Source organism: Ylistrum balloti, unplaced genomic scaffold, assembly GCF_031769215.1.
Source record: "Ylistrum balloti isolate Yb309-2 unplaced genomic scaffold, AGI_CSIRO_Ybal_v1 Utg371184, whole genome shotgun sequence".
Lineage (NCBI taxonomy): Eukaryota > Metazoa > Mollusca > Bivalvia > Pectinida > Pectinidae > Ylistrum > Ylistrum balloti.
In genome coordinates, this window is record NW_026782645.1 from 739,002 (window position 1) to 811,090 (window position 72,089).

The 72,089-nt window shown below is 34.4% G+C and overlaps 1 pseudogene; it reads left to right on the forward strand.

Annotated features, from left to right (window-relative positions):
• The first annotated feature begins 6,146 nt into the window (after positions 1-6,146).
• On the forward strand, positions 6,147-28,476 carry LOC132561254 (uncharacterized; annotated as a pseudogene).
• The last annotated feature ends 43,613 nt before the right edge of the window (positions 28,477-72,089 follow it).

Below are 72,089 nucleotides of genomic sequence, written 5' to 3' on the forward strand. Positions count from 1 at the left end.
CATTAGAAGAGCCTACTTTCATTCGACACCGCATTTCATTGGAAATCTGCCAAGTGATGAAAGACTGGGTGTTTGATAGAAGTGAGACAAAGGGGATGGTGAAATACATATAGACAAGAATAGAATCTGTCTGAGTTACTGACATATTCCATGTTCATTTTGTTTGAAGATTTATCGGTGTCAACAATATTTAATTCATTATTTACAGTATGAAACAAATTAATCAAGATGTGATTCATCTTTGAAACAAAGGTCACCAGAGTGCACTATGAGTCAGTTTGCCGAGACCCATTGTTTCTTCTTCAGTTCTTTTTGTCGTTTCCATGTCTATATACGCATGAAGGGTATATCATTAAGGTTGTCTGGTCATGTATTATGCACTATTTCAGGCATGATGTTCTAACCTCTTATTAATGTTTTAAAAGAAAAAACTTACCAAAGAAATGTTTCCTAAAAATAGCATTAGCTTATTTTCACTTTGAAATGTTCTTCTTTATTTTTGATCTATAAGTTGCGGCGATTGACATATCATGTGTGATGAAGAAAGTGATGATTTAGTACTCAAGTATACATATGAATATTGAGCAGTTATGGACATTTCAAGATGTCATTAGGATGTTGTATTAACCTTGTAGAAAATAAAACACTGGCAGAGAGCAAAGCCCGTGGTCAATGCTTTCTTACAGGTCGATATATGTTAACATTATACATAAAACTGAAACCTTTATGTGTTTGCTTGTGTGCATGGGAGATGTTGATTTCTAAAGTGGTACGCTGTCATTCATGTATTGGTTTCCTGTCTGGGGTTCCTGTCTGATATCCAGGATGTGACACTGTTATGTAACAACACATAATCTTCTTAGACTATAATGCTATAAATAGAAACATAGGAGGTTATGTCCCTTTGACACGAGTTCCCTTCGCCATTAACATTCGTCAAGGCTTTTAAGGTTTATTTATATCAGACTTTTAAAATATCGGTTAAATGTCAAAACATTTTATAGAATTGCTTTTAATGACAATTTAATGACGAATATCTTTGCCTGTTTAATTATGGTACTAGAACTATCGATATTGTGGAGATTGACTCCTTTTGTCGCATATAAAATAAAATATTTTTGAATCCTGGTTATCACAAAGCAATGAATACAAACATTTCATGTGACGTGTAGTTTATTTGCTTCCGTCGATTTTTGTCTAATTGATTTAATATCAACCAAGTTAGTATTTACAAACACTGTACATCATAGACGGCGGTTGTCGTTCAACAGAACCTGTTAAACATATACCGAGTCGAGGATCCGATGTGAATGGTTCTCTGTCAGTTACGGTATTTTTTTCTTGAGAAGCTGAGTAACAGCATTGGTTGTTTCTTTGAGTGACACAATATACAGTTCATGCGACGGACCTCTCATATGTTGTTCAGTGAGTAAAAACACGCGTCTACTGGGAAACCTAGCCTCAAAACGACACGTGATGTTGTGAGGACGTTAAAACAGCAAACATATCCACTATAAGCCGATTGTCCATACAGTGTAATGACCAGCATTTATCTGGGCATTATGAATAAAAAATATGCTTTTTTTAAAAAAACTACTGTGTATTTTTTTCTGTTCATGTATCTTATCTTATTTTACAAAATACTTAGCAATGAGGATTCATAAATCAATTCAATAAAAATCATCAGACCAAAATTATAAAACTTAATTTTTTATCCGAACGTCATCATTGCAAGCAGCTAGAACACATTCTTCTATAAGAAGTCGAAACATTTTCGGTAAAAGTAGAATTTTGTATGAAATTTAATGAGATTGTTTTACTGTCCTCTATATGTCTGAATCAGGGATTAAAGAATAAAAGTGTATCAAGAAAGACCCTTGTAAATGATAAAAGATATAACGTAGGGCGTGTCAATATTTTCCATCTGGTTTCCCCGAGACAAGAAGCTTGATATATACAAACCGTAGAGAAATGATTGATTGCTGCATGTCTCATCCTATATACTGTTTATGTGTGTGCATACTGTCTGAACATCCGCATCTCAGAATACAGAAGGCTTGTCTTAATTCTGTGACCAAAACACAGTTAAATCGAAGGAGACGAAAGTGATGTAATATCTATTTAATTGGTTACTGTGATAAATCGCGAATTCGGCCTGAACTAGGATTTATATGTACGCGAAGCACTTAGAAATCGTCTGGTTCTGTATATTACACTGACAAACATCATTCTTTGTACATTCCTTGAAATCAAAGCCTTCAATCATTGTACATTTCACTGACATCTTGGATAAATGTATATTTCCTTGAAATCAAAGCCTTCAAATCATTGTACATTTCACTGACATCTTGGATAAATGTATATTTCCTTGAAATCAAAGCCTTCAATCATTGTACATTTCACTGACATCGTGGATAAATGTATATTTCCTTGAAATCAAAGCCTTCAAATCATTGTACATTTCACTGACATCTTGGATAAATGTATATTTCCTTGAAATCAAAGCCTTCAATCATTGTACATTTCACTGACATCGTGGATAAATGTATATTTCCTTGAAATCAAAGCCTTCAAATCATTGTACATTTCACTGACATCTTGGATAAATGTATATTTCCTTGAAATCAAAGCCTTCAATCATTGTACATTTCACTGCATTGTCATTATGGCGGAAATTACTCACCGTCATTAAAATTGTTGATTTCGAAACAAACATGCATTTCAAAGTGGTGATGTATAAAAAAACAGGTTTTCGTACATGTACGTTTAACAGGACCTGCTCACCAATACAAAAAAGAAGAGAGATGCGATTTACAATACACACGCAGCAGGTATCTGATTCTAACTTAGGGCAAAAAGAAGTGTTCTTCATCACTTATGGTCTAGATAATGTTTACTTTAGAACATATCTCACTTACTATCGGAGGAGAGATCTGGCTAAAAAACCCATGTAAATAAGACAATGACGTCATCGAGTAATGCTACTATTTTTAATCGAAACAGGAACAAATTACCCGATATACTTATAGAATCGATCTCGCTGATTTTATTGAGTAAATTATCATACATATATATATATCTCCGCTGTTTGGCCGGGATATAAGATGTTGGTGTCGTCCATGGCCGTCATTTGTCATGATTTCATTTCCTCCTACATGACAAAATGCATTTTTTTCATGAATGACGATTAATGTTTTTTTAAGAGTAACCACGATTTAACATTGAGCGTATTACCACGTTTTCCCATGAAAAGGTGCGACCAAAAGTCTAGTAGAAACATGTTTGAATCTAGTGAGAATTATTAAAAAGAGTAAAACCAAATTTACATTGTCGAACTCTCGTGAAAGATTTTGAAAAATGACTCATAAACTAATAGAACCTTTTTGTTCCACTTATTCTGTGTCACTTGTATGTTACAATAAACGGCCATTTTTGCGGTGATATTGTTTTAGCGCTATAGTATGATTGCGCTAATTTTCATTGCTGTATAAATTACACATACCATTGATATGTAGATTCGTCATTAATTTGCCAATAAGTACGTTTATTGTATGTTAGTTATAAGTTGTGTTGTTGGTCTCTATGTTGCACTACATTTTTAAAACTATATCATATTTCATTTTAATCTATAACGATTGGTAAAGCTGACACATATACATTTCATATTCTTTACCTTTGACAGATAAATCTATTCTATTTTTGAATTGCAAGTGTCTGCTGGCAGATCCTTAGCTTCAATTCATATTCTGCAGGCACAATTCCAATCTTATTTTCAGAAAGCATTAACGTCGGCAGGAGCAAGAGACATCCATCATATTTCCAACCCTTGTGTTATCTCAGATTGATATTTTTGATATTGAATACGTGACACAAGTTATGAAAACGCCTATAAAAACCAATACCATTCATTGTTTTACGTTCGTGATTACCAGTGATGTCAAAGGAATAGTGTTTCTATTCATTCTTCAGTGATATGTAATATTACCATTAAGTCTTGCGTGTTTGATCTATTGAAGGTGACGCAATGTCGTTAACCGTATCCAGAACTTTGCAATAACAATAAGTTATTATTACAATGATATTTTGGATGTAAAAAAATAAACAACCCACAAAAAAAAACCAAGAAAAAATAAATAAAACAAAAACAAACAAATAAACAAGAAAAGTTTTTAAACATACAGCGTCCATCAATGACGTCATAGCAGACATTTTTAACATCGCAACAGCCTGTTCAGATGAAGACGGTCACATTTTAAGTGTCATCACACTGACATTTCATAACCTGGACTCGGTAGCATGTCACTCCAATCGATCACCTTTTACTGACAACGGGTTAAGCATTCACTGTACATGCCATTCAGTGCTGATTAACAAAGAAAGCAAAGGTTTAAGCGTTTGGTATGTGACAACAGAACAGAACTCGGTATCATTAAGTCATTAGCATCACTGACGAGTGTTAGCAGGACAAAACAGCTGAATGATATAGTGTTATTCATAATGTGGCTCTAATGTAACTAATCCTCAAAGTGTATAAAAATGTTGTTTACTTGTCTTTCGTATAATCTTCTAAACTAACTGGACATTTAATATGTAGGATCAATAGCGAGGTAGTTTTAATAAACATCAGGAAGAGGACGGTGTTATTTGAAAATACGCCAGTCTCACCAGAAATGGCAGGTACGAAATAAAAATATAAGTATATTAAAAGAGTTGAAAAACTACCAATCTGGAATAATTTACGAGTCACGACATGGGTTATTGAATACCGTCGCCACTCCTAATATAATGCTTTATTTCATAATGCAGAGTCTCAATCATGAGATAGATTGGAATCTCCCAAGCATGATATAACAAATGTTGTGAACTTTGTGTAGTCTACGAACTGACATTGATATCCTGACACTGAGTGCTAACGAGCTGCACGGATGATAGCCTTGTCGGGGATAACGCTAATTCCTGTTTAGAATTCTCGACACACCTCGCTGTCAGCATAGGAAGAACAAACAGGAAGAACTCCTACCAAACATCTCGCGCTGAGTGGAGGAATTCCAATACACATGGTTCCTTTGTACCAACATTCCTCATCTTATTACTTTAGATAAATAAGCATAATTTCCTTACGATGAAAACACAGTTGAATCTTTACTTTAATTAACAAGGTAATGGGACAAGTAGTTTTCTATAAATAAAACTGAATTCATACATTAATATGTGTGTGGTCTGTTGGCGGACTGGTAACGCACTCGCATTTCACCATATCTAGAGGTCCGGGGTTCGATTCTACGAGCGGACGTTGGAAATGTATAGGGTCGCCTGCTCTACCACGTGGGTTTTCACGGGTAGTATTTTGGTAACCCGCTTTCCTACAATAGTCGCGCGTTTTTTTGGGTTAATACGAATTATCGTAAAGAGTTTATAGTAAGTTTTACAATTGTTGTAAAAAGAATAAAGGAGAAGTTTATATATATTTTATAGATGCTTTGAACACGCAATACAATTTCATTAAATCAATTGTAGATGGCGCCTCGGCAAGCACGGGAGAGTAGAGAAAATTTCCGTGATCCGCTGCATATAGTGGCAGGCGCTTTTCCCAAAATCTTTGATATAGCATAGCATACAAGAACTGAATGAATTTACTGTGTCTTTTGAATACATGTCTATTCTTTGATGACGTCGACCAGGGTGGATGTCTTCATATGACCTTAGGCAGTGAGAGGGCATATATTCCAGAAAAAAAGGAAACGAGATGTCACACGACCAGGCATACTAGCTTTGGTACTATGCCTGACTCATCTTAGATAATGTCGTCTACCTACATTTCTGTCTAAGACCGTGTAAATACCAGACAAACATTTTTTATTTATTCGAGGCCGGTAGTTATAGTATGGAGGATTGAAAATTAATTTGCTGTATTGACATTTTGACGCACAAATATGAATTTGGTGTTAAAGGTCATATTCATTAATACTATAGAAATTTATAAACTTTTAAATTTCAATTTAGGAGCCGCGGTGGCCGAGTGGCTAAGGTATTTTACCGTTTGAATGTTTCTTTCATTCTTGTTTGAACTGTAAGGAACATCAGGAACACAAACCCCCGATGTTTTTATTGCTGGGACATTAGAATATAACTTTTCAGATAAAAAAATGGTGTTTGATCGCCACCAGGCCTTCATCTCTGAGTCACGTGGCTTACGTGGAGCAGTCGTCAGGTCGGTGTTTTCTCCGGGAAAATTATGACTTTTTGATTAGCGTAAACATGTGCGGAAATACCAACAGTATAGTAGGATTTTATCTCACTGACACCTTGGTCATAAAACATAACTATTGTGAGAGCACGTTTTTTGATTGATGAGAAACCTGACCTGCCCTGACCTACTTGTTGGTAATAGTTTATGGATTATGTATCTAGGTCAGGCTTGTAAATTGTCATCCAATCATTATTAAACTTTTTTACCGTCATTGAATACGTTTTACCATCTAAATCAGTTTGTTTCAAATTCTTTTGGGAAAAAAAGGGAAAACAATATTATTTGACGGCGAAAAGTTACCTCTTAGTGACATTAATTTGTGAAAAAAGATGAATTAAATCCAGATCGCATGTTTCCAAATTCAACAATCCAAATTTTGAAGCGGAGTTGCTACCTCACTGAACAAGATAGACGAGGTCCGCCGCATGCCATCACGAGCAATTATGTTCAAGTTACACAAGACTACAGATACAAGAGCATAGACCGATCCGTTTCTTAGCTTCCTTATCACCAAGGTTACACAACAATCTAACAGACTGGCCTATAGCGGATTCCTTAATTGAACGTTTTTGTTGTCAAAACAATGATATGAAATAAAAGAATGAACAGTGCAATAGTTAGTATGATTCAATGGCATGCTTAAAATCACCATGTCAGAATTGAAACTTAAAGCAACTTGAAGATCATTAAATTTTCCGATTAAATAATTTCTTGTCTGTGCAAAACGCAATATCTTTAGCTATTATTTGGATAATATCACGTGCTTAAAATATTTGAAGAAGACGCACTTGTGAAAGTGACGAATATCAGACAATTCTCAGACAAAATAAATCTATTGTTGATGTTTTCTTACAGAATGTATGAAAACGTCATTTGCGAATTTTCTATAAGAATCAAAATGCTGCACTTTCCCTTTTTATTGGATTTCATACATTTTTTTTTAAATTTTTAGGTCTATTTACATATCTTTTTTCTTAACTACTATCAGTTATATAGAATGTCAAAAACCTTTCTACATTTCATGTATTCCAAATTGATATGAACTGAACAATATTTTGAAGTTTGAAGCCATGTACTCGGAACACTGTATTTGAGAGTGTTAATCACCCCGTGCACAGTCTATGGGTGTGGTATTTGTGTTCGCCGTGGTTAGCCAGGAAAAAGTCTATTAATACTAGAATCATATCAGATACGATCCCGAAATAGTATATACTCCTACATCTCAATTACTAGATCACGAGTTCGAAGGATAACGACTGTTGGTTGTAGGGTCGTTAACCTTTTCGCGCTGTGGTCCACTCGTTTGAATAATACGCGAGATAAACTATAGGTAGCTCGTTACACCTGCCATTAATTAAGTGTCCACTTAGATCAGCGGGGCCATTTATCACAGGCGCAAGGTACTTAACATGTAGCTGTTATCAGGAACAAAGAGAATGCCAATATTGTCAGCTCAATACTGGTGAGAGCTTCTTGGAGATTTGTTTTAATTCATTTATTTTCGTTTACTTACAATAAATTATAAAACATTTATGATAAAACAAGTGATATGATCTTATATTAATTGCTCATTTTTAACCAGGAATCGTGCAATTGGTCTCACTGTGCGAATAAATCGGTTTATCGGGGAAAACCTGTGTCATGAGAATTTGAACCAATTTCGTCTTGGTGAAAGTCGAGTACCTTATGTACGAATTCGACACTGCGCCTACTAAAACAACCACACTGAACAATTTACTTATAAAACATTTGATATACACCGATATTGATATGTGTCGTACTGAATTATGTTGTTTCAGTGTCCAACTCTTTTTATAATTGTTAAGTGAATCGAAACCCCTTGTGTCCGCCTTTCAGGAACTCAGAGTAAGCTTCACCGGTATATTCTCTCGGGGATATCACTGGAGATACTGGGACAGTTTAATGATAGGGTTACAAATATGACTAATGATGATTAAGATTTTGTTCTCTGACAAGTGGACATTTATAAAACAAAATGATCGGCACAAGAGTCAAACTACATTATTTATCGCGATACTGTCACTAATACTGATGTATATAGATAATAATACGTTTGTCTTGTATTGGTAAATAAAGAAGACCATATAAATTAAATGCGGGCACTTTAACCTTCACTTAATTGCTTTTGAAATTACCTTTTTTAAAAGATAAAAAACTTTCAACTCAGACTTGAATCGTTTCGAATATTCTAAATTTTCGTTATTTGCTATAAAATCGCACCTTTTAATCATGATGTCGACCAAAGAACTATTCAAATCCTTTTAACCATAATACAACACTGTCATTCGTCCTGACCTCATGCGGTAATATATTTAACGTATACACTAACCTCGGAAACAAAATGGAAGCACGCATCCAAAAGCGGCCACGGTGGCCGTGTGGTTAAAGCGTCGACCGACTTTGTCCTCTACGTTGGGCAGTCGTCATGTACTGGTCACCGGGAGCTCCGGATTTTTATCATCCAAACCCGGCACTTCCTGGATAACACTGGCTGTTAATAGGACGTAAAACAAAAGTACAGTACAAGTCAAAATTAGAATTATATAACAAATCCACTAGTTAATTTTACACTTGTGTGGTAAGTATTGATTGATGTAAAGGGTTAGTGGTATATTTAACCCTCACAGGCTAAACAAAGATGGTTTTAATCATGGTGACATTAAATGAAGTTCACAAACGCGGTTTGTCAAGAGTTGATAATCTTTTACCTGGGGTTTAAGCAAATAAAATAAATCCTCATACAGGAGACTGAATTATCATTTTCAGCCACCCTTCCGGCATTCTGGAATTATATGTGTGTGCTGTTGGCATGACGTCATTTTTATGAAAGGTGGGTCCCTTTTTCTACAACCCTAAGGACCTGTTCAGACTAAGATCAAAGATGTTTCTTGTAATCAACGGAATACAAATGTTAGGGGTCATTATCCATATATAATATTTAATTTCACTTTGTGATTTTCTATCGTAAAGCTAACCATAGCACACAAAAGCGTCTCGTTAACTCAGATCATCTGCGTGAGATCAATTATGATATGTGACGTTTATACCAGGGTAAATAACCCGCCACGGTTTAGCACGTTTTTTTTATTTTTGTGTACAGGCTGTTGTGCTCTGGCAAGATAAAGTTATGTTACCTTCACCGAAAGTGTGGATACCTGTGTCCTATGTGGTACAAAGCATTGTGGTGTAAAAATGGAGACAATAGATATTGAGCCGACGTTTGATAAGGAAATGTCCTTGTCTACAAGATTCGCCTCAATACTCGATCTTGTGATTTGAAATACATTACATTTTCCATTTCAGCTCGCGGACTCAGATTTCCAAAAGTGAAAAATTCTGAAAATTCGCTTCATCAGAAATCATATACCAAATGTCCAATTAATTCTACACGCGTATGTTACTGAAATAACTCATTTTCAAAACATGAAAGGAAACTGAGAACATTTTGAACAGATTTCTTTTTACTCGTGATTACATGTATTTTAAGATTAGTCGATCATTATTAAGATTTTTTTATTCTGTTGCATGGGATTATATAGACAAAACAGAAAATGGGTGAAAACTTTTCATAATAATGTTGCCTCAACAACTAATCAGGGTGGGAATCTTTCAAAATTTTTCAATGTCAAACGCGGTTGTCGACAAGGTGACCCGATCGCACCGTATATTTTAATATTATGCACAGAAATTTTAGCAATAAGATTAAGAAATAATAACAATATAACAGGTATAGATGTTAATAATTTTCCATTACTTCTTTCTCAATATATTGATGACACTTCTCTAATACTTGATGGGTCTGAAAAGTCTTTGCGAGAATCAATTTCTGAACTAAATTTATTCGGCCAGATCTCTGGTTTGAAAATTAATACAAGTAAAACACAAGTAATATGGATTGGGAGTAAGAAATATAGTAGCGATACATTTTTACCTATTTTAGATTTACAGTGGGGAGGATGAATTTACATTGGTAGGAGTAGATTTTAGTGTGAATTTGCATGAAATGCCTAAACTTAATTATGACAAAAAGCTGGTTAAACTTAAGTCTCTTATTAAGACTTGGAGTAGAAGAATATTAAGTCCTATAGGAAAGATACATATAATAAAGTCCATTTTAATATCACAGTTCAACCACTTATTCATTGCCCTCCCAAATCCCAGTACTGCCTTTATTAACCAGTTAAATACGACTCTTTTTAACTTCCTTTGGAGTGGCAAAATAGATAAAGTAAAAAGGAAGCTTATAACTAAAGATTACGATGAAGGGGGGTTGAAAATGGTTAACATTCAGGCCTTTATTGATGCATTTAAACTAGGATGGCTTAAGAGATATTTTAACAGTGTAAATACAAACAAGTGGAAAACATTTTTAACTAGCTGGATAGACGTTGAAAAAGGTGTTAGTTGTGGCAGTGATTATATAAGAATGTGTCAAAAAAGCTGTAAAAATAAGTTTTGGTGTGATGTTTTTAAAGCGTGGGAAAAGTTATTGAATTATATTGTAGTGTAAAATATGAACAAGTGTCACTCCTTAAAATCCCCTTATGGTACAACCGAAAGCTGACTATTCGTGGAACTTCTGTTTTTTATAAGGACTGGTTTTCTAAGGGTGTTAGAGTGATAAATGATATATTTAAAGACTCGAGCTCACTTTCCTTCTATTCCTTTACTGAATTTACACAGTTATATGGTATTCGAACTAATTTCCTTAAGTTCTAGGGGCTTGTTAACTGTATACGAAAAAATTATAATCTACAGAAGACACATGGCACTCATTTGACTTTACCTTCCTCCTAACATAGAATTATTTCTCAACAGATGTAAAGGCACTAAAAACGTATATACTGCTCTTTCCAAAAATAATGAAATTCCTACTGGTAAGAAAAAATGGTCTGAACAATTTGATTTCGAAGAATCAACATGGACAAATATTTTCTCTTTACCTTTCAAAATTACGAATAATTCAAACCTTCAGTGGTTTCAGTATAGAATCTTACATAACAACAAATTCGATACTCATTAAGGCAAAAATAGCCACTGGTCCAATATGTACTTTCTGTAAATCTGAAACAGAAACTTTAACCCATATCCTTTGGGAATGTGAAAACGTGCAAAATTTTCTACAGAGTTTAGAAACACTACTTGAAGCCCTCCTTATACCTTTTACTATCAACAAAGAATCTTTTCTATTTGGATACTGGACACTTAAAAGTAGGAGCAACAAAACTGGCAATGAGGTCAATATCATTATTAAATATAATATATTTATAAAACCTGATGTTTAAACGGTTTTCTTAACATTAATGTGCTTATTAATTCAATTAAAGATCATCACAATGTTAAAAAGAATATATATATATATATTAGGAAATTCTTTTATGGAAAGTTTCAGTTTAGAGTGGAGAGAATGGAAACAATTATTATGTCTTTAAATATAAAAAAAATTCTGATACACATGTTTGTCTTATTACTTGTAACTCCCTCCAACCCTGACAGGTTTTCACCAAATAGTAGTAGTGAATCTATTACATGTTTAAACCTGAATTTAACTGATAATTCCCTGCCTTCAGTCTCTCTCTCTCTCTCTCTCTCTCTCTCTCTCTCTCTCTCTCTCTTTTCTCACTCTCTTCCTCTGTGTGTGTGTGTGTGTGTTGTGTGTGTGTGAGAGGGTGTGTGTGTGTGATGATGACGATGATGATGATGATGATGATAATGATGATGATGATGATGATTTCATTATCCCTCATGTGAGTATGTGTGGGTATGTATGAGGGTGTATGTGTGTGGGTGATGTTGTCATATGTAATGAAAATTCTTTAAAAATATATATATATATATATAAAAAGATTAGTCGATTTTTATTTTCCTCGACCTTATCGGTTACTTTTGATTTCGTGTTTTCATTCAAAGCACATTTCAGTAAAGTGTACTTGTTTTTAACTGATCAATACAGATCAATGAAAATATAAAATTTGTTTTCAAATACATTGTCTGATTCATTCCTTCAGATTAGATATGACACTATTATATCTTTATAAAGTTTGCGAGTTTCTTTGTCCTTATTGATAGTATTATACATGTATCTATGTCTGTGTATACTATAACGATATTGAAAGAAGAAAATATCACCTTAGGAAATATTTCAGGTTAAAAAATTGACGCCATATACCGTTTCATTTTGTAGGTTTTGTTGCGGGAACCTCCACACATAAAGAAACCATTTTTCCGTTCGTCACAAGATTCGGGTGAAGGAGTCGTGTGGAAGACGCCAGCACCCTGTCGACATCTGGGAGACAGGTGAGTGTGACTATGTAAATGATGATGTCAAAACATGATATGTTGCATTATGTCTGAGGTAGAAATGGTTTGACTGGTCATGCCTTGTCTGTGGATCGAATCTTTAATTTACATATTCGATAAACCTCGGCGCATTCTACCAAGGCAAGAGTTAGTGAAGTGTGTTTCCAAACAATATCATAATGCCTCACCGGGAAGGCGATATGCTTAAAACGGAATGGCGAGAAATGTTTATTTACAGATATTGAATATGATCAAAGTTACAGTGTTTCACAATAAATCTTACAATTTCAACACCCCAGACGACATTTGACACAAAATTCAATCACTTACTTAATGGACAGCACACCAAAGACAAAACCATACCAACATACACTTTAACACATATATCTATTTCATCGTATGAAACCCTTGTATGAAGTAAAGATATGAAGAACTCATTAATTATGGTATCGAGGCTTCAGGAACCTGAGAAATAGTCAAGCCTGAGCGGACGTAGTTCTATCATTGGGCGATCCGCCTCACATCCTTATTGGTCTAGATGGCATGAGACGGACCGCCTGTGTTATTTTACATCTCACATCTATGTTGCATAAAGGGTTTTAATGATGTAAAAAGAAAACATAAAAATTGTGATATAAACCGAATTGAATAGTTTATTATCAAGTATATGTTTTTGTTTTGACGCCTTTTTTTCTCCCAATGGAAGTTCCGTGCGGTTTTCCATCATTTGCTCCTTCCCGTGATACGATTCCTGTATTCTGAACCCCAGGGGAAAACACACGAGATCCGCGCATTAAGGCAACATAAATATGTTACCATCAGTGTAAGAAAAATCGACAAGAATCTAAAGTCTCCGGTTTTATAAAAAAGTTGATTCCTGTCTCTTTTACACTTTAAAGGAATGCATTTAATGTAATACTGGTTTGTACATAAATGTTATCTAGCCCGAAATTGGGGCCGATGAAATCGATGAAACATTTCTTTCAATCACTTTGAATCAAATAGGCTTTTAATATCACTGACAAGTACTAGTGTATGATATTCATTGTTTGGCTCTTCTGTATCTTACTAAATTTGTATTCAAAGACGCCATCCACTTGTATGCTGTGTTTGTTGTACAATCTTCAACATAGAACAGTCACGATCAATTTCGCGCGCCCAAAGTTTCTTTGCTTACAAGAGTTTTTGTGACTCGGGTATTGTTACAAAAAGACAGATAACTATAACAGACGAAATCTAAAACTGACATAATCATGATACTCAATAGTCAAAGTCTTTGTAGATATATGAGATATTGTCTTAAACAGGTCAATATACCAATACCGAATTATATCTAGATTCTATGTAAAGTAATCCAATCCTCTATGAAACAAGCATTTTTATTGGTCAGTTTGTTATGTTACCATGTTGACGTCATTTTGTTAAGTCGCGTTTGATTTGTAAATACGGCGTTGTAAGAAATGATCAGAGAAAACATTATGACAGCGGTTTGTTGGCCAAAAACGTTTACAATTTTAAAATTTTCACATCGGCCATTAGCAATCTTGTCGAATTGTCATCCAAAGACCGATCAAAATTATCTACCGATTGTGAAATATCAGATTTTATATCAACAATGATGTGTTCATTAGTTTGTTATTCGACATTTGGAGCAAAAATCCCGAAAATACGAGGTCCTCTTATTAGCAGATCGCGAAATTTTAATTCGTTTTAAATGAAAATTAAATGAAGTTTTTGACCCGCGAGTATAACCGAATATACGGTAATCCATTTTGAATATAAAAAAAAATATTGCAAAATGCGCGAAAATAAAGTGAACTCGCTCTATATAACTATCAATGGATTACATCTAATGGTTGTTCAATGTATAGTTTTAGTAATTAAGTATTTATCAGTTTGAATTTAAACGTATAAAATGTTTCGTGAACCTTCCCTGATTGTTTGGTCTGAAACATTGCGTTGTTGACACGTAGACTTATAATTACAGTCAAGAATATTTTTAAAAAGATAGTGATATATCCTGCAATAACTATCAACATTTAGATTCGCAAAGCCTCTGCTTGATTTTATTGTATTGTCAGTCTTGCTCAACGTTGGCGCCAAATTTCTAAGAGCGTTTGAATGTTTTTCAAGAGTTGAACCTAATGATAATTAGATTTCAGTAAATAAAGCAGGAGTCAGAAAGGTTTGTACTTAAACAAACGATCTGTAAACTTTTGAATGCAATTTGTTAGACTATTGAAGAAAACGACATTTTTCAAACATTGTTACCAAGGAAGCAGTCATGACATACTAATGTGGACAAGGTTGTTTTCAACTTCTATGTCTCGCTTTATCGCCATAGAACGTCTACATCACCTATGTATGGAAACCCCTTATCTGTATTCCGTTTAACGTGCATTTAGGTAATGGTTGCTTTCTTGATGCATCCCTTAATGATTTCCATACTTTAAGTCCCAGTAGAACGAAACATTATTTCGTATTTTATTTAGGACTATTTACGGAGAATGCATCATCTTAAAAATCAGTCGTATTTTAGGCGAATGTAAAAAAGTTTAAATCGGACTATCGAGTCTTCAATGGATATGAAAAACAATTTTATGCATTTTCGTAAACTAATAATTTTTTTGTTAAGAAAAATAGAATCCATTATCTAAACAATTATTGATATCTTTAAATGAAATATGCCACTAAATCATAAAATAATGATTGAATTAATGCACATTAGGAAGCACAGCTGTTTTCCGTCACTGCCGACAACAGCAAACAATATGTGACAGTAGTATTCCTTCAATGGCGGCACCAGTTGCGGGTCCAATTAGTTTCTACGATCACGATTCAATTGTATCTTTGTGAACGAGATCACAGCAGTAAAGAAATAATTTTGGATTTGACATCAATTCACCATTAAACCAGGATGTATACAACAGTCATCAAAACTAAGAAAGTTCAGTTAATCAGTTTCCCTTCATCCAGTTATCTCATTAGGCATCACAACAGAACAGGATATATATATGGCCATACTCGGCTGTGATAAGAAGGAAGATTATACGTCTACATGTGGCTGCACTCGGCTGCCGTAAGAAGGAAGACGATATGTCTATATATGGCAGCACTCGGCTGCCGTAAGAAGGAAGACAATATGTCTATATATGGCAGTACTCGGCTGCCGTAAATATAGGTGTGAGATGTACATACATCAACAGTATACAGCTAAACACATGACATCACTCAAGTGCCGTAGAATTGGAAATGAGAGAAGTTTATTGCCCCTGTTAGATATGGCAGTACTCGACTGCAGAAGAAACGAAAACGAGTTGTGTTAAAGTAAACGGCAACATGTAAAGCAATATTCGGTTGCTGTAAAAACCATCACAATAGTACACGGCCATGTAGATGGCAGTACTCGGCTGCCGTAGGAAGGGCGATTAAATGCATATCAGCAAAGGGCTACAGGTAAAACACTATCCGGCTGCCGTAGATACAGTGATGATGTCTTTATGACCCCTGTAAAAGCCATCACAACAGTACACGGCAATATGTGGCAGTACTAGGCTGCCGTAAGACGTGGTGATGTGTTTACGATACGGATTTATGAGAAAGAGTCAGGTGAAATTTAAGACACTCCCTTCACACGGAATGTCTTCCTTCAAATCCCAGACACTCCAAGTGGTTTTTGGTCTTTTTACCGCCCGCCATTTGCAATTATACAGAATTGTCTTTCTTACACTAAAGTACATGGACTGGTGTTCAGAAGCAAAGCATGACGCAGATAACAAAGAGCAATGATGACATGTACACCAAGGTGTCTGTCGTCCAGCAGACTCCAACATCGTTTTCAAGGCTAGCTTTCTGCTGTTTTAGGTTATTCGTGTTAAAGACGCTGCCTGCTACTACATCATTTTAATAATTCTAGTTTGTAAACATATCGTACGATTAACGTCATAGTTATACAAGTAACTAGATATATAAAAGCAAACGGATATATCTATTATTTCAAAGGATTTTACATACCATACAAAAATACACACACGTTCACTCTTCATCAAAAAATCATCAACATCATCATCGTCATCATCAAATGCTAACAACATCATGTCAATACAAAATTTGAAATGATCTTAAACTTAAGAAACATTAACCTCCCCCCCTCCTCCAACCCCCCCCCCCCCCCCCCCACCTCCTCTCAAATTTCGTAATTTTACTCTTTCGTTGCATCGTGAAACAACATTACTTAAGTTATGTGCTTTTGTGAAGTGGTAAGTCTGTCTGTCTGTTCAGATACTTTCCGTAACAAGCATTCCAGATATGTGTATAGCAAAGTTCACATCATGTAAATTAACCCTTTACCAAGCATTTTTTTTGCCAAACATTTCAATTGTTGGAATGAAAATGAAATGAAACAATTCATTTTGCCATTAAGTGAAGACTGTCATCAAATTGTCTTTAAGTTACGACGTCACAATCGAAACATCGGGAACCATCTGCAAACACAGCTACACTGTGCCATGTTACATGTTGGCTATATGTAATTTGTGTTATCACACTAAAAGGATATCTTATGTGATATAAGAAAAAATATGTCAGAAATATCTACATATCCTTTTCTGTTCGGATAATAAGTTTGAAGATTTAAGTTTGAAGAGAGCTAATGCATGCAACATATTTTACTTTGAATTAACGTTCATCAAGTATTATTTGAGTCAAGTCTACTGACTTTTCGTTATTTTGTAGATCAAAAGACTTCAAGTTTGATCGACCTAAACCATCGGAACCATCGGTGAAAACTGATTCAGTAGGAGGTCACCAAAGACAATGAAAAAACTTTTGACGGAAACCAGATAAACAATGACGCGTTAATAAACAATGACAACGTTAGACTGATACCAGATATAAACAATGACAACGTGAGACTGATTCAGGAACATGAAGGGTAAGGAGACACCAGATATAAACAATGACGTTAGATTTAAACAATGACAACATTAGACTGATAACAGATATAAACAATAACAACGTTAGACTGATAACAGATATAAACAATGACAACGTTAGACTGATACCAGATATAAACAATGACAACGTTAGACTGATACCAGATATAAACAATGACAACGTTAGACTGATAACAGATATAAACAATGACAACGTTAGACTGATACCAGATATAAACAATGACAACGTTAGACTGATAACAGATATAAACAATGACAACGTTAGACTGATACCAGATATAAACAATGACAACGTTAGACTGATACCAGATATAAACAATGACAACGTTAGACTGATAACAGATATAAACAATGACAACGTTACACTGATAACAGATATAAACAATGACAACGTTAGACTGATACCAGATATAAACAATGACAACGTTAGACTGATAACAGATATAAACAATGACAACGTTAGACTGATACCAAATATAAACAATGACAACGTTAGGTTGATAACAGATATAAACAATGACAACGTTAGACTGATACCAAATATAAACAATGACAACGTTAGACTGATAACATATATAAACAATGACAACGTTAGACTGATACCAGATATAAACAATGACAACGTTAGACTGATAACAGATATAAACAATGACAACGTTAGACTGAAACCAGATATAAACAATGACAACGTTAGACTGATAACAGATATAAACAATGACAAAGTTAGACTGATAATAGATATAAACAATGACAACGTTAGACTGATAACAGATATAAACAATGACAACGTTAGACTGATAACAGATATAAACAATGACAACGTTAGACTGATAACAGATATAAACAATGACAACGTTAGACTGATAACAGATATAAACAATGACAACGTTAGACTGATAACAGATATAAACAATGACAACGTTAGACTGATAACAGATATAAACAATGACAACGTTAGACTGATTCAGGAACTTGAAGGGTAAGGAGACACCAGATATAAACAATGACAATGTTAGACTGATAACAGATATAAACAATGACAACGTTAGACTGATAACAGATATAAACAATGACAACGTTAGACTGATAACAGATATAAACAATGACAATGTTAGACTGATAACAGATATAAACAATGACAACGTTAGACTGATAACATATATAAACAATGACAACGTTAGACTGATAACAGATATAAACAATGACAACGTTAGACGAACAGATATAAACAATGACAACGTTAGACTGATAACAGATAAAAAAAAATGACAATATTAGACTGATAACAGATATAAACAATGACAACGTTAGACTGATAACAGATAAAAAAAAATGACAACGTTAGACTGATACCAGATATAAACAATGACAACGTCAGACTGATAACAGATATAAACAATGACAACACTGATAACAGATATAAACAATGACAACGTTAGACTGATAACAGATATAAACAATGACAAAGTTAGACTGATAACAGATATAAACAATGACAAAGTTAGACTGATAACAGATATAAACAATGACAACGTTAGACTGATTCAGGAACTTGAAAGATAAGGAGACACCAGACATAAACAATGACAACGTTAGACTGATAACAGATATAAACAATGACAACGTTAGACTGATAACAGATATAAACAATGACAACGTTAGACTGATAACAGATATAAACAATGACAACGTTAGACTGATACCAGATATAAACAATGACAACGTTAGACTGATACCAGATATAAACAATGACAACGTTAGACTGATAACAGATATAAACAATGACAAAGTTAGACTGATAACAGATATAAACAATGACAAAGTTAGACTGATAACAGATATAAACAATGACAACGTTAGAAAAAATATAAACAATGACAACGTTAGACTGATACCAGATATAAACAATGACAACGTTAGACTGATAACAGATATAAACAATGACAATGTTGGACCGATAACAGATATAAACAATGACAACGTTAGACTGATACCAGATATAAACAATGACAACGTTAGACTGATAACAGATATAAACAATGACAACGTTAGACTGATAACAGATATAAACAATGACAACGTTAGACTGATAACAGATATAAACAATGACAACGTTAGACTGATAACAGATATAAACAATGACAACGTTAGACTGATAACAGATATAAACAATGACAACGTTAGACTGATTCAGGAACTTGAAGGGTAAGGAGACACCAGATATAAACAATGACAATGTTAGACTGATAACAGATATAAACAATGACAACGTTAGACTGATAACAGATATAAACAATGACAACGTTAGACTGATAACAGATATAAACAATGACAACGTTAGACTGATAACAGATATAAACAATGACAACGTTAGACTGATAACAGATATAAACAATGACAACGTTAGACTGATAACATATATAAACAATGACAACGTTAGACTGATAACAGATATAAACAATGACAACGTTAGACTGATAACAGATATAAACAATGACAACGTTAGACTGATAACAGATATAAACAATGACAACGTTAGACTGATTCAGGAACTTGAAGGGTAAGGAGACACCAGATATAAACAATGACAACGTTAGACTGATAACAGATATAAACAATGACAACGTTAGACTGATTCAGGAACTTGAAGGGTAAGAAGACACCAGATATAAACAATGACAACATTAGACTGATAACAGATATAAACAATAACAACGTTAGACTGATAACAGATATAAACAATGACAACGTTAGACTGATAACAGATATAAACAATGACAACATTAGACTGATAACAGATATAAACAATGACAACGTTAGACTGATAACAGATATAAACAATGACAACGTTAGACTGATAACAGATAAAAAAATGACAATATTAGACTGATAACAGATATAAACAATGACAAAGTTAGACTGATAACAGATATAAAAAATAACAACGTTAGACTGATACCAGATATAAACAATGACAACGTCAGACTGATAACAGATATAAACAATAACAACGTTAGACTGATAAGGAGACACCAGATATAAACAATGACAACGTTAGACTGATAACAGATATAAACAATGACAACGTTAGACTGATAACAGATATAAACAATGACAACGTTAGACTGATTCAGGAACTTGAAGGGTAAGGAGACACCAGATATAAACAATGACAACGTTAGACTGATACCAGATATAAACAATGACAACGTTAGACTGATAACAGATATAAACAATGACAACGTTAGACTGATAACAGATATAAACAATGACAACGTTAGACTGATACCAGATATAAACAATGACAACGTTAGACTGATACCAAATATAAACAATGACAACGTTAGGTTGATAACAGATATAAACAATGACAACGTTAGACTGATACCAGATATAAACAATGACAACGTTAGACTGATACCAGATATAAACAATGACAACGTTAGACTGATGACAGATATAAACAATGACAAAGTTAGACTGATAATAGATATAAACAATGACAACAGGAACTTGAAGGGTAAGGAGACACCAGATATAAACAATGACAACTTTAGACTGAAACCAGATATAAACAATGACAACGTTAGACTGATAACAGATATAAACAATGACAACGTTAGACTGATAACAGATATAAACAATGACAACGTTTGACTGATAACAGATATAAACAATGACAACGTTAGACTGATACCAGATATAAACAATGACAGCGCTAGACTGATACCAGATATAAACAATGACAACGTTAGACTGATAACAGATATAAACAATGACAACGTTAGACTGATAACAGATATAAACAATGACAACGTTAGACTGATAACAGATATAAACAATGACAACGTTAGACTGATTCAGGAACTTGAAGGGTAAGGAGACACCAGATATAAACAATGACAATGTTAGACTGATAACAGATATAAACAATGACAACGTTAGACTGATAACAGATATAAACAATGACAACGTTAGACTGATAACAGATATAAACAATGACAACGTTAGACTGATAACAGATATAAACAATGACAACGTTAGACTGATAACAGATATAAACAATGACAAAGTTAGACTGATAACAGATATAAACAATGACAAAGTTAGACTGATAACAGATATAAACAATGACAACGTTAGACTGATAACAGTTATAAACAAACACAACGTTAGACTGATAACATATATAAACAATGACAACGTTAGACTGATAACCAGATATAAACAATGACAACGTTAGACTGATAACAGATATAAACAATGACAACGTTAGACTGATACCAGATATAAACAATGACAACGTTAGACTGATAACAGATATAAACAATGACAACGTTAGACTGATTCAGGAACTTGAAGGGTAAGGAGACACCAGATATAAACAATGACAACGTTAGACTGAAACCAGATATAAACAATGACAACGTTAGACTGATAACAGATATAAACAATGACAACGTTAGACTGATAACAGATATAAACAATGACAACGTTAGACTGATACCAGATATAAACAATGACAACGTTAGACTGATTCCAGATATAAACAATGACAACGTTAGACTGATAACAGATATAAACAATGACAAAGTTATACTGATAATAGATATAAACAATGACAACGTTAGACTGATAACAGATATAAACAATGACAACGTTAGACTGATAACAGATATAAACAATGACAACGTTAGACTGATAACAGATATAAACAATGACAACGTTAGACTGATAACAGATATAAACAATGACAACGTTAGACTGATATCAGATATAAACAATGACAACGTTAGACTGATAACAGATATAAACAATGACAACGTTAGACTGATAACAGATATAAACAATGACAACTGATTTATATAACTGATACCAGATATAAACAATGACAACGTTACACTGATAACAGATATAAACAATGACAACGTTAGACTAATAGCAGATATAAACAATGACAACGTTAGACTGATAACAGATATAAACAATGACAACGTTAGACTGATTCAGGAACTTGAAGGATAAGGAGACACCAGACATAAACAATGACAACGTTAGACTGATAACAGAGACAAACAATGACAACGTTAGACTGAAACCAGATATAAACAATGACAACGTTAGACTGATAACAGATATAAACAATGACAACGTTAGACTGATTCAGGAACTTGAAGGGTAAGGAGACACCAGATATAAACAATGACAACGTTAGACTGATAACAGATATAAACAATGACAACGTTAGACTGATAACAGATATAAACAATGACAACGTTAGACTGATACCAGATATAAACAATGACAACGTTAGACTGATACCAGATATAAACAATGACAACGTTAGACTGATTCAGGAACTTGAAGGGTAAGGAGACACCAGATATAAACAATGACAACGTTAGACTGATAACAGATATAAACAATGACAACGTTAGACTGATAACAGATATAAACAATGACAACGTTAGACTGATAACAGATATAAACAATGACAACGTTAGACTGATTAAACTTGAACGTAAGGAGACACCAGATATAAACAATGACAACGTTAGACTGATAACAGATATAAACAATGACAACGTTAGACTGATAACAGACGTTAGACTGATAACAGATATAAACAATGACAACGTTAGACTGATAACAGATATAAACAATGACAAAGTTAGACTGATAACAGATATAAACAATGACAACGTTAGACTGATAACAGATATAAACAATGACAAAGTTAGACTGATAACAGATATAAACAATGACAACGTTAGACTGATAACAGATATAAACAATGACAGCGTTAGACTGATAACAGATATAAACAATGACAACGTTAGACTGATAACAGATATAAACAATGACAACGTTAGACTGATAACAGATATAAACAATGACAACGTTAGACTGATAACAGATATAAACAATGACAACGTTAGACTGATTCAGGAATGAAACAGATATAAACAATGACAACGTTAGACTGATAACAGATATAAACAATGACAACGTTAGACTGATAACAGATATAAACAATGACAACGTTAGACTGATAACAGATATAAACAATGACAACGTTAGACTGATACCAGATATAAACAATGACAACGTTAGACTGATAACAGATATAAACAATGACAACGTTAGACTGATAACAGATATAAACAATGACAACGTTAGACTCATACCAGATATAAACAATGACAACGTTAGACGGATACCAAATATAAACAATGACAACAATAGGCTGATAACAGATATAAACAATGACAACGTTAGACTGATAACAGATATAAACAATGACAACGTTAGACTGATAACAGATATAAACAATGACAACGTTAGACTGATAACAGATATAAACAATGACAACAATAGGCTGATATCAGATATAAACAATGACAACGTTAGACTGATAACAGATATAAACAATGACAACGTTAGACTGATTCAGGAACTTGAAGGGTAAGAAGACACCAGATATAAACAATGACAACATTAGACTGATAACAGATATAAACAATGACAATGTTAGACTGATAACAGTGAAACGTTAGACCGATACCAGATATAAACAATGACAACGTTAGACTGATAACAGATATAAACAATGACAACGTTAGACTGAAACCAGATATAAACAATGACAACGTTAGACTGATAACAGATATAAACAATGACAACGTTAGACTGATAACAGATATAAACAATGACAACGTTAGACTGATACCAGATATAAACAATGACAACGTTAGACTGATAACAGATATAAACAATGACAACGTTAGACAGATATAAACAATGACAACGTTAGACTGATACCAGATATAAACAATGACAAAGTTAGACTGATAATAGATATAAACAATGACAACGTTAGACTGATTCAGGAACTTGAAGGGTAAGGAGACACCAGATATAAACAATGACAACGTTAGACTGAAACCAGATATAAACAATGACAACGTTAGACTGATAACAGATATAAACAATGACAAAGTTAGACTGATAATAGATATAAACAATGACAACGTTAGACTGATAACAGATATAAACAATGACAATGTTAGACTGATAACAGATATAAACAATGACAACGTTAGACTGATAACATATATAAACAATGACAACGTTAGACTGATACCAGATATAAACAATGACAACGTTACACTGATAACAGATATAAACAATGACAAGGTTAGACTAATAACAGATATAAACAATGACAAGGTTAGACTAATAACAGATATAAACAATGATAACGTTAGACCGATACCAGATATAAACAATGACAACGTTAGACTGATAACAGATATAAACAATGACAACGTTAGACTGATAACAGATATAAACAATGACAACGTTAGACTGATTCAGGAACTTGAAGGGTAAGGAGACACCAGATATAAACAATGACAACGTTAGACTGAAACTAGATATAAACAATGACAACGTTAGACTAATAGCAGATATAAACAATGACAACGTTAGACTGATAACAGATATAAACAATGACAACGTTAGACTGATAACAGATATAAACAATGACAACGTTAGACTGATACCAGATATAAACAATGACAACGTTAGACTGATAACAGATATAAACAATGACAACGTTAGACTGATAACAGATATAAACAATGACAACGTTAGACTGATACCAGATATAAACAATGACAACGTTAGGTTGATAACAGATATAAACAATGACAACAATAGGCTGATACCAGATATAAACAATGACAACGTTAGACTGATACCAGATATAAACAATGACAACGTTAGACTAATAGCAGATATAAACAATGACAACGTTAGACTGATAACAGATATAAACAATGACAACGTTAGACTGAAACCATATATAAACAATTACAACGTTATACTGATAACAGATATAAACAATGAAAATGTTGGACTGATAACAGATATAAGCAATGACAACGTTAGATTGATAACAGATATAAACAATGACAACGTTAGACTGATACCAGATATAAACAATGACAACGTTAGACTGATAACAGATATAAACAATGACAACGTTAGACTGATAACAGATATAAACAATGACAACGTTAGACTGATACCAGATATAAACAATGACAACGTTAGACTGATAACAGATATAAACAATGACAACGTTAGACTGATACCAGATATAAACAATGACAACGTTAGACTGATACCAGATATAAACAATGACAGCGTTAGACTGATACCAGATATAAACAATGACAACGTTAGACTGATAACAGATATAAACAATGACAACGTTAGACTGATAACAGATATAGATATAAACAATGACAACGTTAGGTTGATAACAGATATAAACAATGACAACGTTAGACTGATAACAGATATAAACAATGACAACGTTAGACTGATAACAGATAAAAAAATGACAATATTAGACTGATAACAGATATAAACAATGACAACGTTTGACTGATAACAGATATAAACAATGACAAAGTTAGACTGATAACAGATATAAACAATGACAACGTTAGACTGATAACAGATATAAACAATGACAACGTTAGACTGATAACAGATATAAACAATGACAACGTTAAACTGATTCAGGAACTTGAAGGGTAAGGAGACACCAGATATAAACAATGACAAGGTTAGACTGATAACAGATATAAACAATGACAACGTTAGACTGATACCAGATATAAACAATGACAACGTTAGACTGATAACAGATATAAACAATGACAACGTTAGACTGATAACAGATATAAACAATGACAACGTTAGACTGATACCAGATATAAACAATGACAACGTTAGACTGATAACAGATATAAACAATGACAACGTTAGACTGATAACAGATATAAACAATGACAACGTTAGACTGATAACAGATATAAACAATGACAACGATAGATATAAACAATGACAACGTTAGACTGATTCCAGATATAAACAATGACAACGTTAGACTGATACCAGATATAAACAATGACAACGTTAGACTGATACCAGATATAAACAATGACAACGTTAGACTGATAACAGATATAAACAATGGCAACGTTAGACTGATAACAGATATAAACAATGACAACTTTAGACTGATAACAGATAAAAATAATGACAACGTTAGACTGATTCAGGAACTTGAAGGGTAAGGAGACACCAGATATTATAATTTTAGAATTATATTCCGTACAGCACGATTGTATAGAAACAATGTTCTGAACCGATGTTCTGTATATCGTTCTCAACGAATTCAATCTACAATGTAATAAACGATAATGTTAAATATTGTGACTACAATCAAATGAATTCACTTGAACTAGTCGTCTTTAGAACTATTGGAATTCTTCAGTAAAAACTTTTGATAAAACATGTTTGAAATAAAAAAAAAAAAAAAAAAAAGAAAAACTATTTTAAATCACAAAATAGAAATACATGGCTATCATGCTTACACACCTTAGACGAATGGTGTCTCTGTTGTGTAGAAAATGGCGTGGTTACAATTTAATTAATTATTCTGTTTGACGCATTTCGTAACGACACTGATCGTTTGATTTCGTTTGGTATTCTGGTCAAGTTAACTATTTGGTCCTCTCATTTCTCTCTATCTCTCTGTCTCTATCAAAATTTCATTTTCGATTCAGCGATTTGCAATAAACCGGCGTTACCTTTGGCATGGCTAACACGATATAGAAATGATTGGATTTGTTTCACATTCTAGATTCCAGGGGAAGAACTACGCCTCGCTGTCGAAAGAAAACAGTATATTACGCGCCAACAACAGTCGGCTGTTGAAAGAAAATGTGGTACTGCACGGGCATATCAGAAAAGATGGAAATTCCGTGCTTAGGAATCTGTCAAGAAAGGATAATATAGACGCCAAGCACGCACACCAAGCCCAAAGTGCTAAACATCATTTAAATTGACTGATTTCTATTAAGTTGGCGGTAGTTAATTTATCAAAGCATGTTTAAACTTAAGCAGATGTGAGTTTTTGGATATTAAACGTGTAAATGATTCAGACAAAGAGAAAGAAATGTCGATAATTTCTGTAGAATATGAATATCCTATTGTGTGATTGACTACCAGGCACAAATTTCACAAAACGTCATGAATGCTGAGGATGTCGTCGTTAAACTGCTAGTATTATACTAAACCTTTGTTGAGTGCTGATCGACTTCGCTAAAACTGTTGAAGTATGAGGGCGGATGGGTAAGGGCAAAACTGTGTGTTTGTTGATCGCTCCGTCAACAGCCAAAGTGATTCCACGGTCTTGTAGTAAATGATTGCTACATTACTGAACACAATATGAGAGGCCCGTGCCGAGTAAATAGGGTAACACGTCTCACCCAAGGACAATGACATCAAATAACAGTACAGTCCAATATCTCAGCTGAATGACAAAAAAGCGTTTAAGTAGAGTCAACCAAACAGCTCCGATCTTCACTAGAGTTTGCGAAGTCTAATGTTCTTAGGTCTGATCTAAGGAAAGTGCAGATAGTTAGAGAATATCAAAGGATACCATTGTAAAATTCGAATGTTTTGTCCTGATACACAGAATCGCTTTGGAAAGGATTGAATTCTCTTGGATAGGGAATAACATCCAACTGCATTTTTTTATCGCCGAACCCTTTGCCAGATCGATAATAACATTATTTAAAGTTGACTGTTGGTAAAATCAATTTCGAAAAAAAAATTGTTTCTGAAATAAGACCATGTTTGTAATAATGTGCGGAATGATTTCGCCTGTGAATAGACTCAAATATAGATAAAAGTTTTAGATGAAATTTAACTGGATGATAGAAACAGTCATTGACTTCAAAAACATAAATTTTCATGGGTATTTATTTTCATCGGCTTCGGATGTGTTCTTTATGTCCGTGTTAAAATCAGTGGATTTATTAAATGTAATAAAGAAATCAAGTATTTATGGAAAACTCTAAAACTAAAAAATAATAAAAAAAAAACCCACAAAAAATGAGCCCCATGAAAAAATATATGTGTAATTCTACGCGAACCGACTGTATATCTATATTGTCCCTAAACATTAAGCTATGTTAAGTATTATCCAGTAACATTGTAGAAAGAAATCACACATGTTAAAAAATACAATGGAAATTTTGTTATGTATAACTTTTGGTTTACTAGGCGCCAAACCTGACGCAAGCCCCTTTATATTACAAATCATCACTTAGGACGAAATTTTCCCTTGAAATAATCTTGATTTCGAATGTATTTACTAAATTAATCCGCCACGAAGACTATAAAACAGAATTGAACGTCTCCCCGGTTGATCGAAACGTAGTCGCTAAACCATATACATCGGTTTGGTATCTTGTCTGTTCGAAATCTTATCTAGTTATTTGGAATTTGCTTTGCAAAGGTCAAGGAAAAAAGAAAATATCATTTCTCAATGTTATTTCGGAGAATTCTTTACTCACAGCTATAAAATCAGACGATGCACATGTTAATTTGTGAATGTGAGATTAACCTAAGAGAAAAAGTAGAAAATCTATCACTTACTTAGTAGTATATACGTTGTACAGAATGATAAAAAAGAAAACCAGTTTATCATTAATGTTCAATTTGAACCAGAACCACTGAAAAGACTTGATGAAATACTGTCGAACTTCGTTTTCTCGAAGTCATCTGATACCAAGCCTTCAATTAATTCGAAGTATTTCGTCAGTCCCTGTCAAACGTCACATCAAACATTAAAACTCACTTAAATCGAATACTCGGTTATCTCGAATTTTCCCAAGGTCCAGCCGACTTCCAGATTACGAGGTTTAACTTTATTTCGCCAAGACAATAAAAAGTCATTGCGATTCTTCTTCATTTGTATCATATATGATTTTTGTTTTGTATTTCCGTATTTGATAAAACATCCATGTAACGTTTTGTGCGTTTGGTATTACCTTTTATAACGTAATTTGACGAAAGACGTCATCCACTTACTGGGTCAAGGTCGAATTAACAACATAAGGACTAAATGGCTGCTAGAATCACACGGAACATGATGGAACTAATGTTAATTTATTTTCATATGGTTTAACTATAGTTGAATTAAAAAAAAACATTATTTCATGGACAATTATTTTCACGGATAAATAAATCACAATAAAGCTATACAAACTTCTACAGTCACGGACACAGGAATTGGTGGATTCAGGGTACTCACGAAATTAATGAAAGTAAATCCTCACGATAACTATATACAAACTTCTACAGTCACGGACACAGGAATTGGTGGATTCAGGGTACTCACGAAATTAATGAAAGTAAATCCTCACGATAACTAATTAATGACACAAAGTAAATCCTCACGATAACTATATACAAAACTCACGGACACAGGATACTCACGAAATTTACACGTACTCACGAAATTACGATTCGATAACTCGATTTTACAGTACGAATATTTCTTTCGTGGATATCATTTATGACTTTGCACATTCGATTACAAAATATTCCTGTTGAATAGTGGTAAAATGGAAAACCCTTTTATAATATTAATCACTTAATGCTGAATGTACGGCACTCGTAGATAAGCCCTACGGTTTACTTCTGGAAGCATGTTTCTCATTTGATAACTTGGGTTGACCAAAGTTTACAAGGCGGATGTCGACACATATTATGTCGGATTCTCGTAGTTATTTTTCATGAGTCTCCGCGTAAATCTTCCTTTTTTGTTAATATTTTGCTCTTGTTTCAACGATTGTTTGTTTGAATGAAGATTCTGAAGAAATATCGGTATTTTCGTTTTTGTTTTGAAACTGTTTACTTTTACCAAATCTGAAGGGAAATTTGTACATGCATGCTATTTTAATAATCAGCTGCTGCCTGGTTAAAATGTTAAATGATTCTGGACATCTTCTGAATGTTTGCACGAACCGATCTTTATAACGTAGTTTAGTGATGTATCATTACATATGCATTAGGCTGGTGATTTCCCTAATACCTTTTGGCGAGTGTACATGCTACCTTATTGCACTGCATGATCGTGGAAGGCGAACACAAGTTCCCCGCTCCTTGTTCCCCCGCTCCATGTCTTGTACGAAGGACACATTGAATTACTGAATTACATCTGCTTCTCGTAGAACCCTGATGTTTGTCTTTAATTCTTTCTTTCTCTGCTTTGTTCTTTTCACTCAAGGTGTTCCTCTTGACACCAGTCTTCATATAACCTTGACTACAGCCAGGATGTTGATGCTCGTAAAAAGAAGCTAACACTAACCCATAACTTCAATGATCAGCATTTTAATGTTATATATTGTTTTAATGTTTTAAAATACTCTTGATGCCGACAGACATTACATCAACAACGATAGCGTATCGAGTTTAATGTATAGGAATGAAATAAAATTTATATTATAATGGATACGGCTTATATTATGTCTTGTTGATGCGAGAGGTAGTTAACGGCATTTTACATTACAACGCCATCTGTACTTGTTTTCAAACATCATAGATTAGAGCTTTGTATAAAGAAGTCAATCGAGAACTTTCCGTAAGCGAGAAAAATATTATTTACGGAAAGTGACGAAGACTCCAGAATCGGAAAGTAGCTAAGGGATGGTGAAAAAAAATCGTTGCATTCTTTAATGATTAAGAGAAGAAAGCTTCATATGCCTTTATTTAACACAATTAATGTAGGAATAATATTAATCTCTACTGTTAAACGTAACTATTTCTGTGATGCTGTGTGGTATGGAATTTGATAAAAGTCGCTTGTTAGGATTTCAACAATGAAATATATTGTGACACATTTGTACGAGTCAGTACGTAATACCAATAAACCTGTCCTTTCTAATCAGTTTATATTACCATTCCCCAGTGACGTGTAGCTGGCGAAAACAGCGACTCATAGTCGACAGGAAAGGATTTAAGGAGGCAGGCACATCTTACAATATACGAAAATAATTACTAGATGTGAATGCTAGCTTTCGAAACTTTACATCCTCGGGTGAAAAATCACGTCAGATAAAAGTCACGTACTTTGAAGTATTTTTAGAAACAAATACGGGTAGTGCTTAGCTGTGATAATTAAATTTTAAACAAGTGTGGATTATGCAGGTATATACAAATAAACAATTAGACATATGCATACGGGAGTTATCTACTCTTTAAAGCTTCAGTGCATTGCTCTAATTAATGTGTACTGTATATTATCGACTTTCCTGGGTCAGCACGTGCATCGTTACATCTAACAGTAGTATGGAACATTTCCAATGTTTGTCAAACTCACATCTCGGTAAAGAGCACACATCGACAGCTTACTTAAAATGTAACACACTAAGTTGAAATACCAGGATAATCAAACAACGCAACTCCAATATTCACCGCAGTAGGCGAAACCCAATGTTCTATCGGGTCACTTCAGAATATTCCAACTCGAAAAAAAGCTTTATCTATATCCTCAGTCCTTTATGTACGTAGGAGTACAGCGATGAAGGAATATGTTTATTACCATCCCGTAAAATTCTACACCTGCATGCAACGTTAAATTCATGTGAATGGTGTCCCGGTTTGGAATATACACATGTCCTTGGCGTTCTCCTAAAATCATGATATGTGAAATTTACAAAATTTGCTGAATCATTGGGCTAATGCATCGCTAAACCTACATTTTGACATTTCTTTTGATCACATTGGATTCTTATCAGTCACCTCCTAGACATCAGAATTTAGGCCCTTAGTATCACTAACGAGTCCTAGAAGGAGGAAACAGCTGTTTGATGTAGCATCACTGATGAGCACTAGAAGGACGAGACAGCTGATTGGTGTAGCATCACTGATGAGTTCTAGAAGGACGAAACAGATGTATGATGCATCATCACTGACAAGACCGCGAAGGACGAAACAGCTGTATGATGTAGCATCACTGACAAGACCGCGAAGGACGAAACAGCTGTATGATGTAGCATCACTGACAAGTCCGCGAAGGACGAAACAGATGTATGATGCAGCATCACTGACGAGATCTAGAAGGATGAAACAGTTGTATGATGTAGCATCACTGACGAGACCTAGAAGGATGAAACAGCGGTATGATGTAGCATCACTGACGAGACCTAGAAGGATGAAACAGCGGTATGATGTAGCATCACTGACGAGACCTAGAAGGACGAAACAGCTGTATGATGTAGCATCACTGACGAGACCTAGAAGGATGAAACAGCTGTATGATGCAGTTTGATTCATTGTTGACTCTACGCATCTTATCTAAATGTGTGTGAAATGATGTTATTAGTTTGTACAATCTCAGTAAACATGCGCTTAACTAGTTATTAGTGTGATGACAGTTACTAAGAATAATAGAAATATCATACAAATATCCTGTCGAACTGATGCACGAAAATCTAAACACATATACACCAAGGGCAAAAAGTTATGTACTTTTAGTCCGAAATAATTTCAAACAACATCTACGTTAATTTTTATGATAATATCAATATCTCAGACAAAACATCAGAATTTCTTTTCATAATTCAATCAGCAATATATTTCCTTTATTAAATGTACTACAGTAAAGTATCGATCTCACTAGAAGTATATTAACTGATTAGACACGTGACACTTTCCAACCAGCAAATGTGAAATTAGGACAAACTTGAAAATGAAATTGATTTTTTGCAGAGTTGCTTACAACTTGTTTAAACAATTATATATACATATTACCTGGGTTTCTATTTTGAAGGATGGAAACATTTGTAATTAATCACAAGAACAGCACATGTAAGTGTGAGAACAAAACATACGTTAATTAATGAAGGATTAGGAATTCTTATTTAAAAACACCGAACTCTTAGAGGACGAAACAGCTGAATGATGTAGTTTGTTTATTGTTTGGTTCTACTGTATGTAAATTTCTATTACAATGTACAAGCTTATAACCACAGACAAAAAATATCATTAAGTAAAATCTGAAAAAAAAAACCGATTAATCCGATTCGTGAATGATCCCCACACATTACGTCACGATCACCCAAAACTTCTAGGTTAATCGATATTCGATATGACTCTAGTTGTTCCAGGGCAGTAAATCCCGCAAGTGAGCAGATAGTCAGGCTGTGTTTTGAAAAACATGTATTTATATAGCTATTGTAAGCATAAAACAAGTATTAATTATTTTTCTGATATTGCACCCTACAATTATCTATTCAAAAGTAACGTACAACAGACCTACAAGAGACTGACACCTTCCCTAAAATTAATTAATTAATCAAATTCGGTAGATCTATAGAACTACGGGTACATTAGGCAGACTAATAACAGTACACGAATATGTATGTTATGATGGAACATAGCTGATGATGACGACATATTCTGTAGATAAGATTTGAGAAATGACTGACAATGTCTATATTGGGCATGGCTGTAAGATCCTCCACCAAACAATTACCATACCCATGTAAACTAACTGTATCTTGACAGAATCCCTTTTATTATGATATTATGATTGAGATTTATTTAAGAGCATGATAAAACAGCAAAATCGTTTTAAGTTGGGATCGTAGATTTGAGTTCTAAATATTTTTGAAAGATCGACAGACATTCTACGTCCATCAGATTAAACCTAAGGAGATCCTTTAGATCATCACTGAAAACCGTTTTTTTTCGACATTCGATTTTTTCCTTTTCTTATCAAATTATTCAAATACATCCACTTGGTTTTATTGACAACTTGGTCAGTTTGCGATCTTCACATGCAAACCTATTAATCTCTACGAAAGACCAAACGCAAATCCAGAAACATTTTAGTTATGAGAAAACTGATGGAAACGCTGGTGATGTATGCAACGTCACCATCAAAACGAGTACCTGCTAGCACAAATCTGAGTACTTTCCAGTGTAAACACAATATACTCGTAATATTCTTATATCATAACTCAATGTAAAGTGCAAAAACACGATCAAAGGAAAATGTCCGCAAGGCAAACGTTGGAAAGATACAAGAAGAAGAATGCCTGGCGTTGTAGGAAGGTGAACGTCATTGGCGCTTCCGGCATCCATCAATTGAATATTAATCTACTTAAATAAGATGATATTACGTTACTTTACAGTTAAAACACGTAACTTCGTTTATAATTAATCAGTTCTCAATATCCATGTGAAACTGCTGGTATATAAACTTTAAAAACAATAGTTTTGACGTCCTGTTCACGAAGCACTACTTTCATGCTGCACATAGAATTGTCTACGTATGACTTACGTGTGTATTTCCTTAAAGAACCCCGATTTGTTTCATATAAAAAATTTTGAAGTTTTTTTTTGCGTGGACTAGTGAACCATTGCGTGATCAAAATGTGTATTAAAACAAAACTGACCATTGTCAATGAAGAATAAGGCGCTCACTCTCCCGGAACGCATGGTCTTATTCCCTCTAGTACTTTTTTGTAGAATATCATTTTCTATTGTTCATATTTTTTCCAAGTTTCATCGAATTAGTTTTTAAGTAAAACATGATGACATGATGGTATTACCGAGCAAGATTTTTAAGTGTGTACCTTTAAAACGTGATAAAACGTGATAAATCAAAGAAGAAAGGTTTAATAGCATTTACCAGAAAACCAATTCGGCGCAGGAAACCTAGAAATACACATTGTTCACCAGAAATAAAATTAAGACTACTGAAATAAACAAGGTGTGATATTTTACAGAATATTATTTCTAGGAAAGTGATATGACATCATTAAATCCGACAAAATCTAAAACCGCCACAGTGCAACTTGATATCGGTGATAGATGGTTTCTAAATATAGAAAATAATGGATTTTCTTTGCAACATCTGCAGAAGATCAATTTATCAGTAACCCCGTCTTGTCCAATATGGCGTACTATCAATCCCATAAGGCACCTCACACGTTAAGTTTCCGGTAACTATATTACCGCCTGCTGTGACAGAAGCACGAGGCTAGATCGGCTAACAATCGTACAATTTTCTAGCGTTGACGGATGTAAAGATCGGTTTTCTAAACTAACAGTCTGTTTTAGGAACCTAACTTCTTAAATCAATAATAAATTCCACTAGATATAACTGCGTACGTTGCAATCATATTGCGGTTATTGTGTTAAATAAACTCCCATATCCCATGCGTGCTACAATAGAATTGAAGCCAGGACTTCTATCTTGGTTGGAAATGTATAAAATGTTTGAGGAAGTAGCCTGATGCCAGCTCATTCGAGAGTGTTTCAAAGTTTTTTAATTAAAGACAGCAGGTCCAAGATCATATTTTAGACATTAAAATCTTGAGCGATCACACTGACCATGATAAAGTTTATGGAAATTTGTAGAAATACTAAACATTTAAAATGTTTTGCGTGAATATTTACAAAAGATTTGGAAATGTTGATCACAGCAACCTTAATACAAATGACAAATTATTCAATACAGGACTTTTTAAAAACATTTTTAAAAATTGAAGATTGCACAAAAGCTGCACATTTAGATGAGATAAAGTGTAGCGAAGTGATACATTAAACCGCATAATACTGCTTTTTCGTCCTTCAAGGACTCGTCATAGGCAAGGGACTGCTTTATGGTGCTAATGCCTCTCTATCTCCAACTTCTTGTATATCTATTTCGATCAATTTATCCTTCGGGTGCCGCATAAATTCACTGACGATTACTAGAAGGGCGAACAGCTGTTTGATGCAGCATCTCTTCTGAGTCATAGGACGAAACAGTTGTTTGATGTAGCAGCACTGATGCTACACTGACGAGTCCTAGAAGAACGAAACAACTGTATGATGTAGCACCACTGACGAGTCGTAGAAGGACGAAACAGCTGTATGATGTAGCATCTCTTCCGAGTCATAGAAGGACGAAACATCTGTATGATATAGCATCACTGAAGAGTCATAGAAGGACGAAACAGCTGAATGATGTAACTTAAAGAGCCAGATCCTTTCCGTTATAGATATTTTTTTTCAAATTTTATTGACTGGAAATGTTGTTGTATACTAATAGATGATATATAAATAAAGACTTGTATACAGTTTCGAACTTGAAATTGAAAGGGTACCTGAGATATCAATGCCGAAATTAGTCTCATTAATCAACACCAGGATATGAATATTGATGAGGAAAAGTCACGTGATACGTTCAGACGCGGTCAGAACCAAAACAAAAATGGAGGAAGAGGTGAGTAGTACGTCCATGTGACATCGCTTGTAAAGAGATTTTACCGATAATGCAACCAATACTCTATATAACCTGTATGGAAATCATCTAACGTATGTATTGATCACATTATTCAATGCTTAGATATGACACAAAAACTACGATTAATTGCAAAGAGGCCCTCAAATTGGGACTACGATGCGGTAACGGACATATAGAACAACGCGAAATGGATCTATCTAAAGCGAATATTCGATGATAAGAGTATTTATGAATATGATTTTAGAGTGAAACTACACGAGAGAGCCAAACAGCGAACGATACAGAGTATGGACCAGCCATCTTCCTTTTTTCCGCCTCAGAGTCCGTCAAAACACGTTTTCTTTCCCGCTCCTCTCGCACGCTTTCTGCCATGTTGGAAAACGGCATATTTATTTACAGTTCTTTGCGCATGCGTCATAGGCAGGGCTTCCCTCATATAATGAATTAGCACTGAGTCGTTTCGAATTCTTTTGTAAAATTATTTATTACGTTAGATTGGTAGCGATTTACTTTAAAATTGCGGTATTACAGGGTTAGTCAGAACTTTTGCTACCCGAGAAAAATAGAAAATCCTGAATTTTTTTATGTAAAATAATATCGGTCGAGGAGTGGGTCCGGCTCTTTAATTCGTTACTAGACTTTACTTTTCCTAATTCTATCTTTCTATCAAAAGATGTATCATTATTGTATCCTGTACAAAACAACCACACTAATTGTACAAGCATAATTTCTTTATTGCAAGCTTACGATTCAAACGCAGCTTGACTTGATATCACTGAACATGCAATACAGTATAAGCGATGTTTTGATATGTTTAACAACTTAAAGGGGATCATTAACATCTCGAAGGAGTGAAGCTTCTTGTCTTTAAAAATAAAACATAAACTTCACTGGTTGTCTTTAAAATGTCGAAATTATTATATCAAGTTGCGAACAATTGATTAGTTTTGTACCGTAATTATGTTTCAGTCAAACCTGGGTAGCCTTCCTAGAGCATAAACAGCCAATAGAATGGAGGATATGCACAGAGAAATTCACATCAATACTATTCATCAAAATACAATGGTTTAAAGTTGTATTTGAAATTATATCCAAATATTAATGATACTGAATGAGTTTTTAGCTCCACGGTTGAACAGTGTGTTATGTAACTATTGATTGATGTGATTAAACTATCAAACATGAAATATGAATCGGTACAGCAATTTCTTACCCAGCGTTATTTTCGCATTTCGTTGTAATGAATTTTTTTTAAAGATGGACGTTTGATATCAATTATGTTAATAATTCACTGTTATTGGGAAATCAATCCTAGTTACATGGTGGATCAATATTACTGACACCCTTGCTGCCTGTCTTGTTTAAGAAAAAGAAAGAACAAACACTCACGGAATCATGTTTTCTTTCTTTAGTCACAATCATAACATAAATCCTAGCAAATTTGTTTTTCTACATTTCTATATTTAAAATGCATCGATGATAACCAGCAGCTATGCATGCTTGTTTGCCAGCGTTACACAGCGGATACAACCTACGTAGTTCCTCACATCTGGATGGGTTTTAAGTTTTTCCTAACCACAACTATTTGAGAACCAGATAACAACGAGATACATCAATATAGCTTAACAGCGTCTTTAAGGATTACACTAACTACTGTCAATTTCCTTAAATATGCAAACCATGAAAATGTATCATTTGAATCATTTCGTCTTATAAGTGACTTTATCCATGACGCGTTTTTGTGGTCTCGCTTCACATTTAAGGGTCTAGACGTGACAATTTGTTTTGCACGCAGAGGACGTTCACTCTTCCGAAAACCTAATTGTATTCTTTCATAGCTGTTGAAGGGACGTTAATCAGCATAAACAAAATTATATCAAAATTTCCAAATGATTTCCGGATAAAATTGCATTTAAGTTTTGCTATTCCTACTAGGATCAATTTTGAGTTTGAATCTGGTATTAGATCTGTACATTTTGCTACATTGTACAGTTAGTTTGTCCTTGGACTCATTGGTGATGCTAAAATCCTAAATTTGAAAGTTACTTACGTCTATTAAAATCAATTTTGAAATTATGTAGCCTTACGTTGACTGGCTAGTTTCTACAACACCTAACCGATTTGGGGACAAACATCAGGTGTTGTTATATGGGGGTTTGTTATTAACATTTTTTTTTCTTTTGGAGTAAATCATAATTGTGTTCAAACGTTGTGAAATAGCATAAATCCATACACATGGACTTGTTCCTGTTAGCTACAAACATGGCCAATTACGAAATCAAGACCAAACTTGACACTTGACACAGATATTAAACAATGACTCTAACATCCGCACTCTACTGAGGGCAGTGTAATTACATGTACACATGATATATATATTCCTGAGTGTGGCTTTATTAAAGTAGAAACGAATAACAATACACCTGTTTAATAAAAAGCAACAAAATACAATCTTCCGATTGGCCTATTGCCAAATGCGTGCTCTTTACCGATGAGTAAATAAAGACTAGAATCAATAAAAGATTTTTTATGAAAAGTCAAGAATGAGTCATTGCCAAGCAATCCTTGTCATATTGTGTAAAGTTACGCAAAAGAAGTACCCTGACCTTAACATGTCTAATGTTTTTATTCGTTTTTTCTTTATTTCGTTTTCCTCAGAGGCATGTAGGCTCTGCTAATAATCGCGGTTGGATTTAAATAGGATGTTTCCCGTTTTAGATCGTAAATTTGTGTTTAGAAGTAAAAATTTATTAAAAAATTCAAATTGAGGAACGCGCGGTTGTGTTAAATTGGACTCCAAGTAGCCGTTAAGGTTATTTGTTGGCAAGCTAGTGACTAATGTTTCAGTACATGTGTGTAGTTCTCATGGGAAATCAGCAACCACTGAAAACGAAATTTGAAAAAAAAAATTGAGCGGTAATTTTTTTTCATTCTGATCTTTAGATTCTACTGAGCGAGAAAATAGGAAAATAATGAAAAAACTTACATCTCTAAAGATGTTCTAAAGATGAAAATGTATACGGTAAACTTTATATATAATCATGGGGTTGATGTTCAATAGTACCATATATAGCATTGAAAACGATAAATTGAGTATAATGAAACATAAATAGAATAAATAAACAATACATAGATAAATAGATAATCCCATCAATACGTGGAAATCATTCCTGTCAAATTACTCTGCTCATAAGGATTCTAGGTATGATATAGAAAGCAATAATGAGCTCAACATTATACATTTGCAAGAATGTGGTCACGTGCAAAAATTCAAAATGTGGAAGAAAATGCTTCTGGAATATATAATCTATTTACTTTGCTGGCAGGACTAAAAATGTGAAGGAGGGGGATAGGTAAATGATGATACAAGGGAAGGTAAATCAGGCAACGATCTCAGGAATCAACTTAATATCTGTGTCCAATCACTAGTATCTGTACGGTCACTGCCTTCCATAAATTTGTTTAAAACCTTACTTACTTTAAGTACACAACAATCCCCACCTAGTTATGGTGAACGGAAGTTAAACATGATACATACTAAACTAAGACATAGTTGTAGTTCCCTTAAATACGATCTTTATCGAGTAAATCTTGTCGAAAATCCAGTTTGCTCCTGTGGACATCCTTGTGAGAATGCTTTTCACTTCTTCTTTGAGTGTCAAACTTTCAGAAATGAAAGACACACTTTGTTTCATAATCTGGCTGAATTAGACGTAGATTTGAATTTAGAGCTTCTTTTGTTTGGTAGTATTGATCTTTCTGAGGACCTAAACTATTTTGTCTTTACAAATGTGCAAAATTTCATTAAATCCAACAAAAGGTTTTAAAAGATTCTTATACATGTATTTATGTCTGTGTGTGAATGCTTAATATGTATAATTTATGTTTAAGCCTATATCTTTATAAGCATTTATTTGAAAATGTATGATGGGAGAGGGCTCCAATAAGTTGTAATAACTTGTGCCCAATTCCCTTGATCAATTTTTTTTGGCAATAAAATATGTTTAAACTAAAAAAACTAGTACCTAAATAAAACAAGTCCTTAGTCGGGAAAGTTTTACACGGCTCAATGATTCTGTAGTAGGTTTGCGCGAGAACGTCTCGAGCATGGCTATTGAATCGTCTTTACGCTGTATTTGTAAACGCAAATAACATTACCCTCCCGATTTTCCCAATATGGAAATTAGGATAAATTATGTAGCCGATGTGCCAAGGGTTTTCCTTGGTAAGTTCAACCAAACTACAGGATTCACAACATACACACGTTACCAAAGCTATCATCGAGTATTGTCAGGATTTTTTAATAAATAGCTTTTGATTTTATTTCGTGTCTGTCACTTTAGAAATGATACACTTTAATGTTCACCTTGTAAAATAATTGATTAAAGTATATGAAATTTTGTTTTTGGAATTTTATACCTGCCTTTGCGGATTCCGTTACACCGAGCAAGTGTTTCATCTAGATTGGACTCTTCTGTCATGGCCACTTACCAATTAGCGAATTATCCCTCTACCAAACCAACTGAGTGGTACCGAATCAGACACTGTCCTTAGTTTTTTATATCACAGGAATCGAATCACTAGTTTTTTATGGCCAATGCTCCAAAGGCATCTAGGCAAACGATAAGGATTTGGCGAGGCCATTGGTATAGCCAACCTTGGCAAAGACTTGGAATGTATTTCAGAGCACGAAACAAATCTCCTCTCGGTATTCAAATGATTGTTCAAAGGACACATTGAAAATAACACAATATTTTACAAATTTAGTTAAAAAAGAGTTGATTAAAAAGAATTAATCAAACTGCGTCATACTGCTGATTCCATCTTCTCTGTGATCCTAAGGTGCTAAACCATGGGAACGACTGAGGACAATGTGATAGATAGCTGTATCTATATTGAGGTGCAATAACCAATAAATTCAGTAAATGTGATTTTCGCAGATGTGATAATTTTGAAGAAGGGCAAGCATATATGTACATTCTGATCCAATATTCGAACAGATTAGAGTGTGGACTGTAGATTACAGCACCAAGAGGTTGCTGAAAAAAAAAGATCATAGATTTGTTTTTTTAAGGAATTGAGTGTTAAAACATAGGTGATGAGTGAGGAAAATCAAACGACGTGAGAATGTAGCCTCCCAAAATCCCATACAACTCCTATACGAGGAAGTCACTCTAAAATGGCTACAGTTTAGCTAGGGCATATAAAATTAATTATTAGTTGTCTTCATGCGCTCCTTTTCCTCCCCATAGCTAGACCCATTTTAAGCTTTCATCCGGGCCAACCAGCATGACTGATATAAACTTTTGTTGGTTTTTTGTGCAACACATGTGATATAATAAAATCTTTTATGTTCTAAGAGATATGTAAAAGCAATTCCATTCTGGATGTTTCTCATATTCACGAATATCAATTTATAACTTGATGTAGAACCTAATTATCTTAAAAAGCCGTGTTTGGTCCCTAATGTCAGCGGAATTCGTGTCATTTTGGTAAAGAATATCGCTCTAAAATCTCTGTTTATTGCTTGATCAAAACGAGACATACAGTTTGTAGTATGCACTCATCAAAATGTTTGGCAGAAGTTTTAGACATGCAGTTATGATTGTTTAACCAATAGCTAGCAGAGGTTAAGCCATTTTAGCCATTCTGCCTGGTTTCAACTGTTCTATTCCCTCAGGTTAAAAAAAACATATAGACAGCTATTGATTCTAACTCAATTTATATGTATAACGAAAATCAAAGATAGCGACATTCATTTACAGACAGTTTGGTTTTCAGAAGAAGAAATGTTTTCCAAAATTTATAGGTTGGTTGTAAAACACAGTGATTCCTACACCATACGTAATTGGTAAGCATCCTTGATATTGTCTATACTCTTAAAGATGGACTTATTCGATTGGTTAATTTCAACGCGGGAAAGAAAACGGTCTCCACGAACGCGCACACGATATTGTCGCTAAATATAGAGCCATATATTGCCGCCATTTCAATCTTGTTACGACGGAGGGGACGTTGTTCAAACCTTTTTTCAACCTTGATTTGTGAGTATTGTAAAATGTCAGATTGTCTGACAAACTCGGTATCCAGTCCTGTTCATTTCACTCGAAAATTTTATACATATATATATATATTCTTATATTTAGTGGACCGTGTCGCCGATTTCACTCAGGAAGAAAAAGCGTAATGATGATAGTAAATAAAAGTCATTTAGGTATTATTCATGAGTGCTGTAGTTTTGTACTTCATCAGGTTATGTGAAATATTTTATCAAATCATTTTTATATGGACAATACATATCAACAACATCTATTTAAAATTTGCTGTTTTGGAGTTATAAGAATGTAGATGTATGCCTTCATCAATTCCTTTAATGGCAGTGTAGATGGGTTGAAACGAATCTTTACTTGTGTACACCGTAAATAAAATGAAATAAATACCTGTACACTATTCGATATAAATTTTGGATCGGAGACGGTAGAGCGAAACAATGTATCACAATGCGCCACATATCCCTTATTTGTCCTCATTATCTACTACTTTAAGAGCATTCTGCTTTACATCTATGACAGGCTCAAGTGATAAAGTGTTGGTCGGCATTTCAGAACACAAAATAATCATAGTTATTACACATATCTATTCCCGGAATATATAGGACATCCATTTTGGTTTACGTTTTTACAAATTGCCTTTAATGATTACCGTGTGTTAGTGTGTTGAGTATTGTTTCTTTATATTTGTTTTTTGTGTTTCGTTTTGTATGTCGTTATATTTTAAGTATAAATGTGTATACGTGTTGTGGCTGTATGTTGTGTTATACATATCATTTTGTGTGTGTTGTGGCTGTATGTTGTGTTATACATATCATTTTGTGTGTGTTGTGGCTGTATGTTGTGTTATACATATCATTTTGTGTGTGTTGTGGCTGTATGTTGTGTTATACATATCATTTTGTGTGTGTTGTGGCTGTATGTTGTGTTATACATATCATTTTGTGTGTGTTGTGGCTGTATGATGTGTTATACATATCATTTTGTGTGTGTTGTGGCTGTATGTTGTGTTATACATATTATTTTGTGTGTGTTTTGAATATCTGTCGTGTAATGCGTGTTTTTTGGTATGTGTTGTGACTATCTGTTGTTTAATGCGTGTTGTTTGGTACGTGTTGTAACTATCTGTTGTGTAATGCGTGTTGTTAGGTATGTGTTGTAACTATCTGTTGTGTAATGTGTGTTGTTTGGTTTGTGTTGTGACTATCTGTTGTGTAATATGTGTTGTTTGGTTTGTGTTGTAGTTATCTGTCGTGTAATGCGTGTTGTTTGGTATGTGTTGTAACTATCTGTCGTGTAATGTGTATTGTTTGGTATGTGTTGTGACTATCTGTCGTGTAATGCGTGTTGTTTGGTATGTGTTGTGACTATCTGTCTTGTAATGTGTGTTGTTTGGCACGTGTTTTGACTATCTGTCGTGTGATGCGTGTTGTTTGATATGTGTTGTGACTATCTGTTGTGAAATGTGTGTTGTTTGGCATGTGTTGTGACTATCTGTCGTGTGATGTGTGTTGTTTGGTATGCAGTGAGACTATCTGTCGTGTGATGTGTTTTGTTTGGTATGTGTTGTGGCTATCTGTCGTGTTATGTGTGTTGTTTGGTATGTATTGTGACTATGTGTCGTGTAATGTGTGTTGTTTGGTATGGGTTGTGACTATCTGTCGTGTAATGTGTGTAGTTTGGTATGGGTTGTGGCTATCTGTCGTGTAATATGTGTTGTTTGGTATGTGTTGTGGCTATTTGTCGTGTAATGTGTGTTGTTTGGTATGTGTTGTGGCTATCTGTCGTGTATTGAGTGTTATAATTTATGTGTTGTGGCTATCTTTCGTGTAATGTGTGTTGTTTGGTATGTCTTGTGACTATCTGTCGTGTAATGTGTGTTGTTTGGTATGTGTTGTGACTATTTATCGTGTAATGTTTGTTGTTTGGTATGTGTTGTGACTATATGTCGTGTAATGTGTGTTGTTTGGTATGTGTTGTGACTATCTGTTGTGTGATGTGTATTGTTTGTTATGTGTTGAGCTATCTGTCGTGTAATGCGTGTTGGTTCGGTATGTGTTGTGGCTATTTGTCGTGTAATGTGTGTTGTTTGGTATGTGTTGTGGCTATCTGTCGTGTAATATGTGTTGGTTGGTATGTGCTGTGACTATTTGTCGTGTAATGTGTGTTGTTTGTTATGTGTTGTGGCTATCTGTCGTGTAATATGTGTTGTTTGGTAGGTGTTGTGGCTATCTATCGTGTAATGTGTGTTGTTTGGTATGTGTTGTGACTATCTGTCGTGTAATGTGTGTTGTTTGGTATGTGTTGTGACTATCTGTTGTGTGATGTGTATTGTTTTGTATGTGTTGAGCTATCTGTCGTGTAATGCGTGTTGGTTCGGTATGTGTTGTGGCTATTTGTCGTGTAATGTGTGTTGTTTGGTATGTGTTGTGGCTATCTGTCGTGTAATATGTGTTGGTTGGTATGTGTTGTGACTATTTGTCGTGTAATGTGTGTGGTTTGGTAGGTGTTGTGGCTATCTGTCGTGTAATATGTGTTGTTTGGTATGTGTTGTGGATATCTGTCGTGTAATGCGTGTTGTTTGGTATGTGTTGTGACTATCTGTCGTGTAATGTGTGTTGTTTGGTATGTGTTGTGACTATCTGTCGTGTAAAGTGTGTTGTTTGTTATGTGTTTGGACCTTGTGCTGTTGCCCAACATCTGTTGTCTTGTATGTTTTGTGAAGGAATGTTATTGTGTTTCGCGTTCTTATTTGTATATTTATGGTGAGTAACTGTTTATTAATTGTATAATCGTTGTTTTGTATTTTCCTCTTTAGTTCTGATAAATTACCCATCGCAAAAGTATCTGGCTGAAAAGTTTCACAACTGAATGTCCCAGCTAAGATCAAAGTGTTTCGAACGTTTGTAACGTTTCAGAATCACTAGATAGTATTAAAGCCTAGAGAAGAGATGTTATATATACAATAGTAAAATAAAAAACAAAATCGAAAAGATAGTAGTAACTCGAATCCTTCAGAATATATCGACAGATAAATGGCAAACAATGTAAATATGTTGAGCATATTTCACTGACAGCTGGTAGCATCCATTTTATTACATATCATTTTACGTGTTACCAATGGTGGAAACGTGTAAACAATTACATACCTGTTTACCTAATGACAGGAAATCGGTACAGGAACAGCTGCGCGATCAATTAGATTATATTTTATAGGCAAACCATTGTTCTGACGTTAAAGAAAAAATATGCCAGCGTACGCAATTCTTGAAAATGACAAATACAAATACAGTCGATGTGTACTTTAAATCTGAAGGCGAAAATAGTTGAAACATTTGAGGAGACAGTGGAATATCGAAATGGGTTTTTAAAAAGTACCAATACGCGATAGGGATATATTCGAATATCAAATGATTTTTTTTTTAATACGTGGAAGGTACTTTGTATGACTGGTCATTATGATGCATTGATTAGGATGGTATATTTACTATCACTTATGATCAGATATACTACACTTACTTTCATACGTTGTGTTTTTTCATAGATTCTAGTTAGATGAAACAGCGACCGTCAAAAAAAAAAAAAAAAAAATGAAGAAGAATATCTTGAGTTGACTGCTGGTGGTCAATATTTTCTGTGAGTAAGGTAGTAAGATTTTTTTTCTGAAGGTTTGGTGAGGTTCTTGAAAAAGGAGAATATGACCAGGTGTTTCGGAAAGGTAAGCGTCTCATGTGTCATCGAGACCGGCCCAGTAAGATATGGTCAATCCAAGAAAGTGATGTCAGGCTCTCAAATCAGAACAAGGTATATAATAACATGTAAGTAATGAACATTTGAATATCCATCCGAATTCTATAGTCTATATTTTATGTAGGTAAATTGTACGTAATAAAGAAAAAAAAGGGAAAAAAACACATCAGAACAAAGTAAAATAAATGTACATGTATATTGTAATTCGTAATCATTATGTTAAATACAACTTACCTGGTTTCATAAACGAAGGACGTTTAAAAGGTATATTTACAAGCTCCATTGATATATTGTTATATACATAACAAGAAGATAAAAAAAAAAAAAAAAAACATTAACATATTCTTAATCCAGTTGTCTCCACCGGAATAAAACTTCAGAACATCACAGGATGTAATCAAAAGGGATGGATGCCGATTCTTTTTAAGATCAAGTTAGATGTTGTTTTATGAAGAGTATGGAACACAAACTTTAGGTAGTTCCATGCTAATCATATATTTCACCTAAGCTCACTTACCTGTGGTATTTTACCTGTGTAATCTGTCACTTAAAATGCAATACAAGATATTATAGACATTTAGATATAATACTGTATCTGACGTCCCTGTTACAGACGATGTCTTAAAGTGTTTCCTTCAAATCAATCAAATCAAATCTTATAAGACAACCAATATATTGCATACATCGTGTATTGCGTTTGTATTCCCTTTGTGGTCTTTGTGAATGTGACTATACACTGTGACGTCATTGATTTTCGGAGGGAGCTTTAGGTTAAATTGGTGGTTGCTCATACTCCACGAAATTTCTTTCCGCGAAACAATAACTTGAATTGAAGTATCAATGGATTGTGTGACCAAGACCTATCCAAAGAATTAACAGCAAACAAAAATTGCAAATTTGGTTTAAGTACGAAATCTACAGATTAATTATAACATTGGATCGCTTATAAACGAGGCTGGCATCATGTAGCTTAGACTACTACAGCTTGTCTCACCGACAAAAGTGTATTTATAGGCCTCAAGAGTACTTGTTGCTCCAATAGGTCGCTGTGCTTGGATTCCCGATGCAGTCGTTTCAAAGAGGACAATAGCACCCAAGATGCAGACTTTGAACTAGACAGAGCCGCACACGCACCCACACACATACACAATTGCACAAAATCAGACACTATTAGGTGTTAAGGATTGACGATGCGCCTGTCTGTGATATCCCTCACAATTATTTGTGTAATGTGATTATATGACACAGAGTTTTCCCAGACAATCAAACGGCAAAGACACTAGTATTCACAGTCGTGCCTTTTGTAAATGATAGCTATTTGTCAAAACATCAAGAAAGTATCAACATGGCAACAATTTTAATTCAAACTCAAAATCAATGAAACGAGGGCAAAATATGAACAAAGAAATTGTGAATCGGTGCAGGACAGAGCACGTGGAATAAAACGAGTATTGATCTGTGTGGGTAAAATGACACGGGTAATACTATATATAACCTATATACACAAATCGTGCAAATAAACAATGTGCTGAATTTTCTCTTGGCTTTTTCAAACATCAGGAAGTACGACAATGGCATGCATCTACTCACTCTTAATAATATCAAGACTTAGGGATTTTTTTTATACAGATGCATGCAGTTGCATGCATTCACGCTGTTTTGTCTGTTTCATATATACAAATTTAAACACCTGTATTACTTTGTTCCTTGGTAGGACAGTTGATACCATCGACACGTGTTCGGTTTCTGGTTCAGGAACGCGAGATAAAATCTCCCCCTGTATGTCTATTATATGTTAAAGAATGCTGATTTTATCAACGACAATCAATTAAAACACATTTACAAACCAACGGAGGCATTATCATTGACCGCTATAGGGAGATGGGTGTTCAGTGTTGTTGATATCTTCAGCGCATCGTTATGATATATTAACAAGCCAAAAGCAATCGCTTCTATATGAATACATAACATGTCTGATATTGATTGAAATAGAGTCATGTAGATTTTCTATTCTCACTTTAAGTCAATATTTATTTCAACTTTCATATCAACACCTAGAGGTACACACAGATTACATCATTGACCGTCGGCGATAGATAAACGGCAAACTCAACATAGCGTGCGTGTGTTTTACAAGTATGTGTGTACGTGTAATATATTGTAAGAAGAAAATACCATTCGTCAACCTCTCACTAAGTGTAAGCAACGGAATCAAAATATCTATACTGTTTTAAACGTATTATTAATATATTATGCAATGAGACTTTCGTTCTAACCATCTGTGATGTCAGTCAGTCAATATGCCGTTCTCTGCTAGTAGAGGCCGTATGCTGAATAGCAAGTATGAGTGTATTGTTTCTTTCACTACCATGGTGGCACAGTCTCCCAAATGCCTATGCTTACGTCATAAGTTGCCGGAGTTATACTCATCGCTATGGTGAAGTGTGTTGTCTCGTATGCTGAGCAGTCGGCAGTACAACTTGCTGTACAGATATTCGTCTTCGTGTTATTACAGGAGATATTTCCTATCTAAAGCTTTCAGTTCCATTCTTGCAGTAAGGCGAACGAATCATAGTGGAAAAATACAAACGGAGAAGATTTCTTTCTTAATTATTGATTTAGTGAAAGAGAAATATTATTTTCAATCACATCGATCAGATAATGCATTGATAATTTTTAAGATTTTGTGATAATGCGGAAAGCATTTCTACGGCGGGGGTCGTTTGTGTTCTGACGTGTGAGGAACCATATATTAACTTAATCATATGACAAGTGAAGCTTACATTAAGCTTTGAGAACTGATACTCGTGGCTAGCAATGTAAAATGTGAGATTGGATTTTCTTCTCGAAGTGAGTCGTGGATAACGATTTGGAGACGAATTCTTTTATTCCTTCTTAAACATAATTCACCATAGCGATTTAATCTGACTGGTTAAGCCAAACGAGTAATTGGACGTTTTCTTACATCGATGTAGAATGTAATTACATGTACCCGAGACATCAGAACAAGTTCGGTTAGACATATAACAAGATAGGTGTTGACATACAAGTCTGTCCTACGTAACAGCACGTGAGTAGTGGTGTATACCGACACACGTGCGCCAGCGCGTGAATGATACTTATTGCTAATTAGCATTACTCACTGGAGGAAGGGGAGGACTATTTTACCGAGAGGGGTAAGTACAATATACACAGTTATTGTATGATGGATACACATAGGATAGATAGAGCCAGTGCAGATCACAGCCTAACAATCTCGAAAATGAGACGCGACTATTTTTTTTTTTTATTAATCAAATGCAGGTTTGTTTATGTAAGTAACTAAAGGCTTATTTTCAGGCAAGTTTTCTTTAGATGGACTTGTTTTCGAGTTTGTTAGTGTTTCAGGGGAGTACCTATATTTCATAATAATAAATGAATATTCCAGAAATAATCTTATATATGTAGACAGATGTTATTACTTTATACCAGTGTAATGCTTCGTGTTTTTCTCAGTTTTTCTAGTATTTCTAGAGAAGTTGTTAAACATCATCATTTAATATATAAGATTTAATATTTGTAAAAATCTTATACCATAAAGTGGCACACGATTGGTGTTATACAAGGCACACTTATTTCATTGTCTTATACTGCTGAATGGCAACATAAGAATTTGTATATATATCGATGATTTATCTATAAAAATGATGAAGTAAATTATATCTCCATCTAACCGTATAGTGCTAAATGCTGTCGTTATAACGAACTCCCACTATATAATGACAAGTGAGGGATATCATATGTAAATTTCTTATATTTTTCATCACAGTGACGCATATAACTGGCTTTTGATCGAAACTGCCTTGTAGAAAAATAGAAAAAGGGTATACTGTACTTATTGTACTGTTCAGTGACATATATACGGCGTTATTACAATATCTACAGTTATTAAGTCCAGTAGCAACTTCGAATATTCTTAACGATTTTGATACATATATGTGTGTCGCAATAAACATACAGCTTGTTAACATAACTGGGCTACTCTCATTCTGTCTGACGTTTTAAAGTTCTGTAATTTTATCGCGGTACTTATACATCGTACGTATATATTGATAAACAGTTTTGCAATATACTTGTGCCGTTGTCTGAGGAGAGAACCCATAGGCTGATATTCTGGATGAGTAAGTCAAAAAATGATTTTCTTCCAAAGAAATAAATGTTTACCTAACTAACCTGCAGTGCCCTTTATCACCATGTCACTATAGTCAAAAGCATCACACATGCAGATTTATGCACATAATTCAATTTAGCGGTTAATATCGAAAGGAAAATATGCAAATCAATATATCCTTAAAATTATGTGTTAATACTTATTTTAACAAAACAAGAATAAAACTCTGGCTTGACATTAATTGTTTATATTATTAGTAATACATGATAGCAATTCACTGATTTACAAGAAAGGGCGTGTACTGAGTAACGATTTAATTCACATTGACAAAAAAGTGTTAGTTATGTTGTTATATGAGTTCAATCATCCCACTAATATAATTTACAAAATACACAATTCTAAAAAAGAATATTACACTTGATTACAATCTATCGCCATTTGATTCAACGATGACAATGTTCTTTTCATGATACAAATCTCGAACACAAAGCAAATTTTCCACTAGCAATAAAGATTACGATAACTGCTGATAGAATCGTTAACATCATTAGGGATACGATGGAATAATAATGGTAATTCATAGTGTAGCAGAAGAGTTTGCTTTAGCTTATATAAACACGTTAGGTGTGTGGGAGGCTGCGATACGTTCATGTAGAGTAAGTAAACTGGAAACATATTCATTATTTCATTTGGTCTGGATGGATGAGAGAATGTATAATAATGCGAGGTGTCTGGTATACACAGAGCTTACAGTTTATACAATACCAACCGCTACTCTATACATTGTATAACATGTTTCAAATCAACAAGGAAATTGACACTATCTATAGAAAATCTCTTGGGTGTATTGATTAATAATCGTCAAAGACAAAATATATTGGTTATTTTAAAAGGATGTTTTAGAAAAGATCATTAAATCAGGTAAAAGTGTAGGAAAAGTCTAGTATTTGTTCAAGATACATAACAGTATAACGTATAAAGTCTAATTAGTCGATGTGTTTTACATACATAACCACACGTTATGTTTATATATATTGTGCCAAATGCACACAAGCAGTCGTACCATTGTTATGCTTCCACTCGGAGATGTATGTACACACAATATGGAGAACGGAAATAATGTTGTGTTTTACTTTTACGTACATGCACTAGATCACTTCGCTTGTGATAAAATAGTTCTGTAAACTATCCTCTCTTATTGCGGTGGTTCCAATTTATCGGTAAACCACTTCTTCCGGAGTTGATAACACAAGGAAGACCACTACACTCACTGCCCCTTCCCCCAAGCCAATCCCCTAAAAATCATGTTGATAGAAATACTTCGTACCGACAACATCAGCTTTTATTATGCTCCCTCAAAAAGACATCACATGATTGCATAAATATATCTGGTTTAGTATTTTGACCTATTAATTATGTAATACATGTAATCAACAATGATTGCCTAATGATGATTTTGTGACCTGTTGCCATTGATCCTATCACGAAGTGCATACTTTGTCTCTTCTAAACAGTTTGATTACCTATCATTACTATTGCAGTTTTTGCATCTTTACATCAATAATCGAAATTCGGCATCGTTTGAAATGGGTGTTAATGTTTCGTATGCAATATTGACGAATTAAAGAGAAATTATGATACCATTATGATTGCCAAAAAATAGTTCATTGATACTCTATGCACCGAGTAAATGCCTTGTAATTCATCGAAGACACCGGATGTGTTGATCCATGTCATATCATGGTAATGCTACATTAAAAAAACGCAAAACGGTGACATTGCGATGCCATCACGGGTCATTTAACGATTTCAAAGAGACATGAAGCATGTTAGTTACGTGGCAAGAAGAATAAACGGATGTCGCCAAATCTATATCTAATATTGCTCGTGGTGTAATACAGATTGTCTATTCCTTTAACTGTGATATTAATCAAGAGTGTCATCCGATGTAGGTCACAGTGGTTGCTTACAATGACTGTAAAAGGGCTACAAAACATACATTTTCTCCTACAAATTAATCTTTTTGTTTGCTTTATCACTTGAATGTAAGTTATATTTCTGTATCTATCAATTTATGTAAGCATATTTACACCGGCAACAGAAATGTTGGTGATGTCACCTTATCTAAGGATTACAAAACCTAAACTATAAAACAAAAAACAAAAAGATATTGGCGATATTCCCATGGCTTGTACAGGTATCATTATCGTACATTTGCTGAAACGTCGAAACTTTTTGTCATATTGAGACAAAATTTATGGAATTCCAGAAAAAAGGTTCTAAATTGGATTCATGGTAGGTGCACTGGAGGAACCATTGTTGTCTTCGTAACAACTATGATCATATAGTGACGGTGGGCAATCTTGGGTTATTCGGCAAGGCCATGGTATGTATATATCATTTTATAGCAAAGTGTCATTACACATACTCCAGACGCCATCACATGATACTGAAAATAGTCTAAATCGCCTTTACTGCCATGCATACTATAATTCCAAACATATCACGTTGCCGGTATATTCCGATTCGTCTCTCCAGCCCGCTATCTTTTCGGTATTGGCTGATCCTTATCACAAAATATTAAAGGAGATGAAATGAAGCACGGGAATGGGAAAATTCCCCGAAAACGTGTGAATATCAATCATCATAAACATACACATTTAGTATGGTCAGCTATTTAAGTATCGGATACACAAAGGAATACTCGAGAATTATTGATGTTGTCTCATTTGTCGTCTCTTACAATATTACAAATATATTGTGTGAAACCGAGGCATGCTTATTCTTCTATTTCCTCTCCTACATGATTTCGATAAGTAGGCATAATGTTTCTGCCACCTGGATAGGTAGGCGACGGTAGACGATAGGGGTTTCCAGTAATAACACTGGATATTAATTTGATTGTCTAAAATTTTAAATACATTTGTACACATATGAGGCAAAAAAGTCACGTTTAGACCAAGCCCCCGCACATTTTCACAAAATGATTAACTTGTGTTATCCATTCAATGAATACTGTTAAATGAAGCCACTCTCGGTGAAGTGAGATTTTATGTACCTTTTGTTGTAATGGCATTTACAGATAAGAGACCGAATTATTCTTCTGATTCAAATGCAAAGCATCTTATCCACTTAACGCTGGTGTTTCGTTGTTTTTTATTTCCTATGAAGTTCTTTCACTATAGGAATGTATACCCTAGCAGACATTTCGCATGCCCGTTTTAACTGGTCTACATTGTTGAGTTAATTTAAATGATAAAGTTTAAAAGACCTAACAAATACAGTAAAGCTTTGGACTACATAAAGGTTGTTTACATTCGGAGAGGATCGTTAATAAACAAGCGCAAAATGCGCAGAATCAGATTATTGCTAAGCAGTCAGAGACAAAAAAAAAAAAAATGGCAAAATGATTACAGATTATTTGTAAATAACAGGATAGAAAAAATGAATGACAAATTGTTCATGTCTTTCTAGATCTGTAACCAAAAATGAAATATCCTGGTTATGTCATCCTTTCAATGTCAATTTGAGTCAAGTCTTTAAAATTGATGAATTTAGTGTCAGTATTTTGTACTTGATAAAATATTTACCCTGACAAGATAATCTCTAAACTGACAATGCAAACTGGGAATTCACTGCAATTAAAATGCTCAGGAAACTGTCCTGTACAGATGCAAAGCAATTTATTCACGTTTGACAAAGGAATCAGCCCAATACTGACAATTTGGGCTCTAAGCTTAACATTACTAAAGCCTTTAGCACCAGGAAAAAGTTTTCAACTATACAGCAATAAAAAAATCTGTGTCAGACGTTTTCGAGTCTATAATAATGTCTTTTGATGTCACCGTGACCTTATACTTAAGATAAAGAGCAAAATAGTATATGACATTCTGAAACATTAATTAATATCCATATGTTGTCATTGCCTTGTAATCACTGAGTCATTATAACATGGGCAATACATTTGTACTTTGATCTCATTCTAACCCTACCTTTGACAAGCAAATTTCATGCAAATCATAGGTTTGTATTTATTGAATTTAGAACCAGAGAATATATTTGAAAATTGCTATTGCAATGTGGAAACGTGAAGAATGTTTCGGAGCATTATCTTCAGGTTGGTAGTGTTGAATAAAAGTTATTCTAATACAACCAGTAAGAGATTGAAGTGTGCTATTTTGATGACTACATGACCATCTTAATCAGAAAATTGACCAGTGTGAAACGTACAAGCACTGTTGTATGTAGGGTACAAGATGGTAAGGAACCGACCACCTTATCGGCTGTACTATAATCCTATAATCTCCATGTCCAAAATATCAAGATTTATTAGAATTCGTGCTTACAACAACATACTTTGAGTTTCGAGATACCATCTATCAGCAACGCTATAGCACACCAAGTGCTAGCCAAGTATCTCTGATTGGGGACAGCTTATTCATGGAGCATCTGTAGAAAGAGTATAAAGACCCTGTAGTATGCAAGCATAGGCTGTGGATATGGTATGCTGATGACATATTGAAAATAGTCAAGAAAGGGTCACAGAAGACTGCGCATGTCAACATAGTAAATACAACCACCAGCATCAAATTCACCTTCGAGGAAGAAAATCGATGGCCCTTTGCCAACTCGTCAATCCCCTCTTGTAGAGAAAGATGGTGGTACTGTCAAACTATTTGTCAAAAATGGCGCACCCGGAACACTACCTTTCGATTTCAGCACTCCATAAAGCAGACTTTAGACTTTGCACGAATTTTCCTCAACAGATGTGGTGCAACTGTCACAGAAGACCGGAGGCAAGAATAAAATCACATTCACAGCACCATTGATTGGGCAATTAAATCAACAACGAAAAACTAAAAAAAAAAAAAAAACAAACAACAAAACTTGTCTGAAAGAATTCACGGTATCTAACATGGTCATGGTAACAACCATGGAACCTCACAAGACTACCCGTCGTATCATTGTCCATCCTAAGGATAAAACATAAAAAACAAAAACAAAAAAATCAGATATAAGAACTGCGACACAAATTTTATTGAAGTAACCGAAGGAGGTTCGAAGTCCGACTGAATGAACATCAGAATATCAGAATATCAAGAAGGCAGAACATTTACCAGATCAGAGCGAAAGTAACATCAATACTAGGTCAATATAATGTCATTTATACCACATTCCACACATCAGCATCATGTAATTTCAAAATAGTCGACAGGTGAAATCTTTTCAGGTAGCTGGTCAAGGAGGCTAACTGGATACGCGGCAGCCGACCAGTAATAAATAGGGACGAGTGGCTACACAGATTTTAATTTTACTTTTGACCAAATGCTGAACAAAACGTAGCTGAACCTACTGAAATGCATTGCTACCAGCTCGTGTACTTTTCCATAATTCTACTTCCTGACACTAGTTCCTCCCTTAAGGTGACAGTGTAGTTACTGAAACTTCGCACTTAAATCATGGTTCTGTTATAAGAACTGTGTGGAACACTTCGCATTGTGTACGCTTGTTAATGTAAGTTACCCATGGGGGAATTGTATCCTCATGTTTACTGCTAGCTCTCGATGAGAGGTTATGTTGAATCTAGAAAGCATGCCGGTTTGTTCGTTATCCTTCGGACAGGTGTTTGTTTATGCTATGTTGTGTTAGGTTATAGTAAAACCACAAAAGTAAATTTGAACGCTTTGATAGCTCAACTAATGTCGACAATACTAGCAAATCAAAATGCATTATTTTGCCATCGTTTGTCGCAAGTCTGTCCTGAAGGCTTTCAACAGAGCGGGGGAAAACGTACATATCTATCTGTACAGTTGTCATAGTGACGTAATATTTTAGTTAATTTTATTGATCATTTAAAAATACTACATTCAAATTTGTTGATAACAAAGACATTCTTGGTATTTTGAGTAACTCTGGTGGTGAACTTCTTTCCTAAACTAATGGCTTAATAATTCATGTGAACCAAGCCCCTCGTATATGCACGTACAAATATCTGTATTAAAGGTTCATTTGATGTATATCAAACAGTTTACATGCTAGATGCTAACGTTTCTTGCTGCTGCCACTGCCGTGAAGGAGAAAGTTCTCGCTGTAGATTATGATTTTATCGTCTAAAATGATAAGAAATGACTTACTTTCGCATGTAGATCATAGCAAATCACATTAAAATTGCTATGTGAATGCTTAACATTTTTGAACTGCCAACATATTTGACTGTTCATACATGAAAAGCACAGCGTATATGTTATGGAAATGTTTTGACAGGCGAAAATGAGTGAGATATATAGGATGGTGTCATGCAAAGAATGTACAAAAGACACACTAGTGAATAGCATCATCCAATACAAAGAGTTAGATCCAGTAAAGCAAAATAATGAAGCTAACAATATATCAATGCTGTTTCGTCTTTCTAGGACTCGTTATTGATACCATGGTTTTTAAACTAAGGAGGCGTTATTGTATTTGAATAACATTTTTGAGTAAAAGTGAAAAGTTAATGAGTCCTTTTTATATGCCAATATTTTAAAAATATTCGATCATATTCAATCAGTATTAGACCATGGTTGCGGTATTTACTTTTGATGAGGCTGGAAAGTAACAATACTTTGAAATGTTTTTTTTTCATGTTACAAACTAGTCAGTTCAATGGGACCAATGTGTTTCGAAATTTACGCGAACGTGAACATGGCTCTATTTTTCGCACGGTCTCCCAAGCAATAACACTTGGCGAGGACCCTGTAATGATTATTTCAGCTCATTCCCACTGGTAGAACTTGAAAAGAAGTTTAAAATAGATGTTATTTGTCATATTAAACTTCTGAGACCAAAAAATAACAACACAATGACTTCCGTTTCTTCACATCACGATGTTTGTAGCTCAATAGAACCAGTGTAAAACTGGAAAGAAGTTTAAAGTTGGTGTTGTTTAAGGAAACAATGATTGTGCAATGTAATAACCAACTGGGCACTATTGTAGCATTTTTATCTTTGCCGAGGCTGGAAAATTACCACACTTTTTCTGCATACCTACTTTTACATCCCCATTGTTTTCAACTCAGAGACATCAGTGAAACTTGGGAAGTTTATAATGGGTTTTTCAAGGTGGCAGCCATATTGATCCAGATCATCTCAAATCAGTTCAGACACATTTGAGCTCAGTCTCACAAGCGAAACTGGCGAAAAAGTTTGAAATAGGTGTTGTTCAGGAAAACCATCACTTCGCAACAATGTTACAAAATGGTCCACAAAATCGCCATATAGAAAATAAAAACACTTGTTGGTTTACGTTCCTGAACATCTCCATCAATATTCAGCTGAAAAACACCTGTTGAGAAAAAGCATTAAATGTGTTTTAATTCAATGTGGTGTTTATTCGGAAAAATAGCAACACTAAGGAATATTTTAGGATTATTTCGGACTAGTTTTAGCACAATATTGCCGATGTTATTTGAGAAAATAAATGAAACGCTACACATAGCAGCCTGCACACAACGACTGTCGAAACACGATGGCTGGTGGTCATCCGGGCCCTTAGGATCAGATGACCTAAAATCTTATACAGAAAGGTTCTTTACAGTAAGCAGAGTAAACGATTTTACTGTGTTTAGAAATAACAGCTTTCTAAGCATAGTTCGTTTACAATGCACATTATCGTTGAAGAGTCCTCAATTTCAAGGTCGAAGGTTGGATAACACCATGAAAGAATACAAAAAAGTATTTATATCATGTGCTAATCATTCAGAAACATATTTTGTGGAGGATTTTTGAAATGTATCATACCACATCAAATGTATATATTTTCAAGGATATTCATCGTACAATTTTGATGTTCTCAGAGGTGAAATATACCTGGTTACTTGCAAATGTAACCTCTCACCTTTTTAACGACTCTCTGATTTCTAGTTGCACCCTTTGTCCTGATACGGCTCTCACTCACCTTTGCCCTGTGGATCAGTAGAAAAAAAAACCTTATCGTGGGAATTTGGTGTAAAAATGTCAAGGCACTCGAACTGAAGGGTGTAGACATTAATGACCTGATATTGCTATGTCGGTAATTGCTGTTTTTATGCATGTCTGCAATCCAATTTCAAGGGCAGCAACGCACGTTGCTAGAGATATGATAGATATTTGGTGAATGCAGTCAGTGCGGCCCGGAATTCTTAAATAACGATATACTAGATATAAGACTCTAATAATACAAACAAATTAGGCTGAACTGTTGACTTCCTTTGGATTGAGTGCACCTTACTATCGATAGGTTTTGGTCTAGTACTCAGAGAATGTAGATGATATATATATTGTGCAAGTGTCACTTAGACAGTTTTGTAATAGATAATTGGTACGCCACAACACCTTACAATTATGTATATATTATAAAACTATTGACAGGAAGAGTGCACGGAGACTTATATTTAACTGTTCAAAACGTTACAAGCATATACAACTCCTCACTTAAATGGGTTTTATTTGTCATATTTATATTTCAAAGATGGAGCAGATCGCATCTATGGTTGACTGGTTTACTCACTTCTCTGAGTCTTATTAGAATAAAATAACTAAAACTGAGTTTTCTTGTTACGATCCGAATATTGTATCTATTTTCGCGAAATTTTAATTTAAATTTGTTCGTCCTTGAATTATGTTAACTACCCATCATGGTAAATGGCCTCTCTGATAGTTTATCAATTATTTTGAATTAAGCTCCACACTGTGTTAAACACTACTTGCTGTAAGATCAGTTATGGAACAACAGCCTTATGGCCTCGTTCAACTTGCGAGTTATAAATATAACTACAGACTTAACGAAAATCGATACTTTTTATACACCGGATTAATTGGGTTATGTTATATGATGTGCTTTAAGATATTAGAATTCTAGGGCAGTGATCTTTGCTGGATTAATTCATGCATAATTAAAGGATCATTGTATTCGTTAAACGTGACAGCAGTAGTGTGACATAAGAGAGGCACTCACGGGCTATGGTGCCGTATTCAGAAATTTCAATATTTACTGTTTTCACTTGAGCGTCAGGTTTCTACGCATATTCAGAAACATATCATGTTCCGTTCAAATGAGTTAGTTTTGTCCATTGATGTGTCTGACATTTGAGAACATCAACTAGATAGCCATGGTCAAAACAAAATGATACCATACCTTTTTTATTACACGAAGTTTCTTTGAAAATGTAGTTCTAATTTCATTTATAACATAACATGATTGGTCAATGCCAACAAATGCCACATATGCATATGAATCCGTAATAGCTATTGTCAATGACATTCTCATGAAACCGAAAAGGCACGAAATGACCAGAAATGGCAACAAAGCTTTGAATATTGCTAGCGTCACGAATCCAGGACAAAACGTTTAAAATATTCAATAAAAAAATAAAAACTTAAAAATTGCTGAAACTGGTCGGGTTTTTCCCCCTAATAGATTTATTTATGTAGATATCATAGATACTCACATCTACACTTGAACAAGTTCACCTTTGTCGCCTCCTACATAAAGAACTTATAAGTTCTAAAAGGACGAAACGCCTGTATGACTCAGTTTTATCTATGTTTTGGTTTTTCACTGTACGACTTTGAAATATGGGATTCGTTTGTGGGTACATATGGCTGCAAAAAGACTGCTACTTTTTAAGAGATTCTAGTTTTAGGGAATTTGATGTCAAAACAAGTCGTGAAAAATTATGACATGCCTCTTTTGAACATAATACTCAATTAATGATAAACGTACCGTTCAATACATTATTATCTTTGATATTTCAACAGCAAATGATTAACAGTGCTTATTTGAGCAGAAATCCTTTCTTTTATTCCACTGTTAAAACTATCTATTTGCATCAATATTTATTGTAAAATTATCTTAAATGTTTTGAAAACTTTTAGAAACACTTAACGAAACATTGTAGTTAAAATGATTGTGCATCCTCGTAATTTAGAAACAGAACATTTTTGGAACGTTTTCAAAACAGCCCGCAGATGCACACAGTAATATCATTAACGGTATCGATATAGTTTGTTCGTCGCATTGAAGGTTTTTTTTACAAAGTTAATTCATTTAGCTCCAGGTTGAAAGGAGCTAAATAATTCCAGTCTTTGTGTATACGACTTTATAATTAAATTTACAACAGATCACTTTCTTTCTAGGAATGGAAAAATCGAATATTTGACCCACCGCATGCAAAATCAGTTTCCAGATGACGATTACGCAATGACTGATGTCAATATATTAGTATACATTGTTTGAATGCCGATTGATTTGCCCTTGACGTATTTTCGTTACATATTAGTTCGGAATTATTCTCTAATAACTGGCTTTGACATCGACCCGTCATGGCTTTAATTGACAGCTTCACTTTGACGGTATTAATATAATACTAAAATCAAAGAATTAAGACATAAAGCTTAATAGAGATTTTATGTCTCAAGTACGTCATTTCAAATGCTTCTCACTGAACTACAATTGCCTGGGATAGACTTACTTATAGTCAATCTGACTTAAAGCCTCTTTGGGCCCATTGTTGTTATTGTTTATCAGTTCGTCCATTTTTAACCATAAGCTATTAACAGATGGTTAAAAAATATCAAGAAATACCAACATGTCATCAGAATCATAATCCATTCCATTAAACGTTAGCAAAATATCAAAAAGAAAGATTTACACGGAGACTCCTGGAAAAGAAGTACAATGGAATTAATATCTGGGCCCATAATCATGAAACCATTCTCATGCTCAAGCAAAGATTTTGTGCTCAAACAAACTTTTTTATAATTCTCCAAAATCATATAAGATAATACAATTGTCAAATATAAACATTGAATATAACTTTCTCTTGAATTCCTTTCAAAACGAGTTCATGAATATGGGCCCTGGTGTTCCAGAAGAGAAAGAGTCGTCTGTACTATCAACAACATCCGCCATGTAAAGCCTGGTCAATTAAAGTAAGAAATGCCACACTTTCATATGAGAACAAGGTATACAACAACGAAACTAGCCGGCAAATGTTATAAGTCTACCAAGCATTATGTGGACATTATGATACGCCAATAATTAATGGGGGTACTGTTATGGGTTAATGTTTTCCTCGGTACAAAATGACATAGAAGTGTTTGAAATTGGATAGTTACAATGGTTACAGTACATATATATGTGGTATATAAGACACATTCACATGCCCGTGTCTTCTAAAGACTGTGAATCATCCATATTTTATTTGAGCATAATTCAATATTCCTGTTTAACGAAGTTTCTATTACATGTCTAGAATGAGATAGTTGGGGGAAGGGAAGATGGTGGTGTATTGACATATTCATGTGAACATATACATGTACATTTTTATTGGTTGAAAAATTATATCAAAGCTTATATATATATCAAACCTTATATTGTAGAAATTAACGATATACCATCAGACTTTATATTGGAAATTGAATTCGCAAAAATTAGAGCAAATCATGAACAGACAAAAAATATTTATGTACCCAAGCGTTCCGAAATTCTAAACGTCTTTTACTTGCTCGAGGACACCTGTCATGTAAATTGTGGTCCATCCAGGTAAGTAAGTTCACATTACCAAATGAGATAACGGTAAACAGCAACGAAACCACGAAACAAGGAGCATCAACTACACTCGACTACGTTCACGGTAATATAATATTCCCAAACGATATCCTGCTGCACAATTCGCATGTTATCATGTTACGCTTGATGTGTATGTAAATATGTATATTACATGTCGGAATATAAACTACTCTACAGCAATTCTTAGATATGAGAAACGTGGATATTTACCGTACCATCATTTTTCAATCAGCTTTCTAACCAATTTTCTTCAGGCTGACGCGACACCAATGTACACTGTTTGACGTAGCTCTATGCCGTATGAAACATTGAACAACATAACATTGTCTAACATCCCATGATATACAAATTATATCACAAAGACAGACGCGACCCATAAGGTCATCATAATTTTGCAGTCATTCGGTTACCAAGGCTTACACATACACAACGTCTGTTAAAAATGCTGAATTGAAGGCAAGGAACACATAAGCGGTATAATGACAATATCATCTTCAGTACTAATACAAATATGAAGAAAACGACGATGATGCATTGGAAATGACTTAATTGCATTTTTTTAAAAATCAAAATTCTTTGCCTTAAATTGTGGCTCTAGCAATAATCCTTCTACAAATCAATAACAGAGCTGCATCAATATCACGCAAATGTCGCGAATTCCAAGCAATTCTTCCAAAATAACTGCAATATTAACCAATTAACCATTTATAGGAGTATTACAGGGGCCAATGGACTGAGACGACAATGTGGTGTACTCATTGTTCACTTAAAATAGTACCGATTTGAAGATTCACTTTTTATCGGCGGAAATTTATAAATGTCTCAACCATTCCCTTTTGAAATCATTTAGCGTTTTAATACTAAACATTCTTTTCGTACTTTATAGAGTGCGGTGCATGCCCAAAATGACAAGAGCACCGGTTTGTATTAGGCTCTTGACTATAAGACAGATCTACTTATATACCTTTTGTGTCTATATAGATAGCGATTTTTCATAAGCCAATAAAAAGTTGAAAAGCTGTCCCGTTGTAGTGCAAAATAATCCTATTACATTTACGTCGGTTTAGTTTTGATCACTGTGGTTTCTATATGTTTGGTACTACGTTCGGCTATCATTATGTATCTATATTTCATGATGACATTGCTACAATGTAAACAGAGAAGTATGATTTAATACACTACACAATAATATCAGTCAAATGACCTCATGCGATATGAAACTAGACGTATTTGTTGTTAACTAGTATGTCTGGTACTTTTTTCGTTGTTAACCTTGCTCTCATTTAGGAACGTGACATTAGTTATGGGATGACCAATAATTACATGGAAGGTGTCGTCGATGAAGCATAAGACGGAAATAAATTGATAAATACCACAGACTAAAGACAAGCTTTACAAGTCAACACAAAAACCTCAAGAGTATATCGTTATTCAGCAAACCGTAACGGACTTAGCGCAATTCCTAATTCCTATTAAAAGAGATTAGAAATACAGCAACAAAAAGAACGCTATTTTCGGGAGCTTTGTTCATGTGAGAACCCAGGCTTGCCAGGAAAATAACGCTTGGCTTCGTTTTGAAGACTTGTTGAAATCTTGCTTTTGTTATTCTATATATACCACAGGAAAAAAAATCTTGTACGCGGTGTTTCAAACCATTGATTTCAAATTATACTATTTCAAGAATCCTAACGAAATCAGATAGCAATGTAATGTCGGGTATTACATTTTGTAATTTGTGATAATCAAATTCGGTTTCCGTACCCGTTCAACTAATTGCTTTTAATTACTTTTAGATGTTATCATTGTGTATCATGAGAAAGGTAACGTTTATTGAACGTATGTAAAACTGATCCACTACACCAGAACCCATTAGCTTCAAAATCTTTCCATGTTTCAGCTTTATTTTTTCCTTTTATTTTTTTGCCAAAATATTGCTACCTAGTTGTTGTTTTTTTTTAAACTTGAACACCTCTCAATAGGTTGCTATTATTCGTTGCATTGCATTTTAAGTAGAACGGCACCGTGTATGCTAATGACTCTACACCAACATGCACGGCTTCAGGAAAACAATATAAGAAATACACCTAAGTGAGGAGAGTGGGAGTGTCTTTGTCTCAAAATGGAACATTTAAACGTCACTATGTCTAAATTGTACAACATATTTAAATGAGTGTTTTAGATATGCAAATTAGATTTTACCCGATATTTCCGGTCTACGCTAGTTCAGATACTACATATTATAAAAAATGTAAAAAAAACAAGGACTAGGAAGGTTAGTTTTTCATTTGCGAGCGATTGGAACATAAATAACTGCAGATTTACTTATTACCTTATCATTTTCTATTTAAACTTTTTTCATTATTATTGAAAAGCAGTAAGATGATAAAATGAACCTGTTTATATAGGATTTAATAAGATGTCACCTGCCAGTAAGACAATATTAATGATGTGCTTTTGTAAAGATTATACATAATTCATGGGAAATGTTAACACATACTGAAAGAGGCTATTAAAAAAAAACACACACACACAAAGAATGCATACTTCGTTTCCTCAAGAGATCACACTTGCGTAATGTATAATATATATATATATTACACAGTGTGTGTGTGTGTGTGTGTGTGTGTGTGTGTGTGTGTGTGTGAGGGTGTGTGTGTCTGTATGTGTGTGTGTGTGTGTGTGAATGAAATAGTTCAAAATGTTGATATTGACCTCACATCGTTATCCACACGACGTAGTCTTAGCTTTAAATACACAGTAGTTACATTGCATCTCTAGGGTTGGGACATTGTTGACAACTAAATTGATCTTCCGTCCCACTCGCAACTCTACGGGGAGTTTAAAGTCTTCTTTTCCATCTGGTCTTCTCTTAAACCGATAGTCCAGAAATGCCAATGGTTTAGAACACAAAACTTTCAAACACACAACTCTTAAAGTGGTGATTACAAGTACGGAATTTAGCACTCATATTGTACACAAAATATCTGAAAAGACACCAGATAAATTAGATTATACCACTGTACTGAATTCGAAAATCCTAATAATCATGAAAATGAATTCGGCTTCACATTACCTTATCAGACTATCACGCCATACACGTACTCTTCATTAATTTACGAAAATACAATTTAGCATACTATTCAGTAACATCAAATCCACGAATACATTCGCTGGTGATGTTATATGAATAACAAGTACTGGTAGCAATTGAGTCTTCGTTGTTGACTTTGAAGTTGACAATGAGACGCCTAAATAAGTGTGACATTTCTTCAAATAAGAATCGTTCATGCAAAACAAAAAAGTAACCAATTTATTATGGCTCATGTGAAACAGATGCGACTATCTTTTCTGTGTTTTGAGAAATGTTTATTTGATAAAAGAAAATAATTTGATTAATTTCAAAATAAATACTGCTATTTTTTTGATCTTTTAAGAAAATGGTTTACTTTAAAAAAAAAACAAATTTCCGCTTCCTTTGTCGAAACTAACTGTTAAAACAATCGTTCTTTTATTCAGGCTTAAGATATGCCCAATTCATGCACCATTTTAATTCAAATAAATTTTGAATATATACGAATTGATTTTTATGAGATTGCAGATCGTTTGGGGGATTTCTTGAGACCTGTTTGAGACATTATTACCTAACCGTATATATAAAATACGAACGGCGCGCGTGGTTTAACATACGACGAGAACTGTACAGTTTTAACAGGTCTCGCTAGACTCCGGATAATACCATTACTTCTCGTGTATATAGCAACTTCTCTGTATAAGGAGGCCTCGCTCCCCGATACAATATCATCTGATGTGTTTAGACAGATCCACAAAATGTCAAAGCACAATGCAAATCCGCCGAGTGAATAAAACGTTTGACGTTTTAACAGGCAAATTGATTTTATATTCTCCACCTGGCACATAATATGAACCAGTTAAGAACAACTCAAATCAATATCTATAAATTTCAAATAGATGACTCCGCCATTTCTAAAGTTATTTTTATTTTACTGATGCAAATCACCTGCTAAGCTAAAATTAGTTTATGCGTGTAGAATTTATACGAAATATTTTAAATTGAAAATTAATAAAAAAAAAAAAAAAAACACAAAAAACAAAACAAAAAAACAACATGTGAATACGTAATTTGGAACCGGGTGTTCCTAAATACAACGACGACTGTTCGTGCCTTTTGAATATTCATGTAGGTTATGCCGAGATAGAACAAAAATTAAGTTAGAATCAACCAATGGTTAGTGGACACCGAAAAATCACTCAAAATATATTAATCTGACCTGTTTCAACAAATATGCAGCTGTGGAATTATCAAGAATGTTTCTAGTTTTGTTCAGCTCATGTTTAAAGACTTACCTCTCGTAATATCCAGTCCATCTTTGAACAACCAGGGTTAGATCTCTAACAGCATTGGACATGTACAACTGCGTCGAAATGAACGTTTCAATTGGTCTCCTTTGAAGTACTTGGTTATCTATTGAAATTCGTGCACAATTACATTGTACGTTCGTTATAGACATCCAGATAGAAGTAAATTCAAAATAAATGGTTCACAAAGGATGGAAAGAAATTACATGGAATTACTATTCTACGTCACGGTGCGCTCAAATTGTACGCAGTTCCATAAGCATTGACAAATAGTTTGTCAATACAAAGTTATCTTACATCCAATATATTCAACACTATTGGACAGAACAGCTGGCGCTATTTACCTTTAACTATCAGAGTTAGTTAACTGTTGCTTAACGTCCTATTAACAACCAAGGTCATTTAAGAATATGTCAGAATTGAGCGGTGTAGACAAGCCGGAGTTCCCGGAGAAAAACGACGGACCTGCGGCCAGTACCTGCCGATTGCCCTACGTAAGCCTCGAACTCGTTTCCGAGAGGTGGTGAGATAGTGATCAAGACAGTATTAACCTCTAAACCAGCGGTGGAGCGGATTGAAATTTAACACATTATCTTAACAAACTTAGATATTGCAGTTTCCTACTAATCATGGTTTGAATGGCATTCACAGTCCTATACGTCCATCTCCTTTCACTTAATTATGTCATGAGTTTTAAATTATAAAATTTTAATGGGATGGGGGATGGGATATAAATATAACGCAAGCCTTTGGATGGGTATAAGGAGACAAAGACAATGTTTTCTGGAAAAAAAATAAGCGTCTTCTGCTTCATCTATGACACCTATTTATTCTACCCTAATTAGTTCAATAAGTAATGTAACGTTCCCAAATAAGAGCAATATTACCACCTACAGAGCTACTGACAACAGTGATCTCCGGATAAGCTATCTAGCTGCTTGTAATATCCAATGCAAGAAGCACGTCTATAAAGACAGAACATAAAATACACACTAACGTCCGAGCGGTGTCAAGGCAACACAGATAAACATATTGATCCGTGTCAATTAAACGTTTGTTGCGCGTATCCAGATATCTACTGGGATGTATAACTGACAATTACCGCTTACTGTTTTTATCGAATCCCTTACAATTTGTTTTTTTCTACAGTAACCACAGAACACTTACATTAAAACTGGCCTATTTGATACACAAAAATTCTTGAACCAATCAGACATTTCAACAGAGAAATCGATTGACAGAGGGTTTCTTAATGTGTATGTCGATATTTTCCTCTGTAAATAGACATATGGCTGAAAAAAGGATGATAATAATACGTGAAGTGTAATGAAACATCGAATGTCCCTTAACATTTATCAGCCACAAACAATCCCAAGTCTTTTATGGAAAATGGACCATGGATGCAATATTCTTGATTTGTCGACAGGGAATATCTTTCATTCAAACCAGAGTCCACGATTCGTCTTCGTTGTTTTTTTCGACTAAAAGAATTACTAATGATATTGTCGGGTTCGGTTCTGATAAACCACAATACTGTGTCAGAGATACTGGTGTAAGATATATCTTCCAGAAATAAACTCTATGATCATATAATGATACAGAATTAATCTTACATTGTAAGATTATACGTGTGTGTCCCGAGCTATAGCGTGGCGTGGTACAACGACCATGCAAAAGATTCCAAGTGACAAGCACCTGTTAATACAATTTTAGAAATACACTGTGGCATAAAGAGAATCAGTTACAGTTGTTACGTCATTATCAGTGATACAAGTGTCCATAAACATTGGCATTTTATTTTTTCTTAAAGCGGCTATTACCTTAGATTTCAACATCGGGAGAATTCGGCTTATGGATAATAAAGTATATCCATAATAAAGCGATACACGCGTCTATAACGTCAAATTTGTTGTTTTTTGTACATATTTTCGGCGTTGGAACATTTTTTATCTTTACTATTGTTTATAAACATGTTCACGCTCAGTTTATTACGAAGAAAGCTGATTTGGTCACATGGCTTGTCACGTGACGAAGTCATTTACATCCGCCGCAAAGAAAAAATGGATTACGAGGTAAACAAAGCCACATGTCTTGTGTATGATACTTGCTTTTGTGCCTTTCTACTAATTCTTGTTTGCAGCAAATGATGACATAGTGTTATGATACATAAAATTTTAACAATCACTCTTAGTAATGCGTTTTATTTTGGCTTTGTCGTGCGAGCATTATCTATATCATTCACGGGCGCTAAACTAGTTGGGCCCCTAAAGGGGTAAAATACGATCGGAAAAAAAAACTCATTGTGCAGAAATGCACAGGAATTGATACTTTGTCTGTACACATTAATAGATATTGCACTGTTTATTATGAAGGCTATGTTTATCATCACGGTTGTTATTATTACAGTAACACCAGTACCGTTATATTTTTATACTTTGAACGAATACCCCCAATTCGGCCCCACCTTGCAACTATCGACACGTTGTCGATAGTAAATTCTGTCATACATTGATAAGTCGTTTTCCCATGATTATTGCTGGTGATTGGGGGTTAAGCAATATAAAACAAAACAAAATCAAACCTTCTATACATCGGAAAACTGTCCTTCAATGACCACAGATGTCCAAACTTCGTTATGCAACCTACAACCAATCAAGCTTGACGAGGCCGTGGGAAAACTTCGAGATAACCAAGTATTCGATTTAAGCGAGATGGAATGATTTGTGTGAAGTTAGACAGGAAGCGACGAAATGCTTCGAATTCAACTGGGTCTTCTAGTTTTACGTTTGCGATAACGAAGTTGAACTTCATTTCTTAAGGAGAGATGAGTTACCACTATATGGTATATCTCTGACCGTGCTTTTTGTAATGTGGTTTTTTGTGAGCATTATTAGATTTTAAGTAATTGCTTCTAAATCCAGACCATGCTAATATATTTCTGGTAATCATTTACCTTTGGCTTAAATTCTAGCATATACATGCTTTCATTAAATGTTAATGTCTTTGAATGGGTTTTAAAACCTAATAATGTGGGTTAGAGGATATATTAACATGTATAGAATTTAAGGTTTATCTATAAATTTAGATTTATCAAGAATTAAGAGTTAAATGAAATCAAAATTTCAACTGTTTAAAGTAAGCATTAATATTGGTGTCCAATTGTAAATATAATCTTGAAAATGATCGAGCCGGTTTTCCCCTGGAGCGTACACTTAAAGTATCCCCAAACCCGACTGATTATGCTCTGCTGTCTTTCTAAGGCGAACATTTACGATATTACATCATTTTTATTTGGTTGCATTCAGTGCGTAGTGATCTGAATGACATGCAATTTAGACGGGAACACTTCTTGAAATAGAGACGGCAGACAGGCGCTGGTCTTAGTAACATGATCTAATCTATCGATATCCACTGAGTCTGCTCGTAACATTACAGCGAGAATTAAGTTGCCTTTAGGAACGATTTGTCGAGACATAGTGGAAGCTGCATATTTTTGAACCGAAACTAGGACTTTGTCCATCATGTTTTTTAATCAAATTTCCTTTGATTTATGAACGAACTAATATTCTTAGCCAATTGAAAACCAAATGGAATTATGACTTTTCATAATACAATGCTCGTTGGGATATTGTATAAAGGAAATTCTCTTTTGATTTTTGTTCTTCATTTTCTTTTTCTCTCGTTTCGTTTACTTTTTATGCCCCTAGATCGAAAGATTGGGGGCGTATTGTTTTGAGTTGTCTGTTGCCCATAACTACTGCAACGTAAGAGGTAGGGCTTTCATTTTTGGCAGGTGTGTTTCTTCTGAAAAGGCCTTTTCTTGTAGTACCAAATTGTTTGACCATGTTACCGTAACCGGAAAGTTTGAAAGTAAAATAAAATCATTGCCACAATTAAGGCATTAGTGTTTCACAAAGCGCAAACAGCACATGCCTTACACAGTAGAGTTTTAATGTCTCTTCAGATTTTCTGCAACCGAAGGCATAGTGTTTCAAAAACACATTTGGGTTGTCAATACACTCAATACATTTGACCATAAATTAGGGGTTAGGGACCAGAAATTTCCTTATCTTATGTTGGTTTTAATCTTATCATTTGTATTCAGGACGAAACTATTTTAATTGACAGCTAAACAGGATATCCATTTTATAGGGTTGTGTTAAAACATACAACGAAACTATACGCAGTCGATCTATAAATAGACTTACAGATCCGGAAGTACTGTACCATTTTTAAAAAGATGTGTTCAGATAGACCTTTCCAACGTCTAGGGGAAGATTGACTATAGCCGTCTCGTATTAACAAATACATCTTAAAATCACTAAATATATCACGTGATCAACTATACGAACTGGAACAGAGTTCTAAACGGATAGAATTGGTAAGAATCTGTTAGTATTGGATATAGCCACCACGCTTCTGGTACGGTTTTTGCGCTCGTCGTATCATACCATTGACCAGACGTTTAAGTTTGTGAGCATTGGAAATTCTATCAAGTACATGCAAGCGAAGCTTATATGTTGGGGAACCTTCAACGTGTCAGGTTCGGTTCAGATATTGCATTTAACCAATAAATAACAAATTGGCTGATACTTGCTTGACTTATATCATACTGAACATTCCAGAAGCTTGTCATCTTTCAACTTTAGATACAGCAGAGCCGAACAATGAGTGGAAATGCATCATACAGCTGCTTCGTCCTTCTAGGACTCGTCAGTGATGCTACATCATACAGCTGTTTCGTCCTTCTAGGACTCGTCAGTGATGCTACATCATACAACTGTTCCGTCCTTCTAGGACTCGTCAGTGATGCTACATCATACAGCTGTTTCGTTCTTCTAGGACTCGTCTTTGACGCTAAATACATTTTTTAATGTTTGAGGAAAAAAAATGCCAGCACTTCCTCTGTTGACTAAATCATATTCACTATTTCCTTTAGCGCTATAATCTATGCCAGCTTGTATTTATCTATCCATTTGTAGATTAAGAGTACCAATGTATTAAATAAAAATTTCACCCCGTCCCTCTCCTCCGAAGAAAACTAATTATTTCAAACATGATTTGTCTTTATTTTCTATATACACATTGTATAAACATTTTCAATAATTCAACGCACACACAAAACGACCGCTCGAACTGACCTTTCTACACCGAGTTTCTTCAGGCAGAAAGACGTACATGGCTGTATACATATTGTTTTGATATCTAATTCAACTACTCACGAAAATTACATTACAATGATAGATTCCCGGGCAGATGTTTGGATTCTAGGAGAGATCACTTCGGCGATACTAGTTTCTGTGAGACAAGAGTGATTTATTTTTGTGTCTGTAGAATGGAGACCAACGAGGTACAAAGAAATCGTCGGGAAGCTTTGTAATCAATATTTTGTCATTAATGTAAAATACAACAAGATAACCGGTCGTATTGTTTATTTTTATTCCCCGTCTACAACGTTTGAGAATCTCAAAAAAG